The sequence below is a fragment of the Giraffa tippelskirchi genome, chromosome 5 (assembly GCF_054371585.1).
Source record: "Giraffa tippelskirchi isolate mGirTip1 chromosome 5, T2T-mGirTip1v1.2.pri, whole genome shotgun sequence".
Lineage (NCBI taxonomy): Eukaryota > Metazoa > Chordata > Mammalia > Artiodactyla > Giraffidae > Giraffa > Giraffa tippelskirchi.
Genome location: NC_137279.1, coordinates 103,385,556 through 103,457,644, shown reverse-complemented (window position 1 = coordinate 103,457,644; position 72,089 = coordinate 103,385,556). Strand labels below are relative to the sequence as shown.

At 44.0% G+C, this 72,089-nt stretch overlaps 1 protein-coding gene across 1 annotated transcript; it reads left to right on the top strand.

Annotated features, from left to right (window-relative positions):
* The first annotated feature begins 41,939 nt into the window (after positions 1 to 41,939).
* Positions 41,940 to 58,514, top strand: HAO2 (hydroxyacid oxidase 2). The gene is made up of 8 exons (XM_081486145.1): positions 41,940 to 42,025; positions 42,928 to 43,066; positions 45,024 to 45,175; positions 46,086 to 46,369; positions 47,798 to 48,007; positions 52,298 to 52,456; positions 53,040 to 53,109; positions 57,442 to 58,514. The coding sequence occupies exons 2-8, from the start codon at positions 42,936 to 42,938 to the stop codon at positions 57,495 to 57,497; spliced, it is 1,062 nt and encodes a 353-aa protein (XP_081342271.1). The 5' UTR covers positions 41,940 to 42,025; positions 42,928 to 42,935; the 3' UTR covers positions 57,498 to 58,514.
* Positions 58,515 to 72,089: the final 13,575 nt, after the last annotated feature.

Below are 72,089 nucleotides of genomic sequence, written 5' to 3'. Positions count from 1 at the left end.
CGACTGGGAGGTGCACCAGGTGGGCGTCTCTGATGCCAGGGACCAGACTGCAGAGATCTGAGCTGCACATCAGAGGACAGGAGACTTGCTTTCCAATCATGGCTCTCCTGCATGGAGCCCAGTGACTGAGCAAGACACCCGATTGCTCTGCAGCCTCGGGTCCCTGTTTGAAAACAGAAACACCAAATCCAACTTACCCTGGGTGTCTGGAAGCTGAGCAGTGGTGGTCCACAGTTCTGGTCTTATGCTAGCTGGCTGGAGAGGACAGTGGCCTGAACGAGAGCCGTGTGTGCTCAGCAGTCTGCTCCCTGGTTGGAGCTGTGGGTCATGTTCACGTTAACCGAGTAGTTAAGGGGGCAGGATCTGGATTGAGGCTGTCCACAGTCGGGTAAGGAAATGACAACCCACTCCAGTATTCTTCCCTAGAGAATTCTGTGGACAGAGGAGCCTGGTAGGCTACAAAGTGTCGGACACAACTGAGAGACCAACACTCACAATCGGGTAAACTCCTCCAGCAACTGAACCATCAAGCAAGATACAAACCTCCCTTGGGCCTCATTGACCTCATCCATAAAGTGGGAGTCATAATCACAGAACCTACCTCATAGGACTGTTGTGAAATTTTAAAAAAAATGCTTATAATCATGGTACTTTTGGCATTGCTAAATGTGTTAGTATTATCATCAAGGGCCCCTTTTCACCCACCAAGTGTCCCTTTAGTATGCCCTCAGTCGTGTCTTTTCTCAGGGAAGAGTAAGTGAAGCTGCCCTGACCTTCAGCTACACAAAGCAGGGATATTCATTCATTCATTCATTCATTCAACAGCTATCACTGTGTACCCACAATGTGCCAGGCCTTGAGCTAGGCTTTGGAGAGACAGTTTTACGCAGAGCCTCCAGCTAGGCTGAGTCCTGGGCTCACCAGATGAGCACATGGTGGATGCCTCCCCTGCTTGGTGAGCAGAAGCAGGTTCATGCACAGGTGAGAGTCCTATAAGGTCTGCTGGACCCCAGGGTGATGCTGTGTTGGGCCGAGTTGCTAAATCGTGTCTGACTCTTTGTGACCCCGTGGACTATAGCCCACTGGGCTTTTCTGTCCATGACATTCTCTAGGCAAGAATACTGGAGTGGGTTGCCATGCCCTTCTCCAAGGATCTTCCCAACACAGGAATTGAACCCATGTCTCTTACATCTCCTGCATTGGCAGGCGGGTTCTTTACCACTAGGGCCAGGTGTTGGCGCCTGGCAAAAGAAAAAAGCTTCACATCAGACTTTAAAGCCCTACTGAGAGGATTCAAACCAGAGCCAAGACTAGAGCTGAATGAAGTAGGTTCAATTTACTGCTTCCTTATAAAGCCACTAGTATTCACCCCCTCTGGAAGTTAGCTGGAAATGACCAACTGTTTAGATTACTCAGCCACACCCTTTCAAACCTTATAATGATAAATTGCCCAGTCCACTTCTATAATTTTTCTCAACTCCAGAAGAAAGAAGATGGGTTTTACATGTGTGCGAGCTTGTTCCTGGGAGTATCTATGAAATATGCAGCATTCTTTTACCTAGTTGGGAAATCACTTTGAAAACATTATCTCAAATCCATTTTCATGTTTTCAAGAGGGGGTTTATTATTCCCATTTCCCAGATGGAGTAACTGAGAGCAGAGTCAGGAGATCGCTTGCTCGGGGACTCAGAACAACAGAAAAAGTCGTGGAAGGGCTGAAAATGAGTTCTTATTTCCCACCTCAAAATCCATTGCAACCCAGGAATGACCTTTCTGAGCCACGATGGAACCATGAACATATGAAATGAAGAATTTAGACTACAATCCCTTGGACCATGTCCAGGATACTAAAATGAGTGTCCTGCTCCTGTGAAACACATTCTAAGGATTATTTACTGTTCTGAATGTAATTTAAGATAAAGCAGATCTTCCAGGGAGGCCCCAGGTGAATCCCAGCCCCATGGACAATGACTTTCAGTTCATGTCAGCAAAGGTTTAATCCCTGTGATATGCAGGGCACTGCTCTGCTGGAAATTTTAGAAAGGAATCAAAATGAGAAGGAAAAGCATGAGGATAGCTCAAGAGATGAAATTTTGGCCCCAGCCTGTGCATGAGCTAACACTGCACGTGTGTGTCCTGTGCTCCAGCTGACCTCTTGGGAAGCCTGAGGGGCTGTCGTGCTACCTTCAGCAGCTGGTAGGAACTTCCTATCCTCATTCGAGAACAGTTCCTATTCCCCTCCAGTTTCAAGCCTTTCCTTATTTCAGGCTGCTTCTGCCCTTGGTCTTGGTGTTGATGTTCGTCCTGCGTTTCCCTGCTTTTTGTTCTCAAGGTCTTGGGTTTGGACTCATTCCTACCACCAACACACACACACACACACACACACACACACACCACATAAACACTCCTTCCTAGAAATCTGTGCCTTCATTTTCTTCCCTCATGGTCATGCTCTTGCATTGACCCTTTGTCTGGGTGCCCAGAACTGGGGACAGGAGAGGGAACTCTAAGCTCTGAAGTCATAGTCTTGATATGAGGGCACATCCGTTATTACTAACGAGGCCTTAGAGGAGAACTGACTCATGGCCTCAAGGCAACTTCCTGCTTATCTCCCTGACTCAAGGTCCCACTGGTCTTTGAGCATCTCTGAGCTCCTCTGTGCTCCCCTGGGAGAGGTTGTGTTCCTAGAAGACTTAGGCCTGTGTCTGCATAGCTTCTGAACCCCTCAGACCCTTAGAAAGCCAAGCTCCCTCTCATCAGCTACAGATGATCAACTTCTTTGGGCTCCATTTTCTTTTGGCTAAATTAGCAATATCTTCTGCTTATGTACATGCTGAGAATCAAGCAGTATGGAAAAGATGATCCCATGTTCACTTTGATACTCATAGAAACTCTGTGTGGCAGGCACATTCCCTGCTATACAGATGAGAAAACTGGGTGATTCAGGGAGGTTAGGTAAAAACTCAAGTCACACAGCTACTGAGTGACACAATGACAGCTGAAAGACGAGAACAGAAGCCTAAGTAGGTCTCACCTAGGATTTCCATATCATTCGAAAGCAAGCATGACACTGTTGCTGTTTCCAACGAATTTATGACTTACTAGAGAGGACAAGAGAAGAACTGGTTGAGTTTCTCACACATACACACATTAAAAAAAACGAAGAAAAATAACTCTTCACCGTATACATATTTGAAAACTGGCAGAAACTTTCTTACATTCTTTCTAGAAATAACTGTATAATAACTGTATTGGCTCTCTGATATCTCTTCTTGCAAGGGCACTAATTCCCACCCTCTTGACCTTATCTAAAGCTATCTCCCAAGGGCCCCATCTCCAAAGGTTATCACATGAAGGCTAGGGTTTCAACACATGAGTTTCAGAAGGATGCAATTAAATTCATAGCAGATATGTAAAATTATTTTGTCAAATATCAGATCACAGCTAAGTGTCTCTAAATTTCTTTAAGGGACTGCTATTATTATTGAAATCCTATTTGATTTAAGCAACAGAAATTCATAAACTCTTCTTGTAAATTACCTATTTGTGTTGGCTTCATTACCGACCAGCTTTTGTTTCAGCATCTTTAATCATGAGTAATCTTATCAAGCTATCTGGTAACTTTTCTCTCCTATTTTCTTTGCATGACTTTCAATAGTAAGATAGTTTAGTTGTATGGAAAACTGGGGAAAACCATAGTTGAGATTTTAGTCGACTTTACAGATATTAAACCACTTCCAAAACATTACCTGACAATTTTTGCAGCAAACTTGAGAGAAGGTATTGTGATCCTTGTTCCTAATTTGAAATGAGAAAACCCTGACTCAACAGGATTTAGTGCCCAAGGTGACCAAGCAATGAAGAGGCGGTGTCTGGATTTCACCCAGGTCCTCTCGTATCAAGGCCAATGTTTGTCTCTTTGCCTGCTCCATCTTGTCCAACTCTTTGTGACCCCATGGATTGTAACCCACCATGCTCCTCTGTCTATGGGATTCTCCAGGCAAGAATATTGGAGTGGGTTGCCATTTCTTCCTCTGGGGGATCTTCCTGACTCAGGGATCAAACCCATATCTCCTGTATCTCCTGCATTGGCAGGTAGATTCTTTACCACTGAGCCACCTGGGAAGCCCCTCTCCTTAATCCACAGATGCCTTTTTAGCACCAAAAAAAAAAAAAAAAAAACTCCTCGCCAGGATTCCCTGATAGCTCAGTTGGTAAAGAATCTGCCTGCAATGCAGGAGATCCTGGTTCGATTCCTGGGTCAGGAAGATCCCTGGAGAAGGGATAGGCTACCCATCCCAGTATTCTTGGGCTTCCCTTGTGGCTCAGCTGGTAAAGAACCCGCCTACAATTCGGGAGACCTGGGTTCGATCCCTGGGTTGAGAAAATCCCCTGGAGAAGGGAAAGGCTACCCACTCCAGTATTCTGGCCTGGAGAATTCCATGGACTCTATAGTCCATGGGATCCCAAAGAGTTGGACACGACTGACTTTCACTTTCACCAGGATTACTGGACAGCATGCTTTCTACTAGGGGTCTGAAAATGGAGAGGATCTTGTCTTACTTCCTGCATGAGGTTTAGAACGACTGCAGGCATGACACATTGCTGTGTATCAACAATGGAGTAAAAATGGTGGCATACCATAATGGAGCCAGAGGCTACCCTGAGTTTTCTGCATCCCTGAAGGGGTATGCATGACCATCTGAAAATACCCAAGGCTCTTGAGTGAGATACAGAAGATAGCTGGGAGAGAGGAAGCCCATGGGGCCTTGGGAAAGCACAGGGGAATGCCTCATCAGAAGCTTGCAGCCCCTGAACAGGACTGCTGAAGTTCTGAAGAACTGCAGTTGCATTTCAGAGGGTGGTTGTTGTGTGGGTGGGTGTCTCAGATGGATATGGGACAGGGTTCCTCTCATCAGAGCACCAAGGCAAACCAATACTGAGCAGTAGGTGCCCAGACCCCATCCCAGCCCTCAACACCATGTTGGCAAATATGACAGCAGCCAGAGAGGGGGTGGAGAGCCCTTTCCCTGGTGGAACAAAGACCAAGCTGGGAGAAGGTAGAAGAGAAGAAGGAAATCTCAACCATGACCCAGTTGTAACCCAGGATGGCTCAGAAATCACAATATTTACATTAACTTTTCTCTAACAGTTTGATTGAGGCTCAAGATAGAAAGTAAGGCTATAAATAGGAAAGATAGAAGTCTTTTTTTTTTTTTTGCCCATCTGAGTCTGTTTAGTGAAGTGAACAGTTGTTAACATTAACTATTGTCTATCATTATCCAGTGTCAATGTTATGCCAAGTACTTTATACATATCATCTCATTTAATCATAGCAACTTTATGATGTAAGTATTACTATACCCACTACACAAGACCGGAGAGATTAAGTTATCTACCCAGCTCACCCTGCTAATCATCAGTTAGATCAGGATTTGTATCTGTGTTGATGACTTGAAAACATACATTCTTGGGATTAGAGGGAAGAATTTATCAAAGATTACATTTGTACCTTTGAATTTTAAATCATGTAACTATATTGTTAACCCTTATAACAGTGCTGCTGCTGCTGCTAAGTCGCTTCAGTTGTGTCTGACTCTTTGCTATCCCATGGACTGTAGCCCACCAGGCTCCTCGGTCCATGGGATTCTCCAGGCAAGAATACTGGAGTAGGTTGCCATGCCCTCCTCCAGGGTTTGTAACAATAAATATAATTTAAAACAACAACAACAACAAAAGCTATTGTCTTTCAATGATTTTTTAATTGAAGTATATAGTTGATTTACAAAATATTGTGTTAATTTCTACTGTACAGCTAAGTGATTTAGTTATGCATATGTGCATTCATTTTTTATATTCTTTTCCATTATGCTTTATCACAGGATATTGAATACAGTTCCCTGTGCTATACAGTAGGACATGGTTGTATGTACAGCTAAGTGATTTAGTTATGCATATGTGCATTCATTTTTTATATTCTTTTCCATTATGCTTTATCACAGGATATTGAATACAGTTCCCTGTGCTATACAGTAGGACATGGTTGTATATCTATTCTATATATATAATAACTTACATCTGCTAACCCCAACCCTCCCCCAACTCCTCCCCCATTGACAACCACAAGTCTTTTCTCTGTGTCCATGTAAAGCTAATGTTTTTACAATACCTTATCCCAGTCTTCATATCCCCCCCGTACAAAAGTATATTGATATTCGCAAACCATTTAATTCTTTCCCCAGCTCTTCTTTGTAAGTGTCTGTGAAGCACTGACCGCAGACAACCAGACTTCAACTGAGCAGCAGACCTGTCCTTTCCTTTAAAAGCTGTAAACAGGCAGTGCAGACTGAGATGGCCTCACTCTCTGGTCAGCAGAGAAGATCTTTAATTTTTATTCATTCATTTAAAATGTGCGCTCATTAATCTGCGTGACTCCCTATTTTGGACAGTGTGGTACCACGGGAGAGGTAAGCTGGAAGATCCCACAGACCCAGGGAGGAGGGGCCAGTACAGGCAGAAGAGTATCCTCTGATCTCAAACCTCTGCTCTTTTCCAAACACGTAGCCAGCCAGTACCAGTGGTCTCTTGTCAGAGGACCCATGGCCTTGTAGAAAGAAAGGATTCTTCCTCTGAACAAGAGACAGGAAACATGAAATCATTGCCCTGGTTGAGTGAAGCCTTGGCAGCTAGATTTTCATCACACACTCAGTTGTTGGAAGTGGGGGTGAAAGGATTATTCCAAAACTGATTTTAGGAAGAGAAGAAACAGAATGATACTTATTCCTCTGATCCACAACACTGACCATTTCCCAAATAGGAATCAAGATTTCCCCTTCCTCAGTACCTGTAACTATAAACTCGGGAAAACTAAGAATAAACAGGAAAATGAAGGGAAGAAGAGGAGAGTGTCAGACATAGAGATCCACGTGTAAATGGTTTTCATTTGTATGTGAAATTATTTGTGTCATCAATTCAGGGTACATTTACAGCTGTATTTCTATTAATTTGCCAACAGCCCATATGTGTTATGTGGTTGTTTGTTATGCGGTGCTAGAGTGCTCATTGCTAACTGATCCGTGTGCTATCAGCTCTGTGTTGAGCTCCAGCTATCAACTTCAATCCCTCCCCCCCTTCTCAAGATAATTTCATTTTCAGGGACTTTATCGATCTTCCACATCCCTGGTCTTGATTAGGGTTAGCCTCATCCACCTCCAGGGCATCATCATAACTTTGATTCTTGGAACACAAGGTTGAGGTCTCAGACCCTGTTTCCCCAGAAGACACTGGGGATCCTTTTGCGAATAATTCTTAACCTCTTGCAAGACTTCTCCTTCTCAAGGAGGTAGTCAGTTTTACGAAGGCTCAAAACCTAGAAGGTCCAATTATATTCTTCTCTGGAAAGTTACAACTTGATCAGCAAACTCTCATGTAAATAACAGAGACTCCGCGGGCTCTGTCTTTACAAAGCCCTGAAATCTTCTCTGGCTGGGAAAAGGTCTCTAACAGTACACATTATTATATAAACATAAGTCTTGGGGTGGCATTCTATTACACGTATAATTATAAGGTAATGATCTTAGGAACTACTTTTACATTCAAGAAAACTGAAATATTGAGAAGTTGTGTGCGTGTGCTTAGTCGCTCAGTTGTGTCCGACTCTTGCGACCCCACAGACTGTAGCCTGCCAGGCTCCTCTGTCCATGGGATTCTCCAGGCAAGAGTGCTGGAGTGGGTTGCCATTTCCTTCTCTAGGGAATCTTCCCAACCCAGGAGTCGAACCCAGGTCTCCTGCACTGCAGACAGACTCTTTCCCAACTGAGCTACGAGGGAAGCCCCTTGAGAAGTTGTTTCCCCCTAATTTTAAACACCTAAAGTAAGGCAGAGCCAGGATCAGTACTAACATTTTCAAGTTCTCTATTCAGATTTCTTTATATTTGAACCCTGTTGGAGTGTCGGAAGGAGCCCAATATATAACACGCCTCTTTTGTGGCCGTGCTCTGTACAAACTGACAGTAAAACAAAAGCCTGGTCAAGACAAAAATCTCCCTCGTTTCTAACAGAGACCAGGTTGGGGGATACGGTCGTCTGTTAGCCAAGTAGATATGCCAACACTGGACCCCAGAGAGGAGAAAGATCCCTCCCCCAGAAGAGCAAGATAGAATCCTTCCTCTCGCTGAGCAGCTCACTCCCAAGAGGAAGAAGTGTGGAGCAGAGCTGAGCACACCCAGATTTCAGTCAGTTAAGCTACTCCATCCTCCCCCAGGGAAACGAGAGTAATAGAGAGAATGCGGGCCAGCAGTTACACTAAATGAGCTCCCTTTAACAAACCGAAACATCATGAGCTGGGTAAAAATGTTCCTGCAATAAGCTAGATTTATTTAATATCATTTTAAGTTAGCCTTAATTAGAAAAGCCCATATCTCATTTAACCCACTTCCATAAAGCAAGATAGATATGTCTTTTGTCTCTATGTTAACAAAGACAGTAATTTTTCAAGCCTTAAGCAAACTCTCAGGTACTGTGGGGTGGAGTGAAATGGACTGTATACTGAACCATCTTGAAATCACACCACCATATTCAGCCACCAGTTCTGCCTCTGTGTGAAGTTGACGTGGCTAATCTAGACACAAGGAAAACCCTCTGTGCTTCCTCAGTTTATTAGCTAATAAGAGACTATTTTAATTCTCATAAAGTTGTCATTTCCCCTCCCACCCTATCCCCACCTTCAGATGTAGTAATGTTCTTTTAAGCCAAACTGATTCATCTTCTTCTAGAAAAAAATCATCTGTTAGAAGAATCTGAATCTTAAACAGGTTACCATCTTAGCATATTCATAATCCATTACCTATTCCAACTGCTTGTTTGCTCCTTGCAGCTAATGCACCACGCACAGTGAACATTTAAAGAATAGGAATTGATAGATGGATTCCCCAGACCTTGGCAGCAAAGATTACCTGTTGCCAAAGCCTTTTATAAAGTCAGTGGAGAGCAGGAATGGTTCTGATCATATCCTGTCTCCACCATCTTGATTCATCTACAGTAAAAAAGGAGGAGGGTATGGTGTGGAAATGTGTGTGTAGGCGGTGTGTGTGTGTGTGTGTGCATGTGTGTATGTGTGTGTTTCAAATTGCATTTTTTGGCTACATCTCCAGTGAGATGATTAAAGAACTTTAGCTCTTTGCAACCAGCTCAGCCAAGAGTTAGACTATGCTTTGCTTTCCAAATATGGTTCTCATTTGTTTTCAGCCTCATTCATTTCTTATGATTTGTCTCTCAGAGAAAAAGGCAGCAAGAAAAATCAACCTTGGGCTTTGTTAATTAAGGCTTGCATTCTTGCTGGTATATTTTAGAAGGACAATTGGTTCCTTTTGCCCCACTCTCTGGAGAACCTTATAATGTGGTTCTATTCATTCATCGGGCTCTGTGTAGGTTTGGGACCTGTCCTGGTTGGTCCTTAAATTCATTTTCATATAGAATAGTGGGAATTGTATCAGTTTATAAAACTTATTTCTCTCTGCAGAGCTCAAGCAAGCAGCCACTAGGATAATCTCATAAATCCTCGTTGGGAAAACAGAAGCAAGGATTTTTATCTGACTTTGTGATTTTCATAATGAAAAAGAAAAACAAGGTAAACATTAGATCTCTCACTCTACCCCTCCACCGCCCCACCCCCCCCACCCCCGATACCAAGCATTTCTGATTCCCCGTTTACTTGGTATGTGAGGTCCTGACCCACTTAAACTCAGTCTCATTTTTCATGATAAGCAAAAATAAAGGCAGAGAACTTTGGGGTTATTTTCCAGAATGTGGAACTTGAGAGAGTCAGGAAGAGCAGCCATATGTCTGCCTTCTCAAATCTCCTTTCCATTTCACATATATGCCTTCTTTTTTAAAAAAAAATTATTTATTGTTTTGTTTTTGCTGTGCTGGGTCTCTGTTGCTATATGGGATTTTTTTTTCTCTAGTTGTGGCAAGCAGGGGCTACTCTCTAGTTTTGGTGCACAGATTTCTCTTGCTATAGAGCACAAGCTCTAGAACATGTGGACTCAGGGGTGGCTGCTCCCGGGCTCTAGAGCACAGCCTCAGTAGTTGTGGCACACTGGCTTAGTTGCTCCGTGGCACGTGGGCTCTTCCCAGGCCAGAGATTGAACCCATGTCATCTGCACTGGCAGATGGATTCCTTACCACCAAGCCACCATGTATGCCTTCTTGAAAGAAGACCAATGTGGTTTAGTCGTTCTATCCAAACCTCTTTTTTTATTCCAACCAAAATAAAACTTTCAGGCTGGATTCCCTAGGTAAGAATGGATCCTTGAAGAAAATTCTCCACCTATTTATTCAGCAGACACTGTTCTGCTCAAGGCAGTGTGTGAGAGTGTTGTAGGGATTCAGAGATGAGCTCACAGTGCATATGTAAGGTGTCCATCCACAGGACAGAAAAGGACAAATTGTTGTTGTTCAGTCGTGTCCAGCTCTTTGTGACCCCATGGACTGCAGCATGCAGGCTCCTCTGTCCTCCACTTGTTTGCTCAAACTCATGTCCGTTGAGTCAGTGATGCAATCCAACCATCTCATCCTCTGTCGTCCCCTTCTCTTCTCACCCACAATCTTTCCCAGCATCAGGATCTTTTTCAATGAGTCAGCTCTTCGCATCAGGTGGCCAGAGTATTGGTACTTCAGCTTTAGCATCAGTCCTTCCAATGAATATTCAGGGTTGATTTACTTTAGGATTGACTGGTTGGATCTCCTTGTTGTCCAAGGGACTCTCAAGAGTCTTCTCCAGCATCACAATTCGAAAGCATCAGTTCTTTGATGCTCAGCCTTCTTTATGGTCCACCTCTCACATCCGTACGTGACTACTGGAAAAATCATAGCTTTGACTATAGGACAGATATGGAACAGAAAAAGAGGTAGAAAAGGCGGGAGAAGAAGGGAGATTAAACATGCCTTTTTGTGATGTTACTTTGTCCACAAATGTCTGTCTAGTCAAGGCTATGGTTTTTCCAGTGGTCATGTATGGATGTGAGAGTTGGACTATAAAGAAAGCTGAGCGCCAAAGAATCGATGCTTTTGAACTGTGGTGTTGGAGAAGATTCTTGAGAGAGTCCCTTGGACTGCAAGGAGATCCAACCAGTCAATCCTAAAGCAGATCAGTTCTGGGTGTTCATTGGAAGGACTGATGTTGAAGCTGAAACTCCAATACTTTGGCCACCTGATGTGAAGAGCTGACTCATTTGAAAAGACCCTGATGCTTGGAAAGATTGAGGGCAGGAGGAGAAGAGGACGACAGAGGATGAGATGGTTGGATGGCATCACCGACTCAATGGACATTGGTTTGGGTAGACTCCAGCAGTTGGTGATGGACAGGGAGGCCTGGCGTGCTGCAGTTCATGGGGTTGCAGAGTTGGACATGACTGAGCTACTGAACTGAACCGAAATTTGTGATGTTGATCTCATTGTCTTTGGTTTAGTTGACTCTTTCTTCACACACTATCGTAATTCCTAACTATTTCTCCTTTAGCATTGTAGCCAGATAAAACACTATCAGAATGAACAGCCACAAAAAGTCCCCATGGATCTGGAGGGTGTGTGGACATGGGTCAGTGGTCAGTTCCTCTTGTTTGGACTGAGTGTTGGAAGAGGCCTGATGAAAGTGGCCTGAGAAACTGGAAACATGGAGTTTGCATCTCTGGGATGAAGAAATTTGTGAGGTTGAGTCCTGGGATGCTTCAACATGAAAAAGTCAAGAAAATGGGGATGAACCAGCAAGAGGTAAGAGGAAATATGTGATAGAATTATGTCCTAAAGGCCAAAGGAAGAAAGAGTTAAAAGAAATAGTGACCTCCTAGCTTAATGCCAGCTTCCCTGGTGGCTCAGTCAGTAAAGAATCTACCCACAATGCAGGAGGCAACCTGCAATGCAGGAGACACAGGTCCAGTCCCTGGGTCGGGAAGATCTCCTGGAGAAGGAAACAGCAGACCACTCCAGTGTTTTTACCTGGGAAATCCCATGGACAGAGGAGCCTGGTGGGTTACAGTCCTCGAGGTCACAAAAGTCGGACAGGGCTGAGCGACTAAACCACCACCACCTTAATGGTGCTGACAGCTCAAGAGGAGACCTGAGAATTCAAGCTTGGATTCAAACAGTAAGGCAAGAAACCAGAGCCTGGCTGGAAAAGAAAAGAAAGTAGAGACAATGATTATAGACATCCCTTTTGAAAAGAAATCTTTGAACATAAAGAAGACATTCATTGTTTGAAAGGTTAATTTCTCAATTACCTGATCATTTTAATGCCACAGAATAATCACCTCCTTCCAGGTCTATAGGTTTGCAGTTTTCTAGAACAACAGTGGTTAACATTGGTTGCACTTCAACTCAGGGCCAGGCACCCTTATAACCTTGTATACACATTTTTTTTCATTTATTAAATCCTTCTAGCCCTTGTCAACTACAAATTGGCACTTGCCAAGGGCATTTGCCATCTACCTCTGTGGAGATTGAACCCTGTGCTGCCTCAGCTGTTGAACTTCAACCCACCCTGAAGAGTTCAGGGTGGAGAGTGAGGCAGTCTGTGCTCCAGGGAAACTGGTGGAACAGGTCTTTACATGGTTAAATATTCTCAGACACTGATTTCATGACCCCAATCCCTGCATCTCTTCATATCTTGAAAAGCAGTAAATCCTTGAATGGTGACATCAGCTTCTCATGACTAGCAGAAAAGCTTTCATAAAATAAGTGCTTGATTGCACTGAACTCGCCCTTCACCAAATTTTATATATTGACCTCCCACCACCACCTCTTTGGAGCAGTCTCTCAGAGCTATCTGAGATGCTGTCTCCCAGGCTGCAGCCCTCCTTTTGTTCCAAATAAAATTAACTCGCAACTCTCACATTGGGCATCTTTTTTCAGTTGACACTCTTTAAGTTTAATTAACTGCTAATCAATAAAGTCTTACACAGATGAGGAAATGGGAGCACAGAGAGGTTCAGTAGGTCAGCAAATACAGTATAGCTGGGAAGAGGTGGACATAGAACTCAATACAGCTGGACCGGCTCTGGAGCCCTAGTTGTAGCCCATGTGTTACCCTGTTGCCAGACTCGGTCCTTGGGTAGCACCAGAATTTGAAACCCTGGGCTCTTTCTTCCACTGTCTGTTTTGCTGGCCACCACTCAATTCCAGCACTCAGCATTCCAGGACAGAGGGAGCAGGAAGCTGGCCAGAGCCCCACTTTGCTGTGCCCTCAGCACTCAGGAATCTCACACCTTGGTCTCCTGCTGTCTGTCTCTTCTATTGAACTTCCTAGACCACAGCCACCACCACCTGTGATGGGTGAAACGCTGGAGTGACGGTAGTGGTAAGAGGAGCCAGGGAAGACCTGAGGCAAAGTTAGGCTGCTGGAAGAAAACAGGCAAAGTCCCTGGAGCCTCATGTTTCTAGCAACAAAGCCCTTTGTTGGAACTGGGCCTAGGCTCCAAGGCCGCTGTTCCTCCTGCTCTTCCTGCTTTACCTGCGCGAGGATAAAACTGAACCAGGAGGAGAAGATCGAGGTCTTGGGGTCAGGGAAGGTCTTTGAGAGCATGGAGTGGGTTCTGCCTAGCATGAACTGGCTAGAAAAAACCCTCTAGAAAAGTTTGTCTTGTTGTAAAGTTAAAAAATAGATAAATCAACTAATTTAAAATAAAAAAAAAAAAGAAAAGTTTGTCTTACCTTCATCTTGTTCCACCTGCCCCACCACTGACCACCTGCCTGTTTAAGAGCTTAAAGACCAGGATTTCCCTGATGGTCTAGTAGTTAGGAATCTGCCTGCCAATCCAGAGGACACAGGTTCAATCCCTGGTCTGAGAACTAGGATCCCACAGGCTGCGGAGCAACTAAGCCCACACACCACAACTCCTGAAGCCCACGCACTCTAGAGCCTGTGCTCCGCAACAAGAGAAGCCACCACAATGAGAAGCCCGTGCACTGCAACTAGAGAGTAGCCCCACTCACCACAACTAGAGAAAGCCCTCACAGAGCAACAAAGACCCAGCACAGTGAAAAAACAAACAAACAAATAAAAACACTTAAAGATTCATGTTATCATGCCATTGCTTAGCTAGTCAGAAAAACAAGCCAAGCTGTCTCACTTTGAGAAAGATGACTGTGGATCTACAGGTTGTTTTTGTGGTTGAATTACAACCAACACTCCTCTCTCCTCCCACTCTATGTTTTCCGTGCCTTTACTTAAGCCCTTCTCAGAAATTTTTGTGTCCTCTTCTGCCTTGCCTGGGACTTCCCTGATAACTCAGCTGGTAAAGAATCCACCTGCAATGCAGGAGACCTTGGTTCGACTCCTGGGTTGGGACGATCCCCTGGAGAAGGGATAGGCTACCCACTCCAGTGTTCATGGGTTACCTGGTGGCTCAGACAGTAAAGAATCTGCCTGCAATGCAGGAGACCTGGGTTCAGTCCCTGGGTTGGAAAGATTCCCTGGAGGAGGGCATGGCAATCCACTCCAATATTTTTGCCTGGAGAATCCCCATAGTCAGAGGAGCCTAGCTGGCTACAGTCCATGGGGTCACAGAGTAGGAGACCACTGAGCAACTAAGCACACACACACACACACACACACACACACACACTGCCTTTCCCAGTAGATTTTACACTCCCTGGGAATTAACATTCTGCCATGTTCCTCTCTCCATCTTCCACACCCATACCTGGTATCTCACTGTATCATTCAGAATGTCTCAGCTAAAGTAACAGAAAAACACTCAAATAGATCTAAACTAATGGACAGTTCATTATCTTCCCATAACAAGAAGTCCCCAGTTGGAATGTCTCAGGATTGATGAATGACACAGCTCGAGGACATCAGCAATGTCCCAAGGTCTCTCTGTCTTTGTCCTCTGCCAGCCTCAGCATGTTGGCTCACAACCTGGGTTGACCCTCCTCAAGGTGACAAGCACACACAGAAACTGTACGTGACACTCACAGACACGGCAGCCTCCAGTGGTAACTCTGAAAAAATGAGGAAACCTTTATCGAAAGCTCCTAGAGCAAACATCCCCTCCCTATCCTTGACAGAAACAGGGTTATATGCCCACTTCCAAACTAAGCACTGGCTTAGAGAATGGACTTCCCATGATTAGACTAATCAGCTCTTACCCTTGAGTTGGGAATTGGATGGAGTTTTCTGGGGACACTGCTACATGGAAGAGTGTACACACCTGGAAAAAAATCAGATTCTACTATCAAGAAAGAAGTTGGGAGTGGGGGTGGTGTGAGGATCAATTTGGTGTGTGCAGCCTACAGTGTGTGTCTGATAAAATAACACATGATAGTGATGTCTATTGAATTTCATCTCACCCTAGCTTGACTTATTTCATCAGTTCTGGGAACAGAGCGGTGAGGAGATAGGACTCAAGTCAGATAGGCTCTGATGATGAAAGGGAAAGGAACATGTAGGAGAAGTTGGGAGCATGAGGCATTGCCCTGCTGCCTACAACGCAGTATGACATCTAACAAGGGATGAACAAGAAGCCAATCCAGAAGACCCACCACATAGCAAGCACCATATTAGGTTCCCACACACATCATCCTATTTAATTCTCATAAAAGTCCTTCATAAAATACAAACTATATAAATCAATCAAGGCTCAGGGAACTTGGGTAACTTGTCATGGGTTCCTTGGCTTGTGACTAGCAGAGAGAGCATTCTGTTGGCTGCTGGTTATGGCTGTAATCTTCCCACAAGGCTCAAGTCTCCAAGGGATTTATAGGGACAGAGCCCCAGGTGAACAAATACCTTGTTATGATCTGAGGCTTTGGAACCCACATCTCTGTGAAGTTTCCTGGTGAGGTAGACCATTTGTGAGCACCAAAGGCTTGTTCATGCTTCTAGCCTAACGCTTAGGAGAAAAGCAGCCCAGCTGAGCACCTTTGTGCAGAGCCAGTGTTTCTCAAATGTTTCTACTGAGGCATGTCCAGTGGCAGAGAAAGGGGACACAGTTTAGGGCTGTAGTCTCAAGAGCTCTGTGCTGGTACAGAGCAGGCTTCTGCAAGTCAGAAAGGCTGGGGAAGATCCTGGAAAGCTCCCCTCCACCTCACCGCTAACGGGCCCATGACTTCATGGAGCAAAGAGCAAGAGCAGCCTCCTCCACCAGACCCAACTTCAGCAAAGGAGAAAATGCAGAACAGAAGCAACACTAGAAAGAAGAAAAGATTTTCATGAACAAGCTAAAAGAGTAAGCCATGGTACAAGAGATCACCTTGGAAAATTGGGCCTACTGGAGCAAGATCTGGTGGGGCATGAGCTTCTGGAAGTGGTTCAGTCTTCACCAGAGACTAGAAGAAAGGAGAAGTTGTCAGTATGAAAACGAGTGGAGACCAGAGGAGCCAGTGAAGACTGGACAGCCAGTGACCTGCAGGGCTCAGCCTCCAGAGACTGAGTTCTGGTGGTCCTGGTAGGCTTTCCTCCATGTTGTCTTCCCTCTCCTCCTCAAAGTCTATCTGACCTGGAGTCTATCCAGGTTGCTGAGCTCTGGTCAGGAGGACCCTCAGTCTGCATGTGACCACTCAAATAGGCCCACTCACCACCCAGCCTCACTACCTAGCCCAGGTAGAGGTGGCTGGATTCCAGAAAAACAAAGAATTGCTCAAAAGTTTGAGATGGAAATGTCTACCCGTTGGTTTTAGTTGCAGTAAGATGGGCTCTTTGTGACTGACTGACTGCCTCCAGGAGTCTTCCCAAGTTACAGGTGGAAAATAAGCTAGAGTGAGGGACTGTCTGAGCCTAAAGCAAAACAACTTGAAAATGTACCATTTCTCTTCTCTACAAAATACAGAAAACTTTAGAAGTGGGGAAGAGAGAACATTCCACGCTACATAATTGGGTTCCCCGTGGGGAGATAGGAAAAGCAGCAGATGTGGCTGAGAATTCTGCCCACCATCCAGGCCACCTTTCACCCTGTATGCTGCCACTTTTGATCCTCCTGGGATGGCTGCTTCATTGGGATGGATGAATCCAGTGGGGGAATGAGGTCGTCTTAGCCAGCAGTGAAAGGGACCCTGTCCATATCAGCAACCTCTGTGGAGGAATTGGGTTGACAAGCTGGGTGCCACAAGTAAACAGTGAATGATATGATATCATTTATATATAGAATCTAAAATAGTGGTATGAATGAACTTATATACAACACAGAAATAGCATCACAGATGTAGAAAACAAACTTACCCACCCAGGGCAGGGGTGGAGGGGAGAGTGTGGGGCAGGGATAAATTGAGAGATTGGAGATGACATACACACATTACTATGTATATTATAAGGGCTTCCCCGGGGGCTCAGCTGTAAAGAATTCACCTGCAATGCAGGAGACCCAGGAGACACGGGTTCAGTCCCTAGATCAGGAAGCTGGAGGAGGGCATGGCTACTCACTCCAGTATTCTTGCCTGGGGAATCCCATGGACAGAGGAGCCTGGTGGGATTCAGTCCATAGGGTTGCAAAGAGTTGGATATAACTGAAGCGACTGAGCACACACACATATATACTATAAAATAGATAACTGACTGGACCTACTGTGTAGCACAGGGAACTCTATCCAATACTCTGTAATGACCTGTATGCAAAAAGAATCTAAAAAGAATGGATAGATGTTTATGTATAACAGACTCACATTGCTGTACAGCAGAAACTAATACAACATTTCATTGGGTTGGCCAAAAAATTCATAAGATCTTATGGAAAAACTTGAACAAACTTTTTGGCCAACCCAATAAATCAACTATGCTTCAACAAAAAATTAAAAACTAACAGACATGATAAGGCCAGATACTTTCTTCTCACTAAGCTCTGCATGAGGAGATTGTCTGCATAATTTGAAACAAGCTAGAAATCGTTTTCTCAAAACAAGATGTACTTGATATTGAGGATGTTTTTGATCAGAATTCTGGGTGGAAGGTAAGACACTGGGGAGAGGAAGGCTGAGGAGTAGCAAACTGGCCCAGCAAGACCTCTCCTCATGAGAAATGACGCAGCCAGAGAACCAGAACTGGACAGCAGTTTCCAGGGTTGTGGTGTCAGGAGGAAGGTCAAACGGAGAAAGTGTTAGAGCCCAAAAAGTCCAGGAAGCATGGTGGAGACTTGTGGGGGGTGGGGGACAGGGGAGATGAATGGGTGCTATTGACTTGCTGTAAAAATTTCAGTAAAATGACCCACTTCAGAAAAGGCTAAGTATGGTTGAATTCCTGTGGAAATATGGATCTGATATGAGGTTCTTGGAGGAGAATCAAGAGGGTCAGGAAGAGAAAACAGTAAGAACATAAGGGTAAGAATCAAGGATTTCTATGGAGAAGTCAGGCTTACTCAGTCCTAGAATTGAGGTGTGAGTACATTTTACTTAAATCTCCAAAGGGCCTGTGTGTGCTAAGTTGCTTCAGTCGTGTCCGACTTTTTGTGACTCTATGGACTGTAACCTGCCAGGCTCCTCTATCCGTGGAATTTTCCAGGCAAGAATACTGGAGTTAGGTTGCCATGCCCTTCTCCAGGACATCTTCCTGACTCAGGGATTGAACCCTCATCTCTTACATCTCCTGCATTGGCAAGTGGGTTCTTTACCACTAGCGCCTCCCCAAAGGGCATGGAGGCCCAAGGGACATGTGGGTTATCTGCATATAATAATGCCGAACTGGCAGGATTGCTGTGAGTTCTCTCTCATACATTCACTCACTCATTCATCAGTGATCCTTAGCACTTCCTGGGTGCTCACTACGTGTCACACTCTGTTCAAAGCCCTTGACACTCCTTCCTCCCTGCATCCTGATGAGACAGATGGCTGTTGTCATTTTCCCCAGCGGACAGACACCTCAGAGAGGTGGAAAGACTCACCAGTGTCACATATCCAGCGGGCTCTGAATCCAGACCCGTCCTTGTTCGCTTTTAACCACTAGGCTTCTGTGTGTCTGACACAGGTCAGTCATTAGAGATGCAAACAAGAAAAATACAGACACGGGGTTTGCCCTAAGGCTCTCATAGGCTGACAAGAGCAAAATGTAGGAAGCTTCTGGACACAGTATTCCTTTACCAACATCAGGGATTATCTCTCTTTAAAACGGATGTGCTGTCCACATAATGGTTGCCAGAGATGATACTCAAAATATTTGATAGATATTATGATACAAGCCCCAGCCAATCAGAACTGAAGCCAAATCTTTGGTCCAGCCTTACCAGGATGACACCAATGACAGCCCACCACTGTCACAGTCCCAGACAGCTAGTCTGACAATGAAATGCTTCCTCCTCAGGCCAGAAGGGACTTCACTGGAGAAGAACAAGGAATGCATATTTCCAGATACAGCTCATGTCTGGTGGTGGCATAAGGGGTAGGGGGATAGTTAGGTTGAGGGGAAGCAAGGAGATTTTTAAGGGAATAAGAAAACTATTAGGAACCTGGAAGCAAAACCAGCTTGCCAAAAGGAAATTCACAAAAACCTATTGGCTGAAAGCAAATTAACCAAAAATTCAGCTTTATAAAATCATCGAGAGAAGACATAGCTTTCCTTTGAGAGGGCTCTCATTCATTTTCAATTCTGTTCAGCAAAATCTAAAAGCTAGATAATTCTCAGCACAGACAGAGCCTTATCCTAGGCTCCTGGACCAGGGCAGAATACAGAGCACTGTTTTCCAGGGGTTGGAAAAATCACAGGTTCACTCTTGGCCACCTTGAGCTCCAGCCCCCCTGGCTTCTGTGCTGGCGCTCTTGAGACTCTGGGTGAACAGCAGTGATGACATATTTAATGGAAGGTAAATATTTATGGTCAGTCTCCAGCAGATGTACTCTGTGGGTGGGTGGGTCAGTGGGTGAGTGAGTGGGTCAGTGAGGTCATCAGCACAGGAGCTGGGATCTCATCCATGGTTATGCCATGGATCTCACCCGATACGTTGCTATGTGCCTAAACTTGACCCTTTTGTTGTTCTGACACCAGAGCAGGTAGGTAACCGTGCACTCAATATACCATCAGCAACCTTCCAACTCCAGGAGGACTGCTGTATGCTTGGAGCTGAAGCAACTTCCCTTGTGTTGTTTTGAAAATTCCCAAGTCTTCCCTGATGGCTCAGTGGGTAAAGAATCCACCTGCGATGCAGGAAACACAGGAGACGTGGGTTTGATCCCTGGGTCAGGAAGATCTCCTGGAGCAGGAAACGGCAACCCACTCCAGTATTCTTGCCTGGGAAATCCCAAGGACAGAGGAGTCTGGCAGGCTACAGTCCACGGGGTCACAAAAATTGAACATGACTTAGCCACTAAACCATAACCATTACCATCAGGGAGGACCGGCACAGCCAGGGAGTCTCCTGGGACACTGCTGGCATCTAGTGGAAAGACAAGGGAGCAGATGGCATACATATAGAGCACTCACAGACAAAGGAGGGCCCCAGGGAGACCCCATCCTCTACGGCAGGGTTTACATTCAACAGCCCGTGCTCTAACAAGAGTGGTACTAGCAAAAAGAGGAACCAAAGGAATGGAAAGATGCCGCTCCAATTCACCCACAAGAATTGTTCTCAACACCATCAGACCCAACAGCCTCTTGGTACTATGTATACTTAGCTTTTGTCCCCTTTGTGTCATGCTGTGCTAAGACGCTTCAGTCATGTCCAACTCTTTGCGATCCTATGGACTGTAGCCCACCAGGCTCCTACATCCATGGGATTCTCCAGACAAGAATACTAGAATGAGTTGCCATGCCCTCTTTCAGGGTATCTTCCCAACCCAGGGATCGAGCCTGCATCTCTTACATCTCTTGCATTGGCATGCAGGTTCTTTACCACTAGCACCGTCTGGGAAGACTTTTGTCCCCTCTACCACTCTAAAATTAAATTCATTGACAATAAAATCAGTTATGCACATTATTATGAAAATTAATATAATGTCATAACTATTAATATAATACGAAGGTGAAAATATAGTAGCATATGGTTTTTTAAAAACGTGTTTCGATATGTAGATATTCGCACATGAACAAATTAGGACAGGTAATTGGGTCACATGGATGATGAAGTGTGAATTTAAGAAAAGTAAAACTGTCAGAAGCCATTCTATACAAGAAGTGTGGGAAAATAAAAGAGGAGAAATATGGGTAGGGGCTAGAATAAATCCTTTTATTTGAATAAATAATAACAGATCACCCTAATTATTAGTACATGACATGAGAAAAGAGGAAATGACCTTACTGAAAGAGGAAAGATGTGTTTTACATTTGGGTCAGTGAAGAATAAAAACAAGAAAAACAGTTGAAATTTGGGTTGCAAAACACCACCCAGGTAGTGTTGCTGTCATTGTGTGAGCTTGATCAGCAGGACGTGGTGCCTAGTTCAACAAAGGTTGGTTGGCAAGTGAGTAAATCCGCCATTTGATTGAGAAAACTGCCATCTGGTTGATGTATAACTCAAATAGTCTGCTTAATATTGAGGCTCTCATTACCAGTAGGTGCTTTATGTACATTACTTAATTCTCATAACTGTGCAAGGAATTCATTTGGGCTTCCCTGGCGATTCAGACAGTAAAGAATCTACCTGCAATCTGGGAGACCCAGGTCAGTCCCTAGATCAGGAAGATCCCCTGGAGGAGGGAATGGCACTCCAGTATTCTTGCCTGGAGAATTCCATGGACAGAGGAGCCTGGTGGGCTATAGTCCATGGTGTCACAAGGAGTTGAACACAACTGAGCTACTAACACACACACAAAGCATTCATTTATGATCGTCACTTAACAGGGGTGAAACCCCAGATTTGGGGAATTAAATAAGTAACACAGTCAAACTTTTGGTAGAATGTGGCAGAGCCAGGATTTGAATGCAGCTGCATCTGATTTGATTCTCATATCTACCCTAGCGTGTAGGTGGATAGAAATAGGAATTGTTTCCACTTTGCTTTTGAGGGACCTGAAGCCGAGAGAAGTGACATGACTTGCTAAATGTCCTGCTGCTTGAGTGCAATGTCCTTGTCCACCTGCAAAGCTGTATCTTCTCTAACTTTTCCATCATATCCTGGGATATTTATCCTATCTTGTTTAGGAATCTCAGAAATCAGCTGCAATTTTAAGCAAATTAAACTCTACTGGCAAGATATAAGCATGGTAATTTATCAGCTGTTTCATAATGGAGACCAGAAATGTAAATGTCACTTTGGCATTTAGTTAAGATCTGTGCTCAGTATGGGAACAATTAGCTAACAGACTGCAAATAAATTCTCTGATTACTTAGGCCTGGGATAGTGACTTGTTATAAAGCCACTCTTGGAGATGAGGGTGATCTGGCTTGAACATCTGTCATCAAACTGATAGCTGGGTTTGATCCTGCATGGTGGGCTGAGCTATAGCGCCATCCCCCTTCACCAATCCTCAAGCATCCTTCCTAAGTTTGCACGCTGGGTCTAAGGTCCCAAGGAATGGAAAATCTTTTTCCTATCAAGGATACTCAAGAATGAGGCATTTCTTGGGGACAGACCACTCTCTGAAACCTATAAGAACCAATGTTATGGTTCTTTGACCTGTTTCTCTAAGTAGCGACTATGAGATAATAGAATGAAGCCTAGGTGGTAACCAAATTCTACTCTGAGAATGGTGGGAGTACTCTGATGGTTGGGAGTGTGAGATGGCACAATCATTTCAAAGTTCTGGAGAACTTTTCTTACAAAGTTAAAAATACACTCACTCTGTTACTCAGCAACTTTACTCCTGGGCATCCATCCAAAAGAAAACACATTCACAAAAAGAATTGTAAAAGAAATTTCACAGAAATTATGAAATGCTTCCCCAAGCTTCACAATAAACTTTCATAATAACCCCCCAAACTGGGAGCAACTTGAATGTCTACCAACAGGTGAATGGAGAAACACATTTGTGTTATATTAATATAATAGAGCAATGATGTTGTTGTGGTTGTTGTTCAGTCACTAAGTCATGTGCGACTCTTTGTGACCCCATGGACTGCAGCATGCCAGGCCTCCCTGTCCCTCACTATATCCCAGAGTTTGCCCAAGTTCATGTCCATTGAATCGGTCATGCTATTCAACCATCTCACCCTCTTCCATAGAGCAATACTCCACAGTTAAAAAAAGAAATAGTTGAGTAAAAGGACCTATCTAATTGACTCCAATAATGTAAAGTTCTAGGACAGGCAGAACTAAGTTATAGTGATAGGAATCAGAACAGTGATCTCTGCTGTGGGTTGGAAGCCACTGACTAGAAAGAAACAAGGATATTTTCTGTGGTAATGAAAATGTTCAGTATCTTGACATTGGCAGTGGTTATACCAGTTATGCCAAAATTCATCAGACTATACACTTAAAATGAGTTTGTTTTATTGTGTAAAAATTAAATTCTAATTTTAAAAATGAAACCTAAGATTGTTTCAGCTACTGGGGGAACATAACTGTGTTCTGTTTCTATTTCTGCCTTCTCTTCCACTTTGTTTTCTATGCCTTAGGCCTTAAACCATCAAGAATCATATAGTCAATCCTTAGTGGAAATAACTGGGAGTGGGGGCTGGGATAGTGGGGTCAGTTGTAGTCTAGTAGTTACATGATAGTCAACCCATGGTTCTAGGAATTAGATTCAGCAGCTTACGGATCATATTTTTTTTTTAATTTATTTGATTAAGCTGGGTCTTGGTTACAGTACGCAGGATCTAGTTCCCTGACCAGGGATCCAACCTGGATTTCCTGCATTGGGAGTGCAGAGCCTTAACCATTGGACCACCATCTGGGAAGTCCCCAGGTTTTTTTTTCATTAGAGTATAGTTGATTTATAATGTTGTGTTAGTTTCAACAGAATGAGTGTTAGCTTCAACAATCACTCTGAATATATACATTTCAATATATATATTGGAATATGGCTTCCATATATATATATATATATATATATATATATATATATATATATATATATAGGGCTTCCCTGGTAGCTCAGTGGTAAAGAATCTGCCTGCAATACAGGAGACCTGGGTTTTATCCCTGAGTTGGGAAGATCCCCTGGGGGAGAGCATGGCAACTCACTCCAGTACTCTTGCCTGGAGAATTCCATGGACAGAGGAGCCTGGTGGGCTACAGTCCATAGGGTTGCACAGAGTCTGACATGACTGAAGTGACTAAGAAGCAGCAACAGCAGCATATATATATTTCTTCATCAGATTCTTTTCCCTTATAGGTTATTACAAAATATTGAGTATAGTGCTATACAGTAGGTCTTTATTATTTACCTATTTTATATACGTTAGTCGCTCAGTCATGTCCGACTCTTCGAGGCTCTGTGGACTGTAGCCCACCAGGCTCCTCTATCTATGGGATTCTCCAGGCAAGAATACTGGAGTAGGTGGCCATGCCCTCCTCCAGGGAATCTTTCTGACCCAGGGATTAAACCTGGGTCTCCCACATTGCAGGCAGATTCATTATCATCTAAGCCACCAGTGAAGCCCATTTTATGTATAGTAGTGTGTATATGTTAATCCCAAACTCCTAATTTATCCCTCCCCCAACTTTCCCCTTTGGTAATCAATCACAAGTTTGTTTTTCATGTCTGGGAGTCTTTTTCTCTTTTGTAAATAAGTCTGTTTGTATCATTTTTTAGGTTCCACATTTAAGTGATATCATATGATATTTGTCTTTTTCTTATTTACTTCACTTAGTATGATAATCTCTAGTTGCATCCATGTTGCTGCAAATGGCATTATTTCGATCTTTTTTATGGCTGAGTGATATTCCATTGTATGTATGTACCCCATCTTCTTTATCAATTCAAAGATCAAATATTTTTGAAGCACTTTAAATGCTTGCTGTCACCTCCCTGCAAAATATAAGAAGAATAGCCAGGCAGCCTGTTCATGCAACTTGAATATGCCTGTCCTGAATACACCTTGTTCAAGGAATGAGCCCTGAGCACACACAGGAGATTTTCAGGGAAGGAGACCATGCAAATTCAGAGTATGAAGAGGGAAGGAGAAGGCAGATTCTAGCATCTGCTTCCAGAGACTCTAGCGCCTCCTCTTATCCGTAGTGACATAGCAGGCTAGTTAGTCCACTGGGATCTGGTGCATCTCATCCAACAACCAGAAGGTTGGGCTCTAATGGGAGTCAGTGGTGGTGATTGTGGGCAAGGGACTGGGGCTGATCAGAATCTAAGGACTTTAATAAAGCTACCACCTCATGAAGCTTATTGTCCCTACATAACTCAATGTGTTTACGTGGAGTTTGGCTCTAGATATGCTGAGGTCATTGCACATTCAGAAATGTGAACATCAGTCAACAGTTCACGAACCAAAGTTATCCTGACCTTTGCATTAAACTGGCTGTGCTCTTCCAGTAAGAGATAATCAAAAGAAGAGAGGAGAGAGAGGCTGGGTAAAGACGTAAAGGAAAGATGCTGACAGCATCTATGCTTGCTTCTTCATCTATTCTCCAATTCTACAACAAATACTCGTTACATGTCAGGCTCTAGTGGGCTGTGAGTTTCAAGAATGAATACAACAGGGTTTCTGGCCTCAAGGAACTCCAAGTCCTGCAAAGCCATAATGGACCAATTGGAATACAGTGTGACATGTTTCACACACACACACTCACTCACACACACACACACACACACACACACACACACACAGTGCTAGCTCTGCCTGACAGCACTGGGGAGGGCTTCATGGTTGGGAAGACACATCAATTGGATCATAAGGACAAGTAGGAGTGATAAGAATATTCCAGGGACCATGCATGTGAATCTACAATTATCTCAAAAAAAAAATTTTAAGTTTAATTTAAAAAACTTAAAAGAAAAAAAAGGAATATTTGAGAAAGAAGGAATCCAAGTACAGGCAGAGACATGGGAACATCGTGTTTCATTGCAAGAGGGGACAAAAGTCAGCCAGCGAGCCACAGAGGCCCTCGCTGAGTCTTCCGGAGTCCCTGCTCTCTAGGAGTCCTTCGTTAACTGGCCCACTGGCTCCGGGTTCAGCAGGTCTGGGGCCTCAGCTGAACATCCTAGCTCTGTCCACATAGGAGCAGGACTTGTAGGCTCAACTTCAGACCCACGGACTGGGATTGAGAGCAGGAAAATAGAGTCAAATTTATGTGGAAGTGCCAGATGAACATCTGTTAGCTCAGGTTCCCCACTTCCTTGGTCACCCCAGCCAGAAGCAACCTCTTCCTCCTCTGGTCTCCCATAAGCCACTCTGAAATATGAATTAATAGCATAATAGTTAACAGCGTGGGGCTTCCCCAGTGGCTCAGACAGTAAAGAATCTGCCTACAATGTGGGCAACCAGGGTTCAGTCCCTGGGTCAGGAAGATCCCCTGGAGGAGGGCATGGCAACCTGCTCCAGTATTCTTGCCTGGAGAATTCCAATGGCAGAGGAGCCTGGCGGGCTACAATCCATGGGGTTGAAAAGAGTCCGACAAGACTAAGCGACTAACACTTTGTCACTTTGTCTAACAGCGTAGACTCTGGAGCCAGATTTTCTGGCTTGCCAGCTGTGTGATCTTGAACTAGTTGCTTTTCTGCTGTGTGCTTCAGTTTCCTTATCTGTAAAATGGGGATAAAGTTGATCCCTATGAATTAATACATGCAAAGCCTTTAGACACTGTCTGACGCATTGTAACTGTCCTTTAAGTGTTATTGATTATTGTTAAGGATAACACTCCCATTTATTGAGCACTTACTACTATGAGCATAGTGTGAGGACTTTTACACACCCCATCATGGGGCAGCTGTGAGACATCCTGGTGTCTGAGCAAGACCAAGTCACAAATGAGGTGTCTTTAGGGAGGAAATCACTGCTTCCTCTCCTGTACCAACTGTCCCTCCCGGTCACCTAGCTCATATATAAGCTGTGTTTGATCCTGGATCAGCATAAACCTTCTGAAAGATACAAATCATCTCCAAGATGCCAGTGGCTCTCATATCAATGGGCTGTTGATGGCAGCTCCCTCATTGTCTCCCATGGGGACAGCCATGCCTGTGACCCCAGACACCCAGCAGAATCTGAGATCCTGAACTCTTGTCTGCACCCAGCACCCAAATTTCTCCACGATCTTGGGAAGCTTTATAATCCCAGCTCTTGCTACCTCACTCACCTCCACATTCAGACACTCTCTCTACTTCCTATCAGACCTGGTCTATGTAGCAAACTCAGCAAATGGAGAAAGAATCTTCCTTCCTACTTCAGACCCTGTAAAATGAGGACAGACAATGCAGCCCTGTGACAAAAGTCATTGGCATATAACCATATTCCCCAAAAAGCCCTTCTTCAGGCCGTGTCCCCATTCTTCCCTGTGACTCACTGCACAATTGCCCCCACCCAGGGGAACAACCACACTGCTGGCCTCTTAGCCTCTGAGAGGTTCAGTAGCTGCAGGAAGATCAAACTGCCCCTCAGTTTGACCCCATCCACAACTGGTTGGCTTCAGGCTTCAATAATTCAAGGTTAATATTAACTTGCCTGCAGCTCCAAAGGGTCAGACACGTGGTGGGCTTGAGCCCAGACCTCAAAGTTCCAGGTTCATCTGATCTCTGGAATCAGCTTAAGCAAGAAAGATGGCTACGTGGCACAGCTGGGACCAGGAGGGCCTAGGTGCCCCCCATCATAGGGGATTGGGGGGTGCCTTTATGCTCGCAGAACTGTTTGTTCTCTAAGAGCTGAGCCATGACTGCTCAAGAATAACCTATCATTTCTCTTCACCCAAATTGAGCAGGCACATTCCCAGGTGGTGCTAGTGGTAAAGAACCTGCCTGCCAGTGCAGGAGACATAAAAGACATGGGTTCAATTCCTGGGTTGGGAAGATCCCCTAGGGAAGGAAATGGCAACCCACTCCAGTATTCTTGCCTGGAGAATCCCATGGACAGATGAACCTGGGGGGCTACAGCCCGTAGGGTCACACAGAGTCGGACACGACTGAAGTGACTTAGCACATACACATACATTGTTTAATAGGTGCCCCGTGCATGCGTGCATGCTAAGCCACTTTAGTCATGTCCAACTCTTAGTGACCCTATGGACTGTAGCCTGCCAGGCTCTTCCGTCCATAGGATTCTCCAGACAAGAATACTGGAGTGGGCTGCCATTGCCATCCTCCAGGGGGTCTTCCCAACCCAGGGATCAAATTCACTTCTCTTTTCTCTCCTGCATTGGCAGACAGGTTCTTTACCACTAGCGCCACCTGGGAAGCCCCAGGGCCACCTGAAAAACAAACAACATCTCTTTACAACCTTTTCCTGAAACATGCTCCAAACCCACTGGTACTGTCCTGTCCAACCCAGTGTCAAATCCAACGTTGAACCCATCATGAACAGTCTCTGGAGAGATGTTACAAACCACCTCAAACAGCTCTGCTTGTGTCCCTCTGTGCCCCTGTGGGGATTAATTCATTTAGGCTACAGCAGTGAAGGCTGATACTAAAGAAGAGAAAATGTTCCTTAGCTCAGTGACCAGATTTGAAAGATCCCCAGGACTTCATATTAGATTGAAACTTGAGAACCTAGTTTGAAGTTGATTCAAACCATGAATCTAGCTATGAGAGCTATAGAACCTCCACTGTTCTACTGACTACCTGAATGTTATAAGTATTAACTCCTTAACTCCTTTACTTCTCATTAAAGTGTAGGAGACATTGTGAGGAAATTGCAGCACTCAGAAGTTAGAAGTAGCAACAGACTGCCACCCAGGAGCTCACAAGGCTCCAGGGTCTGTGGAGGCCTGACCATAACATAATGTCTCCTGGAAAGCGAGGAGGCCCAGTGATGTGAGAGCTGACTGTGGGCATGGCCTGGAGGCTGATTGTGGAGGGGTGAAAATCACTGTGGAAAAGGGATTTTCAGATCCTGGAGGCTGGGCCCTTTGAAAGTATTTCTGAGGTAAGCCTGCCATCTAGTGGTAATATCGCAGGTAGCAATTCGGTTCAGTTCAGTTCAGTCGCTCAGTCGTGTCCGACTCTTTGCGATCCCATGAATCGCAGCACGCCAGGCCTCCCTGTCCATCACCAACTCCCGGAGTCCACCCAAACCCATGTCCATCGAGTCGGTGATGCCATCCAACCATCTCATCCTCTGTCGTCCCCTTCTCCTCCTGCCCCCAATCCTTCCCAGCATCAGGGTCTTTTCCAATGAGTCAACTCTTCGCATGAGGTGGCCAAAGTACCCTCAAGTAAATGCAGAATGAGCCTTGAACGGGGAAGGTAAATATATCAGCAGCAAAGTTGTTTTTCAGTTCAGCTGCAGATTCTAAAAGATAGGGAAATCCCACTATCATGGTCCTTGAAATAGCCTAGAATTTTCACCTGCCATTGAATGATGGATACAGGCTAGATGCAAATCCCAACTCTTCTCATTACTGATGGAAAGCTTGGGCCAATTAACTTCATTTTCTCTTCTGAAAAAATTGGAAAATAATATTGACCCATATGGTTGCTGTGAAGATCAAGTGAAATAATGTGTGTGATGTGTCAGGCCTGTTATCAGCACTTCATAACTGGTGGTTGGTGCAGAATGAAAGGGTGGCTCAGGAGCACAGCAGGAAGGGCCTGGACAAATTGGACATTAATTAGTGACATTAGTGAGCCCCACAGGACTGCTCTTGGGAAATTCTTTTTTTTTTGTAACATGTACTATCGTGAAATACTTTGGCCACCTGATTTGAAGAGCCAACTCATTGGAAAAGACCCTGATGCTGGGAAAGATTGAGGGTAGGAGGAGAAGGAGGCGACAGAGAATGAGACAGTTGGATGGCATCATTGACTCAATGGACATGAGTTTGAGGAAGCTCTGGGAGATGGTGAAGGACAGGGAAGCTTGGCACGCAGCAGTCCATGGGGTTGCAAAGAGTCTGAGTGACTGAACAACAGCAACAACACTTGCGTTGGCTTCCTCAGACTTCCACCTGATTACTGAGTCATCTCTCCACTCAGAAGTGTTAGTGGTTCTCCCTGCGGCCCTTATTCGTCTCTGGTCAGGCCTGGAGGGCTCGACACAGCACAGCCCTCAGTCCATCCTGGCTGGGTCCCCACTGCTCCCTGTGCACCAACTCCCAGGTATGACTGCTCCTTACCCATCCCCTCAGCACTTCCCCAGACAAGCCTTTCCTTTACAACACGGGGGTTTTTGTAATTCTCCACCGAAATCACCAATTCTCTTCCTCTAACCATCTTAGGAGCATTGGGAAAATAAATTGTTCAGTCACTAAGTCGTGTCCAACTCTTTGCAACCCCATGGACTGCAGCACGCCAAGCTTCCCTGACCTTCACCATCTCCAGGAGTTTGCTCAAACTCGTGTCCATGGCATCCATGATGCCATCCAACCATCTCATCCTCTGTCACCCCCTTCTCCTCCTGCCCTCAATCTTTCCCAGCCAACTCTCATCCAGTGAGTTAGCTCTTCACATCAGGTGGCCTCAGTATTGGAGCTTCAGCTTCAGCCCCAGTCCTTCCAATGAATATTCAGGTTTCCTTTAGGATTGACTGGTTTGATCTCCTTGCTGCCCAAGGGGAGAAATATATGGTTTAAGCAAATTAGCAACTATTTTATTTTGAGGTTGAATTTGATAATGAATATCACTTTAACGTGATATAACTTGGCAAAGTTCATTTCACGGTTAACATGCTTTGGCCCACTTGCTCACTGGCTTCCAAGCTGGATGTTGTTCCCATTAAAGATTAATTTGTAACTTTGAACCTCTTCTGTCTTCAGGGGGTTGTGGATGGAGACCTGCTATTCCCACCACAGCCAGTTGTGAGCCAAGATCGGGGTGGCTGCCACCGGACACCACTGACCCCAGGTGCTGGAAGAGGCTAATACCAGGTGTGTTGTTGGTTGTCTCCTGTGTACTTGGAACTGGGGTGGGAGAGCAGGTGGCAGGTGGCAGGTGGGATGAGAAGAGACGCTAGAGACTTCAGGAGGCACTGGAGGTGCTCAAATGTGAGTCTTCAAAGGAAGAGTCTTGGCAGAAAGATGCCATGTGGAGGCAGGGAGAAGGATACTTAGGCGCCTGGCAAAGGAAGGCTTTGCTGCAAAGTCACTCCAGGCAGTTCCCATGAGTTGTCTGTTATATACAAGAAAGTAAAAAAAAGTGAAAGTGTTAGTCATTCAGTCGTGTCCAACTCTTTGCGACCCCATGGACTTTAGCCCACCAGGCTCCTCTGTCCACAGAATTCTCCAGGCAAGAATACTGGAGGAGGTAGCCATTCCCTTCTGCAGGGGATCTTCCTGACCCAGGGGTCAAACCCATGTCTCCTGCATTGCAGGCAGATTCTTTACCATCTGAGCCACCAGGGAAGTCCCATGTTATACACAGTAGTGTATATAAGCCAGATAACTCATGAGAACCTACTGTATAACAAGGGAATTCTACCCAATGCTGTGTGGTGACCTAAATGGGACGAAAATCAAAAAAGAGGGGATGTATGTACATGAATAGCAGATTCACTACGCTGTACAACAGAAACTGACACACCATTGTAATACAATTATACTCAAAAAAAAAAAAAACTATAGAGAGGCTATGTCTAGGGAAGTTAAGTTTTAGAACCACCTGAAGGAGTAATTTCATTTTTTTTTTTTTTTTTGCCACATGAAGCAACTTGCAGGATCTCAGTTCTCAGGCCTGGGATTGAACCCTGGCTCTAGCAATGAAAGCCTGAAATCCTAACTGCTAGGCCACCAAGGAACAGCCCTGAGGGAGTATTTATGGATGTCTTTAGGAGGGGAGATAGCTTAAAAGATGTTCACTTGAAAGGGTTCTGGAAAATCTAAAAGGCACAGTTTCTGCCCTTGGGGTTCTACTTTGTAACTTGACCACTGCTTCAGAGCCACAGACAGAGGATAACAGTGATGGCAGCGACTGCTTCTAAAAAGCAAAAAAGTTAATGTTTGTCAGACAATCGGGCTGGTGTAGTTTCTTTGGGGAATAAGTTTGCTTGGAACTGGGTAACAATTCCCTCCAGTGTATAGCTTCCTGAAATTATGATTCGGTTAAGCTAAATATGGCTTCCCCAGTGGCTCAGCAGTAAAAAAATCTGCCTGCAATGCAGGGGACGCAGGTTCGATCCCTGGGTCAGGAAGATCCCCTGGAGAAGAGCATGGCAACCCACTCCAGTATTCTTGCTTGGAGAATCCCATGGACAGAGGAGCCCTGCAGGCTATAATTCATGTTTCCAAAGACTGAGCATGCATGTACGCAAGTTGAATCTATAGATCAGTCTGGGAAGAACTGCCCCCAACAGTGATCAAGTCAGGGTGGTATTGGTAGAAAGACACCCAGATCAGTGGATGGTAATAAAGAGCCTGGAAACAGGATCAAGGGAGAAATTTCTTTTTGTGATATCCTACCTCCTAACAGGAAGCAAAACTCCAAAGTCTTTACTATTGAAGTAATGGTAATAATTTACTATGATAATTTACTATTATCATTACTATTATTTAAATGATAACTTACTGTTATCATTAGGCTATTCTGCATTTGACAAGATCTTTTGATTCTCACAAGAGCTCTGTGGGATAGACAGCCATAACCTAACTTTATAGATAGATGAGAATTGGAGCTTGTCTGGACTAGGTGGAGTGGAACATCACTTATGGGCTACCATTTGAGAAGCAATGGGAATATTCCCACATTTCTGGGTAACCCTTCCTAGAAAAGGATTTCTGTTATAGGCAACATCATATTGACTAAAGGAGAATCAGCTGTTGAAATCCATCTTCTCCTTTGTCTGTAAATTTCTTGAGAATAGAGACTAACATCATGTAGTTCTTTTTTTAACCTGTAGTGTTTGGCATGATGCCTAGATATAATAGGTTGGGTTTGGCTATGCTGTGGTAAGGAATAAACCCTGAATTCTTCATGGTTTAACATTCAAACATCTATTTCTTACTCACAAAAAATCAGCTGATCTCCAGGGCTCCTCCTTTTCAGGTGATGATTCAGGAATCCAAGCTACCTTTATCCTAGAGCGATGCCTCCTGAGAGATATGGCCCCTGGAATGTTGTAACAGGAGAAAAAAAAAGATAGAGAGTCACATAGAAGCTGTTAAATTCTTGGCCCAAAATGAACACATGTCACTTCCACTCCTAGCCCATTGACCAGAACTAGTCGTATAAAGCCTGCCTACCTATCAGCAGCTGGGAACCATTGAGGAGCACGTGCAGAACATGGACTGCCTCTGCTCGTCCTGGCTGAGAGTGTGCGCTAGATAAGCTTTGTGGGATTAACCAATGAGTAAACCCAACACAGTTTGAATGATACCATCACATGGACCTAGAGTCTGTCATGCAGAGTAAAGTAAGTCAGAAAGAGAAAAACAAATATTGTATGTTAATGCATATATAGGAATATAGAAAAATGGTACAGATAAACCTATTTCCAAGGCAGGAATAGAGAGGCAGACTTAGAGAATGGACATGTGGACACAGGAGGGGAAGGGGAGGGTGGGGCAAATTGGGAAGTTAGGATTGACCAATACAAACTACCATTTGTAAAATAGCTAGCTAGTGGGAACCTGCTGTATGACACAGGAAGCTCAGCTCAGTGCTCTGTGATGACCCAGATGGGTGGGATGATGAGGGGGTAGGGGGAAGAGGTCCAAGAGGGAGGGGATATATGTATGCATACAGCTGATTCACTTTATTGTACAGCAGAAACTAACATAACATTGTAAGGCAATTATATTCCAATAAAAAAGGAAAGAAATAAATTATACCATCACAGAATTACTCAAAGGTGAAATCCACTTTCAACCTCCTTTCAACTTCAGAGGACAATGTCATCAACAAGAGAAAGAATGCCAATGGTTCTACCATTTAAGGATAGTCTAGTCTATACAAGAGCTTCCCTGGTGGCTCAGACAGTAAAAAATCTGCCTGCAATGCAGGGGCCTGGGTTCAATCCCTGGGTCAGGAAGATCCCCTGGAGAAGAGCATGGCAACCCACTCCAGTACTCTTGCCTGGAGAATTCCATGGACAGAGGAGCCTGGTCCTCTGAAGGATGGACTACAGTCCATGAAGTCACAAAGAGTCAGACATGGCTGAGTGACTTTCACTTTCACTTTAGTGTATACAAGACACTGCTCTAGGAACATTATGTGGACTATAGTGTTTAGTCCTCATGAGGCCCTGTGGGACACGCATTAATAATCTTCTTTTACAAATAACCTGTTCATGGAACCTGGTGAACAACCAGCAGAGCTGAGTTTGAGCCCATGTTTCCCAAGACATAACACTTATGAGATGCTGTCCTCCTGACTCCATGGACTTCCTCAGCTACTAATGTCTCATGGAGTATCGTGAGCAGCTTCTCTGTCTTCTCACTCCTCTCCTGCTGCCTCTCAGGAGCTGCCACTCCTGCATACAGCTATGCCTACGAGACCTCAAGTCAGGAGTGAAAAGAGTAGAGTTCAGAGCTTGTTCTGAAATTCTGTGTAGTTTCTGACATCTGTTTAGCACACTTCACCCTTTCTGAGCAAATGAAGATGCAGGGCAGTGATCTCCACACAGGACACCTTTCCCAGTGGCCTAGATTTTGTGGGAACTGATCAAGCTCACTTTGTGCAGCTCTTTTATTTTCTGCCACAAGGCATGTGGGCTCTTAATTCCCTGACCAGGGATTGAACCCACAACCTGTGTGTTGGAAGCTCAGAGTCTTAACCACTGGATCACCAGGGAAGCCCCTGTGCAACTCTTCTGACCCTATAGAGCAGAGACCTGAACTGATCTTGTGCGTGCATGTGCTAATTCGCTTCAGTTGTGTCCAACTCTTTTGCCACCCCATGGACTGTAGCCTGTCAGGCTCCTCTATCCATGGGATTCTCGAGGCAAGAATACAGGAGTGGCTTTGCCATTCCCTCCACAAAGGGATCGTCCTGATTGAATCTACATCTCTTATGTCTCTTGCATTGGTAGATGGATTCTTTGCCACTAGCGCCATCTGGGAAGCCTAGCAAACCACTAACACCATGTACTGGCCAAATAAAGAATATTCAGAGCAAACCAGAGGAATTCCTAGGCAGGCCCTGCCATCCTCATTGTGTGAATAAAGACAATTTATTTGAATTTTCTGAGTTTTAATTTTTTTATCTATAAAATGGGACTCTCACCATTTTTGATGCCGGCTCTCACCCTACAAACCACACTTGGCTGCACATATTTGCTTCTTTTCATGATACTTAAGAGCCAAGCCACAGGAGTCAGAATATATGACTAGATATGTGATGCTGGGCAAAATATTTTAATCTCTATGAACCTCTGGTTTCTCATCTGCAAAATGGGGATAATAATATTTGTGTTTGGAGATTACACATTAATGCACCTAAAATAAGTTACACAGCACATGACACATAATGTGAAGCATTCCATAAATGGTTGCAAAATTATTGTCACTATTCTTGTTATTAAGGAGACACCACGCTGTCTCCAAGGGTCTTTGTATAATCAAATGATTCCACTGCTCAAGAGAAGAAAATTCCCAATCTCTGCAAACACCCTGTGAACCCTTGGATCAAAGTCTCCCAGGCTGTCCTAAATGATAGCCAACACCCCATAGAATGCACACTATTCACAAAGAGGCTTGTGCTCCAAAGCTCTACTAGGAGGTCATTTGTTTGGAACTCAGCGCATATTTTCCCATAGAAAGAAAGCTATTAAGATAGTGGCTGGATTCCTAGGTTACTGAAAATACCCACTTGATTTCCAGAGTAGCAGAAAATTAGCATATTTGCAATGAAAACGAGTATAGAGTCCTGTATGGCTAGTAATAGGCTAAAACCGAAAACTATGAAGATTGTGTACTAAATAGTTTCTTTTGTTTTTATAAATGCTGATGAAGAGGACAAGCAGGCTTAATTAGACAAAGAAAGAACTCTGTGGTGACAGAGGCTAGAAATCTTGTGCCCCTGAGAGTATTTTCAAAGGCTTTGGAGGTTTTCTTTAACCAAGTCTAACGTGACTTCAAAACGTTTTCACTTTGTTCATAATCCAAGGAACTCCACACCACCAGTCTCATCTACCACGAGGGGGTTAGTTTTGGTTTGCAAATGGAAAAGGGAAGGAGATGGGAGAAACTAGGGAAAGGGAAAAAGTGAGAAAGATTTCCTGAAAGAAAAATCAACCAATAGTTTGGAGAAATCAGGGAAAGAAGAGGATACATATGTAGGAAGATGGATTAGCTGGTGGGCCATCTGGGAACCCAGGTGGGGTGAGAACCCACCTGTAAAAGGGAAACAGTGCCCTGACTGGTGAAAGTGTTCCCCGCTGAAGCCTCTGGTTGCACCACAGGGTCAGAAGAGCTTGTAAAAACCAGCCTCGAGGTTGGCGAGGAAGAGCAAAGGATGGCTGTGAGCTTCCAGCTGGTTGGTGTCAGGAACCAGCCCAGATAAGGGGCTGGTTCCCTGTTCTGCGCTTTATCACCGTGAAGTCAGTGCTGAACAAGAATGCTAATGTGATCCATCTAAACAGAGGTCTCTGCATTTTTATGGGCAAAGGAAGCACAGAATGAGGACCTCATGAACGTCAGCCCAACCTTTAATTTCTGGTGGCTTCGAATCTGGTATTGTTGTTTAGTCACCCAGTTGTGTCCGACTCTTTGTGACCCCATGGACTGTAGCCTGCCAGGCTCCTCGGTCCATGGAATTGCCCAGGCAAGAATACTGGAGTGTGTTGCCATTTCCTACTCCAGGGACTCTTCCTAAATCAGGGATGGAACTGTTGCAGGAAGGGGGACCCCTTCCAGGGCCTGAAACTGGGCTCTTGTCTAACACTCAGAAATGAATTGTCCAAGGAGAAACATGTGCTGACAAAGCAAGAGATTTTATTGGGAAAGGGCATCCGGGTGGAGAGCAGTAGGGTAAGGGAACCCAGGAGAACAGCTCTGCCACATGGCTTGCAGTCTCGGGTTTTATGGTGATGGGATGAGTTTCCGGGTTGTCTTTAGCCAATCATTCTGACTCAGAGCCCTTCCTGGTGGTGCACGCCTTGTTCAGCCAAGACGGATGCCAGAGAGAAGGATTCTGGGAGGTGGTCAGACATGTGGTGTCTCCTTTTGACCTTTCCCGAACTCTTCCGGTTGGTGGTGGCTTATTAGTTCCGTGTTCCTTAGCAGGACCTTCTGTTGTGAAACAACTCATGCAGATGGTTACTGTGGTGCCTGGCCAGGGTGGGCGTTTTCAATCAGTGTGCTTCCCCTAACAGAACCTGCGTCTCTTATGTCACCTGGATTGGCATGGTTCCTTACCACTAGCACCACCTGGGAAGCCCCAGTGCCGTCTGGGAAGCCCCCCAAATCTGGTAGAGATTATACCTAAATATATAAACCCCATAGTTTCTCCAGTGAGGAACTGAGGTCCAAAGAGGGGAAGTAACTTGCCTCCGTTCATAGAGCTCAGTGTCAGTAACCTCCTCTGAAGCAGACTGCTTCTCCATCCCCGCAAGTGTGGGTCCACTGACTACACAAGCAGGAGTCTGTTCTGTTCCTCCAGCTTCAGCCCCTTTTTGCTGATATTGGCTAACCAAGCAGGGTCAGAAGGGGTTGGAGAGATAAAATCCGGCATAGATAAGTTCAGTCTCTAGAAACCTCAGGTCTGTGCTAGAAACTAACGCCCATGTAAGGAGAAGCAAATTCCAGGTAATTTTGCCAGCCTCTTCAGAGAAATTCTGAGTCACATACTATGTCAGAAAGAGCACTGAACATGGCGACAGGAGACCCAGGTTCCTTTTTTAATTCTGCTATGCTGTGAACTTTTGTGGATGTCTCTCCATCTCTCTAAAGTCCCTCTCAGCTCCATCAAGCACAGTCGCTGTCTTCTCATTCTCACTAGGCAGGATTTTCAATCATTACCATCAGCAGAGGTGGGACACTAGGTCACTAATGACCTAGTTAGGTCACAAGAGCTCCAGAATGAGCATGAATATAAATGTACCTCCCCTCACAACCTCAAAATCTCCTTAAACAGAGCTCCTAGAGTAAAACAAAGACAGTCTCCATAGTTAACTGCAGAATAGGTTCTGAAGAGCCCACATGTACTACTCGTCATAGGAGGATGTACCCACAGGTCAAGAGGGGATTTTTAATGACTGGGAAGAAAAACCAGCTAATGAGAGAGGATGGTGGGGTGGCGGCTAGAGAGGACAGATTATTATTGCACAAGCAGAATAAAACAAAACCATGGCCTTCTTGTCCTGGAAGGGGTCCTGAGCCCTCTGTTCAGTGTGGGAAGCCTCAGGGAAAAGGCCAGAACTGCCCCTGGGCTGATAGAACCCTGGGTACATTCTTGCAGCATTAGACTACTGGCACCTGTCAGACCCACACTGGGCGCTCTATCTCCAGGCCCCCATATAAATGCCATCCTCGGTTCCTCGGGGCACTCCAATGTTAGGGACACTCCCATTCATCTTTACTCTGATATCTGACCTTATCTTCCTGAGAGTCCAAGTCCTGTTCTTGTTTTCTTTTTTTTTTTACATTTTATTGGAGTTTAGTTGCTTTACAGTGTTATGTTAGTTTCTGCTGTACAACAAAGTGAATCTGCTATTCGCATACATATATCCTCTCCTTTTTGGATTTCCTTTCCATCTAGGTTACCACAGAGCACTGAATAGGGTTCCCTGAGCTATACAGTAGGTTCTCTTCAGTTATCTATTTTATACATAGTATTAATAGAGTATGTATGTTAATCCCAATCTCCCAATTCATCCCACCCCCACTTTCCCCCTTGGTGTCCATATGTTTGCTCTCTATGTCTGTGTCTCTATTTCTGTTTTGCAAATAATATCATCTACAGCATATTTCTAGATCCCACACACATGCTTTAATATATGGTATTTGTTTTTCTCTTTCTGACTTACTTCACTCTGTATGATAATCTCAAGGTCCACCCACATCTATGCAAATAACCCAGTTTCATTCCTTTTTTTTATGACAAGTAATATTCCATTGTGTCATATGTACCACAACTTACTTATCCATTCATCTGATGTCCATCAACAGAGGAATCCACGTCCCTGACCTTGACCTTTCCTCCTCATTTCAGGGTTCCCGGGGGGCTCGCCTGCCTCAATCATGGGTATTGTTGATTCCCATCTCCTGGTCCTGACACAGCCTGTGGCTCCAGCAACACCAGGACCCCTCCTTCCCCAGCCCCAACACCTTCCACTACCAGGGCCTCCCCCTGCTATAGCTTCTCCGGTTCCAATGCCACCGCTCTAGGCTTTGCAGCCACTGGCCTTGAGATAGTCACTCACAACGAGATTAAAGCACTGTCAGCCAACCTTGAACAGAGTAATGTCTCAAACAAGTCTCCCAACATGTAGCCTTGATGTTATCTCTACCACCCCATTGGGAAACTTGGCATAAGCTCCCAGGGGACAAGGCCAAATGGTCTTAAAGGACACCAAGCATTTGCTCCTGGAGGCAGGTCATCTGAGATAGCCCTGAGATTCTCCCTTGAATCTCAGCCACCCCCCACCCCAAGATTTCTTACAGAGTGCATACAAGTCAAAGCATTCCTAAAGAGACATCAACGTATGAGCCATATGAAACTCTAGAGGAAAATGGGTTGTTATCTAGCCTAATGTGGTAGGTACTTAGCAATTTTGAAGAAAGCAAAATATGCCTTGAAATGCCAACCAGCCCCAGTCTATGACCTTCCCCTTTCCCTCACTCGGGAAGATTTGAACTTCAGATCATTAGCAACAGGTACCACTGAGTGTCCTTGCTCTTAGGTTTTAGTTTCCTTATTACTGGTATGTAAGTTGCACCTCATCTTTTTTTTAGCCTAGACAAAAAAAGCTGAACAGATGAAATGAGCTAAAATGAGCTAAGTTGTTGATCAGCGAGCAAAAGACTTTCATCCTTTTCTCCCTTTTCTCTTCCTCTTACGTAATTGGGGTAGAGGAGAAAGGAAGAAAAAATGTTTGAATGAAGATCAAATGAAATGGGAATATAAAACACACCCGTTAGACAACTTGGATCCTCCCTTTAATTTCTGGTGGCTTTAAAGCCAGTATGGGTCACAATGAAATACATAAAAACATATAGTGCTTACTTCCCTTCCCAAATAGGGAAAACGTGAAACAACACAGTTGTCCTTCTCTTCAGTTATAAACCTTATGTTGGACCTCTAGTAAAAATTACGGGCTCAGGACTCTACTAAACTTTACATATGCTATGAAAAGAAAATAAAGAAGCATCATCATTATACTTTCACCCTACAAAATTCTTTTAAATTCAGTATAACAAGTAATTTAGGTAAACCAACTACTTTGCTCTGTACCATGAAATTGAAAATGGAGACTCTCTACCTTTAGAAACTTCCAGAAGATATGATTCTGAGCCTTCCCCTGTAATAATTTACTGTCTGATCCTTCACAAAGTATTTTGTTTCCTAGGCTCCATTCTCTGCAGAGGAAACTAATACCTTCTCCATCTACTTCACTGGGAAGCAAAAAGGAAACAGTAGGTGGAAAAGGAAATAGTAGATAGATATTCGATAAAATTGTATTTGCTATATGTAAAGATGCTGCGTTATTTACTTCCAAGCAGCTTTATTCACATTATTCCAGGCAAGTAATTCTGAGTGAGGCTGTACCATTTCCTTTAGATTAGAAGCAAATACTGTTAAGTTTTTATGCTAAAAGTCTGCAGAAGAACATTCTGTGAGTGAGTAATGTTTAGGTTATGGGGATTTGTTGAGACATTGGGAGCTGAAACTTGATGATGAATTCTCAGCCGACAAAGCAGAGAGATGATACACAGGGGAATGGTAAATTCAAGTAACGAACACTTATGAACAGCAACTCAGTGTCACATACTGTCCCACTGCTTGGGGAGGCAAAGTGTGTTGGGGGTCTCAGGTTCAGTGATTCATGAGGAAGACCTACAGGACACAGTAGACAGTTGAGGCTATGATTCATTACAGTGAAAGAATGCAAAGCAAAATCAGCAAGGGACAAAGGGCAAAATCTAGAGGAAAACAGGCATGAGCTCCTAAGAGTCCTCTCCCAGTAGAATCACAGACGATGCAGTTAATTCCTCCCGAAATGAGTTGTGACAGCACTTTGTGAGATGTTGTCTACCCGGAAAGCTTGTTTTAGCAAGTTGGTGCCCAAGGTGTTTTGCTGGGAGCTGGTCATAGGGACACTGTCTGCCTAACCCATACCAAAATTCTGGACTCTCAGAGGGAAAGCAGATGTTCAGCATAGAGCACATTGTTGGCACAAATAGTTTAGACACAGAGAGACATTCTTATCAGGAAATGGTGGGAACGCGCTTGAAATCCAAGTTCCCAGACTTCAGCCAAGGTCCAAACTTTATGCAAGTTTTCGAGGTCTAGCATTCTCAGGTCTGCTTTATTAACCCTTTTATGCAGAGAGAGGTTTAAATAATTGATTGCAATACAGTCGGATAAATACAATGATGGATTCCTTCTTTCATCTGAGCCTTTAAGGGTCAGATAGGAAAGAGATAAACTAGACATTGCTGCTGCACTTTGCCAAACTCAACTCAGCACCCCAATTGCTCTCTGCCTACTGACAGGTTGTGCTGTCCATAAACAGCTCTGTGATTGTGCTCCAAAGTCCACCTCCAGGCCTCCTTCCAGAACTCACGGCACATCCCAGGGGTATTTCCTGTCTGTTGTATAACTTCTTTCTGCTTAGCCCTTCAGGCGGGTGTTTAGGCTACCTTCCTCTTTGACTTAACTGGATTCTGGCACAGCCCCACCTCCACCAAGATTCCCAACACCCCACGTTTCATCTGGCCTCTCTGGTCCCATTATTCATTAAGGGAGTTGCCTCATTAGTGTTGGAAGCCCTAGTCCCTGGGTCTTATCTCTATCCTTCAGATGATAACTTAGTAGGCACTTAGTTTCTACCCACAGCCTTTGGGTAACTCTCACCCCAAGGCCAACTGCTGGGGAGATGTGCCAAGCTATGTACTACAGATTTCATCACCCTTCATAGTGGAACCTTCTTATGCAGAAGCTCTACATGCTGAGACTGACTGTAACCAGTGCCTTCAGCATCTCTGTAGGTACTTGCTCCTGCTAGAGAGATTTGCCCCCATCCTGCCCTCTTTCCTCTTTCAGGGATGGTCATAGCAGAAGTACCAAGCTCCAGGTATTTACGAGGTTCAAATAAGGGGATAGGAATGAATGAAGAGAGCATGTATCATTTCCTTTGGCTCAAAATTAGCACCATGTTCAATGACCCAGCCAAAGAGTTGCAAAAAGTCAGCTTCCTACCAGATAATGAACTAACTGCCCCATGTATTCATATACCCAGAGATTCCTGGGAACTCCCAGATATTGATTTCTGTTTGGACCCAGTTTTCTTGCCCTGATGGATCTCCTTCCCAAAAGGCAGAGATACGAAATAGCCTTCCAGAATGTTCAGAAATTGTTTATAGTGACTCAGCTGACAAGAAAAAGCCACCAAGATATTAAGCTGGTGCGTCAGGAGCCAGATCCTAGAAAGGTGCAAATGCCATGCTATGGGCACTTGAAAGCCAACAGCCATGACCAGACTTGCATTTTAGAAAGATCCCAGGCAGCTGGAGGGAGACAAGATGGAGACTAAGAGATAAGATAAGAAATGTTCATAATAATCTTATAAAAGGTGGTGGGGCCTCAATGAGATCTGAGGCAGCAGGCCTGGAAACAAGGGGACAGACCTGAGGGATAGTTAGGAGATCCAACAACCAGGAGTGGGAGCCGGAGCTGGGAGAACAGAGGAGGGCAACATGACTCCCTGCTCTCAGCCTGGGAATCAGCATCTCTGGCAGCCCCTCCTTTGAGATGAAGGTTACAGGGGGGTTCATGTTGAATCCAAACACCTTTTGCTATAGTCCACCCCTACCCCTTCACCCTCCTCAAATATCTGAAGAATTCTCATTGGGTTTTGTTTGTTTGGTTTTGGTTTTTCCTTTAAAGGTCCAGAAATGCCCTTGGTGTGTTTGACAGACTTTCAGGCGCATGCACGGGAGCACCTCTCTAAGTCAACTTGGGATTTTATCGAAGGAGGAGCTGATGACTGCTGCACGAGGGAAGACAACACGGCAGCGTTTAAAAAGTCTGGTCTTCCGTATCCTTTCTATTGTTAAGCTAAGGTGCATAGGTTGAAAGCTCTTTGGAAGGTAGCAGTCCTGGTTTCTGCCTCCAAAGAACAGAGTATTCAAAACATCATAACGGGCTTTTGTTGGTGGTGGGGATTTGGGGGTTTTTCTCCACAGGTGAGTGGGTAACTGGAGATAGGATGGTTGGAGAGACCTTTAATCTTAGTGCCTCTGCACAACTAGCACAAGTGAGTCACCCTCTGCTGATCATGGTGACTCTGCCACTTGAAAAGATAGCACAAGAGTCTCAGGGTCTCCAGCGTCCTGGGCAGGGAGGAGAAGCCAGCTAGGTAAGCCTAAATCTCCTGAATGCCTGAACTTCCAGCTTGGAGGTAGAACAGGAGAGAGGGCTCAACGCTGGAGGAAATATGGAGACCCAGGGAGTCTTGGGGAGAACAGGAGATTGATTCAAGAGAGAAGAGCTGGGCTGGCACAACAGTGGTAGTAAACAGGTCAGGTCAGGCCCACTGCCTATTTCTGGATGGTCAGGTCAAGCCCACTGTTTCTGGATGGTCAACAAGCTAAGGCTGGGCTTTTTTTCATTTTTAAATCATTGACAAAAATCAAAAGAGGAACTGCAATATGTCAAAATTATATGAAATTTCAATTTCAATGTCCATAAATAAAATTTTATTAGAACACAGCCATGCTCAGTCATCTACACCTTATCAGTGGTTGCTGTGAAGTTATAACAGCAGAGCCAAGTAACTGGGACAAAGACCTCATGGCACTAAGCCTAAAATATATACCATCTAACCGTTTACAGAAAATGTTTGCTGACTTCTGTGATACTGAGGTCAGAAAAAACTGGAGAATGGGATGCATGGTGAACACTATCTTCTGTGTTTTCATATTTCTTGAGCACTATATTAAGCATTTTAATTGCTTCCTCTCATGTGTCTTCACAGGACTATTAGGAAAGTCGAATTATTACTCCCATTTCACAGATAAAGTAACTGAGGCTCTCTGACCCAAGTTTGCACAATCAGCATTTCCAGAAAAATATTTCTCAGTTTATGTACAGGAATAATAGTATTTTGTGGAAAACAAGCACTTTTGGACCAGGAAGCTAACTAAGTCTCTGTTGGGACTTACAAATGTGTTTCATATAATTAATACTTGTTAATTTCCCTACCTTCTTCTAGAGTAGTGAACTTCTAAAGTAGTGTTTAAGTCAGATATTCAATGAATTAGCCTCTAGCCAAAAAAAAAAAAAATGTGATCATTCTCTGGGATTTTTCCTCTTGCAATGACCTTTTCTTGCCTTATAGAGACTTGTATCTGGGCTTCCCTAGTGGCTCAGATAGTAAAGAATCTGCTTATAATGCAGGAGACCTGGGTTTGATTCCTGGGTCATGATGATCCCTGGAGGAGGAAATGGCAACCCACTCCAGTATTCTTGCCTGGGAAATCTTGGCAAGATTTCCAGAGAAGCTTGGCATGCTACATCCATGCAATCACACAGAGTCGGACATTACTAAGCAACACACACACACACAGACTTGTGTTTAACCTAAGAGGGAAGAGCCTAGAACTATGCCCTGCTCATTTATATCCATTCTAGTTCTTGTATGATGTATCAATCAAAGCCTCCATGGGCTGAGAGTCTGGTCATGGAGGCATGGCTCTAAGACACAGACCTCTGATTGAGCAGGCAGGGAACAGAAGAACTATATGTGCAGCGAGAGTTCAGGGAAGGCCAGGTAATTGTGGAATAGGGGGTTGGGAGAGGCTTCCCAGAAGAAAGGAGCCTCCTGCTTGTCTATACTGCCTCACCAACCAACTGACCCTGCAAGTGGTTTCTTGGGACCCAGCGAGGTCCTAGACCTGTGCCAGGAATCTGGAGGTCCCAGCAGCACCTTCATGCTGGAGAATGATCCCACCAACAGAACATCTCTTTGTTGTCCAGCACAGAATCCGCCTCCGTCCCCGGTACCTGAAAGATGTGTCTAAGGTGGACATGCGGACCACCATTCAAGGAGAAGAGATCAGCGCTCCCATTTGTATCGCACCTACAGGTTTCCACCGCCTCGCCTGGCCTGATGGAGAAATGAGCACAGCCAGAGGTGTGAGCTGCCCCCACCTTGAGGCTCCCCTCCCAAGGCCCTTTAGGTGTGCAGAGGTGTCCTTCAGGGCAGGAGCAACCAGCTTCTCTATGGAAGGGGCTTAGGGACAGGAACCTGGTTGGAATCAAGGGTAGGAAAAGGAATGGTTAAAGCTACATTTGCATAACATTTCACCTAAGATTGAGGAAATACGAGTTTTCCATTATAAAGAATGGTTAGGGTGGGAGGGAGCTACAGATGAATAGGAGAGTATGAAAACCCCACCAAGCCATCCCAAGAAAGGGGCACTGGCCCTATGGGGGAAGGGCTGCTTAGTGTGGCCACAAGGGGGAGGCCTTTTTTGAACCCTCGTGGGCCAGGGCTGGGGCTAAATGCCGAGTCTCTGAATTCAGGATGAGGAGAAAGTCATGACCTTACTCCTAACAAGGTCCTGGCAGGTGCTCTTGTCCAAATGTTCCATTTCTCTTCTCCTCTGGGAAAGGTTGAGGGCAGGAGGAGAAGGGAATGACAGAAGATGAGATGGTTGGATGGCATCACTGACTCAGGGGACATGAGTTTGAGCAAACTCAGGGTGATAGTGAAGAACAGGGAAACCTGGCGTGCTGCAGTCCATGGGTTGCAAAGAACTGGATACAACTTAACGACTGAAAAACCACAGTTGATTTGATCATCTTATTTGACAAAAAGTTTTTCATTGGGTTTTGTCTTCTTCCTAGTCCCCTCTCAATCTCGTCCCTCATTTGCCACCACCAAAAAATAAGAAGAGAGGAGAAGGGAAGAGCAGGGGGCAAAAATATTCCCGGGATTCGTTTGTCATCTTCAGCTGAAACCAGCACAGACTTATAGGGCATTTTACCCCAGTTCAGAATGTTGCTGCCCTCCAACCTGAGCTGTATCATTTGCTTTGCAGCTGCACAAGCAGCCAGTATCTGCTACATCACCAGCTCGTATGCCAGCTGTAGCCTTGAAGATATCATTACTGCTGCCCCCAGGGGCCTGCGGTGGTTCCAACTGTATGTGCACCCGAACCAGCAGATAAACAAACAGCTGATCCAAAAGGTGGAATCCCTGGGTTTCAAAGCTCTGGTCATCACTGTGGATGTACCCAAACTTGGCAACAGACGACTTGACATTACAAACCAAGTGGACTTGATGAAGAAGTTATTGTTGAAAGATCTCGGATCACCTGAGACGGTAGGAAAGATACCAGAGCTGGGGAAGGCAGGCGTAACAGGAGGCAGATTTCCATCCCTCTTTCCTCTCTTCTTTCTTTCCTCAAGAAGTCATTATTCTATGCCTGTTCTGTGCCAGGCACTAGGGATGCGGCAGTTCAGAAAGCACATGGAGTTCCTGCTACTCAGAACTTCCAGACAAGCAGAATATAAGACAAATTGTTCTCGCCTCTGGAGCTGGCCAGTCTGTCCCCAGAAGTGTTCTGGGCAGGGCTGGGTGTTAGGAAATAAGAAAGCTAGGGAAAGGAGTTTTTTTTTCATGAAACAGGAGAGTAGAAGTTTCTTCCAACATTTTCTACTTTATGGCACACTTAGAAAATGATCACACATAGATAAATGGATCATCTGAAGAAGATGCTCCTATTCAAGGTGAATGCCTATGGAGCAGGACTGCCTTGAAAATGGGGCAGCAATATCTCTGCATACCTAGAACTCATCCATGGGGCATCAGAGAGCTACAGTGTAGTTTTTTGGACAAGGTGACTACAAAGGCACTTCCTCCATTAAAATCCTTTAGTCCAATGGGATGAAGTGTCCCAGAGAGAGAAAGCTGTGGTAAAGTTGGAATCCCTTGACTGCATTAGAGATGATACCAACCTTTTCAGCCAATGAGCAGCTGCGATATCCAGGCAAGTGACTCAATAGTTCTACCCTTTAGCCACAAATTGGCCTTGAGGGTTTTTGGACTCTTAGCTCAGATTCCAGGGACACCTTGGGGCCTATAGATATTTGACTCATATGATGAGCAAAGATAAATATTGGGTAATATTTGACTTGGGCTTCCCAGATAACTCAGTGGTAAAGAATCTGCCTGCCAATGCTGGAGACACAGGAGATGTGAGTTGGATACTTGGATGGGGAAGAGCCACTGGAAAAGGGAATGACAACCCACTCCAGTATTCTTGCCTGGAAAATTCCATGGAGAGAGGAGCCTGGAAGGTTACAGTTCAGAGGGTCACAAAGAGTCAGACATGAGGCACACAATATTTGACTTAAGATTATTGAAGTATTGCTTAGTTATTGTTACCTTGTACATATCTCAGTCACAACAATCACATTGGCCTATAAATGTTTTTGCTTATCTATTTCACTTATTAAACTCTGAGATTTTGGGGGTTTTTTTTGAAAGTAAGGACTGTGTCTCATTTGTCTTTGTGTTTCCAGGTCTTAGCAAAATTATTGAGCAGGGACACAAGTAATGGTTAACAAATAAGCAATGGGAGTAGAAATTCTTTAACAAAAGTTTTGTTTGGAAAGGAGCTAGAAGTAGTGTTGGGTTTTGTGGTTCCTCTTTTCAAGCTTACAAATGGCAGTGTTTCAAATGTGCCTTGTCTTTGGAATGAGAGTCTCAAAGGAATTCAAGACTAAGGTTCTCTTTTATTCCCCACAGGGAAATTTAATGCCTTATTTCCAAATGTCCCCAATTGACCCATCCATCTGCTGGGAAGATCTCTCCTGGTTTCAGAGCATGACTCGATTGCCCATCATCCTTAAGGGGCTCTTGACAAAAGAGGATGCAGAGTTAGCTGTGAAGCACAATGTCCATGGCATCATTGTTTCCAACCATGGTGGGAGGCAGCTTGATGGGGTTCCTGCTTCTGTAAGTAGAATGACTTCAGAGTGGGTGTGTTTGTAAGTGCTGTGTGTGTGCATGTGCGTTTGTATGTGTGTGTCCACAGCAAGGCACTCTGTGAAATTTGGTGCTCATTTCCCTCTCCCTAACTGACTGTGTTGGTTATATATATATATATATATATATGAAGGACTTTTAATCATTAATAATAGTCCATTATTTTTACAAACTCAACATATATCATCTCTAAAGGGTACAACAGTCCTGCATTATTATCCCTACTTAACAGGTGAGGATACTGTAAGATGTAGAGATGTTAAGTAACTTGTGAGTTCACACAGTTAATAAGTGGTTAAGATGAAATTTGATAGAAGAGTTGTTCCCAAGGCATAGAGGTCACCTGCCTTCTGGAAGGAGCATTCAGCTGGAAGTTTGCCTGTCTGCATGGATTGGAACCTTATATTTTCTTATATGACACATCCCAGGAAGAAATGGTGCCTCACTTAAGCTAATAAATAACTTTCACAATAAAACTTTAAAATGCCCTATGAATCCTTTGCTAAAAATCCAAGACAGTCTACATTTTTCCCTAACTTATGAATTTGTCCATTAGAGATGGAGTCTGGGGAAAGAAAATTAAAAGGAGGGAGGCAGGGAAAGAATTTTTAAAGGAAGTTCATTGGTGTTCATGGAGATTGATAGCTTGTATTTTTCAAGGGATTCTTCTATGCTGCTTGACTCATTCTGAGAAATGGAAGTGAGTTTTTTTTCCTCTTAAGGTTTTTTTTTTTTTTTTTTTTTTGGTCTTTTAAGTAGGACATATTCACTGAAAGTAAATTGTAAAATATACCTAAACAAAAAGAATTAAGATAAAAATCATTACTATTAATGACAATAGTTTGGTAATCAACTTAATGTAAATGTAACATTTTAGGTTTGAAAACTATATATGATATTGTGCAGTTTTCTTCTCTTCATTTATCAATATATCAAGAGCATCATTTTACTTCAATAAATTCACTTCTTTTGTTTTTAATGGTGTATGGTATGAATGGACAATTTATACAACCACCTTCTTATTGTTGAACATCTGGATTGCTTCCAAGGGTTCACTCTTTTAAACAATACATCAGTGACCATCCTGATATCTTTAGCACATTCTCAATTTCTCCTTTAAAAAGAATTACAGGAAATAGAAAAAGGTACATCAGCCAGTTTATATATTTCAAGGCTTATGAAACTTGGAAGTTTCAAATGCCAATCACTGGCCTCCTCCTCTCTACAAGGTTCTACCTCATAGCAAATAAGCATGGACTGAACTACAGGGAATGGTCAAGCCTCCTACTTCCCATCCCAACTCTTGACCTAAGACTTTAGGAGAATGTAGGTCTTCAGAACATACGCTGAACTCTCTCACCCATCTCCTGCAAGAATACTCATAAAGCCATCTCTCGTGCATCCGGTAATTGACAGAATAGAGGGTGCAGATCATAGCAGGTCTTGAGCTGACCCAACTGTGCTGACAATAGGAAAAGAAAGCGAAGAGCCCCTCACCAACCAGCAGCAAACAGGGTAGAACGCTGACTTTTGAAATAACTCTAATAAAACATAATACAATCGGCTGTCTCTCATTAATCAGTTTAGCTAGTCTTGCTCCCTCAGGGAGTTCTGAGAGAGGAGTGGGGATAAGTAGCCCACTAATTTTCCCACTGCACTTCCTCAATGAAGAATGAGCAGTGATGAAGGCGGGTGCCAGAACAAGAAGAGTTTCTTCTGCCCCATCACACTGATCGACACGCTGTTCTCCCAAGCCATCTGACCTAACAGCCAAACCCAAGGTCATCCAGGGACAGTACCAAGATTAGTGAGAGGCTAGTGAGAGGCCCACCCTTGGCTCAAAATTCAAGAAGATGCCAGAAAAACTGAATTAGGAATAGTTTCATGCACTATTTGAAAAATGAAAATTAATGCAGAAAAATCCACAGTGAATAGCAACAGTTTTAACAAAGATAGGATCTGATCCTGCACTTGCATAACCTTGCCTCACTTATTTCACTGTAACCCTGGCCCTGGTTCCAATAAAGCTTTATTTATAAAAACAAGCCCCCAGCTTGCAGGTCAAAGTTTGCCATTTGATTTTTGTAAATGTTGTATTCAAATATTATTTATATTTTTGACACCCTTTAAATTTTGTGCCTGGGGTAAGTTGCTCACTCTTCTCTATCCAGTCCCTCCTTGTGAGGGGTATGACTGTCTCAGTGATAGTCCATCTCTGTAATGTTCCATATCTAACACTCCTGTGCTTCCTTCCAGAACCAGGGGAAAGCTAGCTTTTGTCCCCAGAAGGCTATAATGAATGCCCTATTGTGGCTTATCAAAAATTAACTCTCAAGCCATACTGAATGAACCCTAGGCTGAAATTCACCCCCTATTGTTTCTTAAACTACTGTCACTTCCATTGTCCAATATGGCTCACTAGAAGGGCTCCCTGGTAGCCCAGACAGTAAAGAATCCCCCTGCAATGCGGGAGACCTGGGTTGAATCCCTGGGTTGGGAAGATCCCCTGGGAGAGGGCATGGCTACCCATTCCAGTATACTTGCCTGGAGAAGCCCCATGGACAGAGGAGGCTGGCAGGGCGCAGTTTATGGGGTCGCAAAGAGTCAGACACAACTAAGCAACTAAGTGCACAGCGCAGAAGAGTTTGCACAAGTACATTTATTTCTTTCTCACAGCATTCCAGCACATGAGACATGGGTTTGATCCCTGGATCAGGAAGATCCCACAGGCCACAGAGCAACTAAGCCCAAGTGCCACAGCTATTGAGCCTTTTGTAGAAATGTTCCAAATAATACCATGGTGGGACTGTAAAAATACCCTGATTTAAATGCACGTTCTCTCCAGTCTTTACATATATGTTAACAAAAGGTTCAATTCTCCCCCACTCACTTGGAAAGTACAAAGGTCTTTCCTCCCTGATTTCATATTCTGTTTAGTCTCACCAAAGTATCTCATTCAGGCAGAATTCAATCGACTGCTTCCGCTGCAGATTCTACTCCTCCTCTTCAGTTATTCCTCAAAGAGATAGAATAGGAGCCCTGAGGCAATTTCAGAAACTTTGTTTTCAGTTATTCCTCAAAGAGATAGAATAGGAGCCCTGAGGCAGTTTCGGAAATTTTCCTGCAGGACCCTCCCCCCAGACTCTGCCTTCACTCCTCCTTACAGACCTGACCCAGGAACATAGCTCAGTCTGGGGCACCTTAGGTCCACAGGGCTGTTGACCACACAGCTGGGAATGAGAGAGAAAAAGTAGGAGAAAAGATCAAGTGGAGAGAGGCGGCCAGAGGCTTCAACCCTGCCCTTACAATGTCACTGCTGCCTTTCTATCCCACGTCTCAGAACGTAAGGGAGTCAGGAACAAGTTGTTCAAATGTGTTGTGTCAGGAATAAGTTACAGCCCAGTTACATGGAACAGGCTGTGGTTCAGACACTAGGGTCACGGTTGATCACACTTGTTTTGCCAAAAAGACTTAGGGCCTTAGCAGTGGAGAACATTTCTAATTGTGCCACCTTAGAAGCAGAGAAGGTAGAAGAGAATCAAAAGTCAAAATGTTCTTTTAAAAGAAGAACATTAAAATGTGTGCAGCCTGGATGGGAGGGGAGTTTGGGGGTGAATGGATATGTGTATATGTATGGCTGAATACTTTTGCTGTCTACTTGAAACTATCACAACATTGTTAATTGGCTATACCCCAATATAAAATGTTTGTAAAAAATAAAATGAAATAAAAAGAACAAGTGGCACAAGCGCTAAAGAATCTCCCTACCAACGCAGGAAAAACAAGAAACCTGGGTTCAATCCCTGGTTGGGAAGATCCCCTGGAGGAGGGCATGGCAACCCACTCCAGTATTCTTGCCTGGAAAATCCCATGGACAGAGGAGCCTGGAGGGCTACAGTCATGGGGCAGTAAAGAGTCAGACACGAGTGAGTGACTCAGCACACAAAAGTGAACACTACAAATGGAAAATGCCCCCTTGGGGATGTTAGAAGAAACCAATAGTTTCTTCCAAGCTGTAGATACCTGAACTCTGTCGGAGCAGGAAATGGCTGGAGGGGGTAGCCTGGAAAGTGTCCCTGGGCCTTGGGAATGTAGCTACCCTGCTTTTGACAGCACCTGCAGCCGCAAGCATGGAACCACGAGGCATTGCCCCAGCTTAGACTTCCTGGAGCCAGCCAAAGCCGGGGGGCAGTGCTGTCTCATGATGCCCTGAGAGTCCAAAGGGGAATCCCTCGAGCCACACTTGTCTCTTGTTTTCAGATCGATGCCCTGACAGAGGTGGTGGCCGCTGTGAAGGGGAAGGTTGAAGTGTACCTGGATGGTGGGATCCGGACTGGCAACGATGTGCTGAAGGCTCTAGCCCTCGGGGCTAAGTGCGTTTTTGTGGGGAGACCCATCCTGTGGGGTCTTGCCTGCAAGGTGAGAGTGGTAAAATGAAAACCAACCGGAAGGCACCCCACTTCTCATTTGTTTCCGTGTGCTTCTGTGCTTTAACCCCCAAATTTAACCAGTTTTTGGAGGTGCCACAGATCCTGAAGGACAGTGACACCTCTCCTGCCCCTCCACACTTCTTCCTCAGCATGTTGTAAATTTTCAAGAGCTCTCACCCCTACATTTTTCCTCTTTGCTTTCCTTTATTCCCAACATAGTTCGAATTTCACAGATAGCCCCCATCCTCCCCACCACAGCTATGAGCTCACCTAGAAATATTTTTTAATGTTTATTTACTTTGCTGCGCCAGGTCTTAGTTGCATCATGCAGGATCTTCAGTTTTGTTGTGGCATACGGGTTCTTTAGTGGAGGCACACGAGCTCTTAGTCAAGGTGTATGGGATCTAGTTTCCTGACCAAGGGTGAAACCCAGGCCCCCTGCACTGACAGCATGGAGTCTTCACCACTGGACCACCAGGGAAGTCCCCTCACTTAGTATTGAAACTCAGCCTGTGGTCAGGATGATCCTTCATGCCTCTTTGTGTCTCCTCTTTCCTCTGTCTTGTGAGCAGGGCGAACATGGAGTTAAGGAAGTTTTGAACATTTTAAAAAATGAATTCCGCACTTCCATGACCCTGACAGGTAAGTTTTTACCATTCTTTTCCTGACTCAGAACTGAAAGCTGGCCGTCTAAAGAACAGAAGCTCGGGCCCTTTCATCTCACTTGCCTCCCCCAAGCCCAGAGAGGGCACAGAGGAAACGCCCGAGACAAAAGTGGAGTGAAAGTGTTAGTTGCTCAGTGATGTCTGACTCTTTGTGACCCCGTGGACTGTAAGCCCGCCAGGTTCCTCTGTCCGTGGGATTTCCCAGGCAAGAACACTGGAGTGGGCAGCCAGTTCCTTCTCCAGAGGATCTTCCCGACCCAGGGATCGAACCTGGGTCTCCGGCATTACAGGCGGATTCTCTACATCTGAGCCAGTCAAGCACAAACTCAGAATGTGATACATCTGCTACAAAAGCAAGTGCAATTTCAGATTGTGGTACGGAGGGTCCCATTTCATTCTGGCCTGCTCAGATCCCATCAAACTTGTCAGATGTAGTTCTGGGGGTGATCTTTAAGTAAGATTCATGGATTGAGAAGAGTAGAGAAATTAAGTCACAGGGAAAGCAAGGAGGAGCTGGGGAGGTAGAAGCAAGCAGGATGACAGAACAGAGAGAAGGAGAAACATCATACTGCGTAACCACAGGCAGCAAGACAAACTCGAATGTCTCAAAGTTACACACAGGGAGGTATCAGGCAAAAATGAGATGACTGTAAAGCAATGCTCATAAAAACTTACATGTGTTCAGCAAATCCATGTGATCACTGGAATCCAAGGAAAAAGAAATGCAACAAATCAACATGGTGAAATAGTGATTCTCAGCTAATGATGGTAACTTCCCTCTTCAGAATCATTTGGTTTGGGGGTGGGGGGTGGCTGATCTTTTTTTTCCTCATTGGCACAATGATGCAGGGTTGGTGCTGGAGGTATTCAGTACTCAGGGGTCAAGGATGCTAAATGTCCTAAAATGCTTGGAGCTGTCTCATACAAACTTGGCCTGCCCAAATGCCAGTCATCAGTAGCTCTGTCTCTGATTGTCTTTGTCTGATGTAGGTGGTAATAGATTGTAATGTGAGAGGCAGGCAAGATGAGCCTAAATAAGACCTCCATTCATGCCTCAATTCTAAAACGTGATAATAACAGAAACTTCCTCCAGAAGTAACAAAATAATGAATCAAGAGCTCTGAAGTGGAGTCAAGACCATTTTCGTGCCATTGACTTATTTCCACAGATGATGCTACCAAGTGTCTGCCATCTGCCAGGCACAAGGCAAGGTGTCCAGGTCTTTTCTAGTCTGGTTTTTATCAGCTATTTAGACAAGTATCTTGTACTCAGCATCCAGGCTACTTAGTGTTCGGGCTGTGAACTCAGCCTTTTGGGCTTAAGTAGTTTAAGCTAGAAAACTTAGACCAGTATTAATGCCAGTCCCTTTCAACTGAGTAGATAGGAAAAAAAGTGGGGGAGTGGATTAAAGCATCAAGGACCAAGACTGTCCATTTGGGGCCAATGCCTATAAAGATAATTCAATAAATAACCCAAGGTTGCTAAGTCTCTCCCGTGAGGGCGGAGACAGCACAAGTGTGAACAGATATCTTGTTGATGTCTTTTGTCCTTGGGAGGGAGAGAGAGATGGGAAGATCTGTGAGTTTCTGCAGGTTCCAAGAGATTGAGGTGACTTCTCTCGCTCCCCCAAATATTTTCTCCTGTATTTGTGACATTATGTCTGATTTTTAAAACAGAAGCCTGGCAGGGGAATTCACAATAACAAAGCTTTTTTATTCCACAAAAAGTTTATACTTAACAACCATTGGGATGGAAATAAAGGCTGGAAAATCTTTTCTGAAATAGACGGTAGAGAGCACTCTTCTTAAATGGGAGCAGGAAAAAAAGAAAGAAAAAACGGGATGATGAACACTTTTATGCCTGACTTTTTATATTCCTTTCCTTCTAATTGTTCTCCAATGAGAATGTATTGTTTAAATGCAGAGAAAAATGACTAATCAACAACTAAATGTGGGATGGGCAGGAGGGTTTGGGGAAGAAGGGAAAGAAGAGAAAACCTAGGCTGAAGGGCTTTCCTCAGCATTCTCCGTGGGTATCGGTCCCGCAGAAAAGACTCCCCAAGCTAGTCCCCGGGGAGAAGGGGGTCTCAGGTGAGGAGGGCTGTATTTTTGGTGGAACTCACTCAAATAGAAAATCATAATGTGAAACCCCACAAAGTTTCACCTTAGCCACTCATTAGCCCTTCCCTGTACAATGCATGTAAGATGCTTGACACAAAACTAGCACCCAGGAGGTGATCAGTCAGTATGACTTCTCTTTCCTCATTCTCCTGGAGATGTGTGATATTTTTCCTCTATGACCTTGTGACATTGCAGCCCTGAGAAGAGAACCCTATTTGCACTATTGTGAAATCAAAATAAGTTTAGAAATCTTTTCCTAATTGTGAAACCATATGCCAAAACTGTACATATTGGAATGTTACAATCCCAGTTTGTCTTGGAAAACAAAACTGTGCATATATAAATCATGTGTGCACAGACCTCACTTGGGTCTCATCTCTTATAAGGGGTAGGGGCTGAAACAGAAGAGTATATGAATCTTCTTGAGTTTTATTGCTCGGAATTACCCACTTTGTTTTAATTTAGCCTAAGTGTTTTAGTGTGAATATCCTCCTAATTTACAGTAATGGAAAAACAGGAATATATTGTAATTATGAATTCATTCTTAAACCTTGAGTGAACCTCTACCAAGAACGAGGCAGTGTCCCTGGTATGTTGTGGATCAAGACTCCATCTGATGAGCTTATACTGATAAGTAGAACAAGTACACAAATAGCACCAAGGAACAGATGCTTCAAAGTGTTTCAACATGCTATCACACACTTTGATGCAACTACTGAGACATTTTTCCATAGCTTAAATATTTATTTCTACTACAATGTATCAGCACTTTCTGTTTTGGCATCTCTGTGCTCCTTGAGGAAGTCTACCGGCTCCGAAGCTGCACTATTCTGTCTGCCCCGTGGAAACCCAGAGCTGTCAAAATCATTGTCACTTCTGATGAGAGCACCTCTGGCTCCAAATTTATGCTTCTGCTGACTTAGTTCATTTTATGAGTTATTTATGCATCACTCCCTGCCATTCCTGTCACCTATCATCAACACCAGGGGCTTCCCAGGTGGCTCAGTAGTAAAGAATCTGCCTGCCAATTCAGGAAACTCGAGTTTGATCCCTGGGTCGGGAAGATCCCCTGGAGAAGTAAAATGGCAACCCACTCCAGTATTCTTGCCTGGGATAATCCCATGGGACAGAGGAGCCTGGCGGGCTATAGTCCATAGGGTCACAAGATTCAGACATGACTTAGTGAATAAACAAACACAAATCATCAACACAGGCATGAAACTTAACTCTTTCCTCTGCTTCCATTTTTGGAAAAAGAGCCTCTCATTAATATACCTCTGTGAATAATACAATTTTCTAGTTAGGTTTTTGGAGATAACCATACACACATCACAGATGGGGAAGAACTTGTGAAACCTTACACGTCGTCTTACTCAATTATTTCAAACTTCTTATCACTGGTGAATTTCCTTGAGTCCACAATTCTCCAACTGACATATCTCTTTCTCCCTTCTCTTTTGTCATCTTATCTGGAGTCACTCTCTTCAATTCCTGTGTCTCAGCTCTATGACAGTCCCAGTTTTGCATTTTAATTAAGATCCTCCACTAAAGAAAGATATTCTGTTTTAAAACTTTTTTTTAGAAGACAGTTGTATGAAACATTCACCCCATCTTGTCTGCTTTCCTTGAGTCCTCCTCCTCCCTGACTGATACTTCCTGTGTCCTGAAGGCTTACCCCAAGTGTATTCAGTTGCTTCAGTCATGTCTGACTCTTTTGTGACCCCGTGGACTATAGCCCGCCAGGCTCCTCTGACCATGGGATTCTGCAGGCAAGAATACTGGAGTGGGTTGCCATTTCCTCCTCCAGCAGATCTTCCTGACCCAGGGATTGAACTGACATCCTCTGCATTGCAGGCAGATTCTTTACCACTGGGCTACTAGGGAAGCCCCAAGGTTTATCTGGATGGCAATAAAAGTCAGGTGTATTCACTGCACACAAACTGACTTTTCAAAAGGCTGAAATACCGCTTTTGTGTTTTTACCACGCCATTTTGCCATGGCTGTTTTAAAAGAGGACACAGGCACAAGCTCACAAAACAGTTGCCAATGTAATCAGAATTATGTGATATGTTCTGTATATATAACATTTTATCAGGGTGAGGACAAGGGTCAAGTCTTGTTTCTATTCCCATGGTTGAGTGGTGACTGAGGTTTCAGAGAAATGAGCTTTTGAACTACATTTTTTTTAGGTTGCCGGTCAGTTGCTGAGATCAATCAGAACCTGATCCAGTTCTCCAGGTTGTAAAGAAAGAGAGCCGATGGCCTGACTGCAGAGTTTGCCCACAGGAGGAAGACAAAACCACAGTAGGGTGTGTGATGCCCTCTTGCCTCAGTCCCATCCTGGCCAGCAGCTTATCCCTGCACCCTCAACCACTCCACCCCAAATCTCTCATCTTCCTCAAATATGCCAATGCTCTTCTTTGCCTCACTGCCTTGTATGTGTTGCTCTCTTGCCCGAAATCCTCCTCTGAAAGCAGAGATGTTAAAAGAGCAGATCAGTAATGGCTGAAATAGCTAGTGATTTAAACTATTTGAATATACTATGTTTCTATGAAATAACTCTGGAAATCTGTACCAAGAACAGAAGAGCTATACGTATAAATTATTCTCCAACAAAAATCATACTCATATCTGTAGACAACAGGGAGATAATATAGTTAAAAACATAAACTTTGGAGTCATACAGACATAGGATTGCCAGGACTGTTACTGATAAGTTGTGAGACTTGGGAATGTTTTTTGATCTCTGTTCTTCCATCTCTTTGTGTATAAAATGAGGTTTATAATACCTAGCCTATTAGGTTGGAAGAAAGCTTAAGAGAGATAACATACACAAAGTTCAGAGCACAATGCTTGGCTCCTAAGTTTAAGAAAGAGTAGCTTTTGGACTTCCCTGGTGGTCCAGCAGTTAAGACTTCACCTTCTAATGCAGGGGGTGTGGGTTCAAGCTATGGTGGGGGAATTAAGTTCCTACATGCTGCAGGATGTGGCCAAAAATTAAAATACATAAATAAAACTTGAAAAATTCCTCTTAAAAAAGAAAGAGCTAGTTTGCTGCATGATACAGGGTGCTCAGGGCTGGTGCACCAGGATGACCCAGAGGAATGGGATGGGGAGGGAGGTGGGAGGGGGGTTCTGGAAGGGGAAAACATGTACACCCATGGTGGATTCATGTCAATGTATGGCAAAACAAATACAATATTGTAAAGTTAAAAAATAGATAAATAAACTAAATTAAAAAAAGGAAAAAAAAGAAAAGAAAGAGCTAGTAGCTTTTATGATTATTATTTGGCAAATTCCTATTTATCTTTTAAGATCTTGTTCATATATCACCTATTCTTACCTGGCTACATGCTAAAGGTTTCCTACTGTGCTCTGCACATTATACTATTACAATCCTTATTATAATGTGTTATGTTTATTGGTCTCTCTCCATAAATAGACTTTATATGTCTCTGAGCAAGAAATTATATGTTTGGTACTGGGTTTGGCATATAGCAGCATCTCAATAAACATTTGTAGGATGGGTAGATGGGTGGATGGACTGAAAAAGGTGAAAGGAAAGATGGGAAAATGAATAAATGCCCTATCAGAGTAAAAACTCCCCAGACCAGCAGTCAGCAAGAATAGACTTCTAGAGCAGGGGCACTTGGCTGAATAAGATCTGACACTTGAAGACATCAAGGAAGTTAAGGATAAATTCCCAATATCCTAAATAAATATTGATAATTTCATAACTGGTGTTCATATTCTATCTTGGTCCTTGTTATAGTCTGTTTTCTATACAACAATCATTGACTTTTTAAAGTACAAGCAAATCCTACTAGTTTAGTGCTTAGTTCAGTCGTTCAGTCATATCCAACTCTTTGCAACCCCATGGACTTCAGCATGCCAGCCTTCCTTGTCCATTACCAACTCCTGGAGCTTGCTCAAACTCATGTCCATTGAGTTGGTGATGCTATCCAACCATCTCATTTTCTGTTGTCCCCTTCTCCTCATGCCTTCAATCTTTCCCAGCATCAGGGTCCTTTCCAATGAGTGGGCTCTTCGTATCAGGTGACCAAAGTATTGGAGCTTCAGCCTCAGCATCAGTCCCTCCAATGATTATTCAGGACTGATTTCCTTTAGGATTAACTGGTTTGATCTCCTTGCAGTCCAAGGGACACTCAAGAGTCTTCTCCAACAACACAGTTCGAAAGCATCAATTCTTCGGTGCTCAGCTTTCTTTATAGTCCAACTCTCACATCCATACATGACTACTGGAAAAACCATAGCTTTGACTAGACAGACCTTTGTCGGCCAAGTAATGTCTCTGCTTTTTAATACGCTGTCTAGGTTTGTCATAACTTTTCTTTCAAGGAGCAAGTGTCTTTTAATTTCATGGCTGCAGTCACCATCTGCAGTGATTTTGGAGCCCAATAAAATAAAGTCTGTCACTGTTTCCATTGTTTCCCCATCTACTTGCCATGAAGTGATGGGACCGGATGCCATGATCTTCAATAGGCAAATCCTATACCTCACCTGTTTAAGGCTTTTCTATGGCCTCCTATTCCATTCAGTATCAATTCTACACTGAGCATCAGCTCTCCAGGAGATTGCATGATCTGGTTCTTCCTGATTCTTCCCTCAGCCTTCACTCTCCCCTTCCCTCATTATGCCTTAGCCTAAAATGCATCCTTTCTATTCCTTTTTTTAAAAAAAAAATTATTTTTATTTCTAATAGGAGGATAATCACTTTACAGTGGTTGGTTTCTGCTGTACGACAAAGTGAATCAGCTATAAATATACTCATATCCCCTCCCTCTTGAACCTCCCTCCCACCCACTCCCACCCCATCCCACCCATCTAGGTTATCACTGAGCACAAGGCTGACTCCCTGTGCTATATAGTAGCTTCCCACTAGCTATCTATTTTACACATGGTAATGTATATATTTCAATGCTACTCTCTCAGTTCATCCTACCTTCTCCTTCCCCCTCTGTTTCCACAAGTCCGTTCTCTACATCTGCATCTCTGTTTCTTAAACAAGTAAAATTCTTGCCTCTGGACTTTCATCCTTATTATTCCCTCTATAAAATGTCCTTCCCCATCCTCATCCCATGCCTGGCTCTTTCCCTATAGTTAGATCTCAGCTTAGCTCAGACGGTAAAGAATTTGCCTTCAATGCAGGAGACCTGAGTTCAGTCCTTGGATTGAGGAGATCCCCTGCAGAAGGGAATGGCAACCCACTCCAGTATTCTTGCCTGGAGAATCCCATGGACAGAGGAGTCTGGTGGGCTACAGTCCATGGGGTTGCAAAGAGTCGGACAAGACTGAGCAACTAACTACACTTAAATGTCACCACCCCAATCAGATGAGATTTCCCTGACCATCCCATCTAGAATAGTCTCTCCTTTACTCATCACATCACCCTGTGTTTTCCCCTCTCAGCACTTAATACAATTGGCAATTAACTTATCCTTTGTTTATTGCTCATCTACACCAGCACAACACCCTTTATCAGCTGTGGTCACCTCTTCAAACCCAGAGCATGAACCAGGCCCAACTCCATGGAAGGCTTTCAGTAAATATGTGTTAAATGAATTAATCCAAAAAGACAAAGCTGGATCAAACTGCATTGCCAAATATGGAGAAATATAGCTGCCCCAGAGGGAACACCGGAGAAGGCAATGGCACCCCACTCCAGTACTCTTGCCTGGAAAATCCCATGGATGGAGGAGCCTGGTAGGCTACAGTCCATGGGGTCGCTAAGAGTCGGACACGACTGAGCGACTTCACTTTCACTTTTCCCTTTCATGCACTGGAGAAGGAAATGGCAACCCACTCCAGTACTCTTGCCTGGAGAATCCCAGGGACGGGGGAGCCTGGTGGGCTGCCGTCTATGGGGTCACACAGAGTCAGACACGACTGAAGCAACTTAGCAGCAGCAGCAGAGGGAACACAGTTAGTTAGCAACAGAAAGAAGCTGAATCAGTCACTATCTAAGCCAACAGACACAGAGAGTCTCCTATCATTCCTAGGCTGACACTTTTCTGCATGAACTCCTGCCGTAACAAAGGTCCTCTGTTGCCCAACTTATCCCATATAACCAAGGTCAAGGGAACATTAGATGCATGGGAAAGAGAAAGCAGTCCTGTGATAGCCTCCCTGATCATAACTCTTAATGCTTTAACCATCTGCCTAGCCCAAAGGTATGGAGTATATGCCACCTACATATATGTAAAGAGAAATTAAACTATGGTGGCATTAGAGAATCTTGTTTGCCTATACTGTGGTATATTTAGAACCCAGAATACAGGAGATGTGAACACCCAGACTCCCAAATCATCAATTCCTGTGATTCTTCTCTGAATAAAAGATCTTTAAAGGGCAGATCAGCAATGACTGAACTAGCTCTATTTTTTGTACACCTGCTATATCTTTATGACATAACTGTGGAAATTTGGACTCTGGACAGAGAGCTATCCACATAAAATATTCCCCAACAAAAATCATACTCCTATCTATCAGACAGGGCAGAACAGATGAACCAGATGAAAGAAGGAAAGTAAAGTTACTGTAATTAGAATATTTAAAGAGCAGTAGCCTCTTTATAGAATTGTGGTCTTTGAAAAGAGGCCCAAGGGACTGAATTAGATGGCAGTGTTAATGGGTTTTAAAAGGAAAAAGGTAATTGACCGTGACCCTTGTGTTAGACCCTATCTTTTTATTCAATTAAAAGTTAAAATTGGCTCCTTCATTGTCAGGCTCATGGTCAGTTTGAGGCCAAGGAGGGGTCTTAATTTGGCAGCAAGAATAGGTGCTTGTGCTCAAAGTTTAGGGACATACTAAGGAAGGGCCATGTCCAAGGGCACCTGACTGGCTGACACAGCAATCACAGTTGCACAGCTGTGGGACAGGAGGCCTAAACGACCATGGGTTTTAAGAAGGCCCTCAACACGCAGACTGGAGAAGAAACACGTGGGAGGTTCACAGGATCTAAATGGGTTATGGTGCAGGGGTGGTCATAGTGTAGACTAATTCACACACTGCTGCAGGAATCTTCGGGAATTTTTTTTACTTTAGTTCACAGAGCCAAGACCAAAGACATGAAAGAACAGAAAAGCAAGAGAAAGCCGAAAACATTTGTGCTTGTGACCTAGGATGCTACAAGACCTAATGGCCCATTGCTGCTGCTAAGTCGCTTCAGTCGTATCTGACTCTGTGCGATCCCATAGACGGCAGCCCACCAGGCTTCCCCATCCCTGGGACTCTCCAGGCAAGAACGTTGGAGTGGGTTGCCATTTCCTTCTCCAAGACATGAAAGTGGTAAGTGAAAGTGAAGTCGCTCAGTCGTCTCCGACCCTTAGCGACCCCATGGACTGCAGCCTACCCGGCTCCTCCATCCATGGGATTTTCCAGGCAAGAGTACTGGAGTGGGGTGCAAGTATGCCTATTCTGTGTAGCACACTGACCTCCAGGAGAGGTAGTAAAAAGAGAGTTTTGAGACAAGAGCTTCAGGGACTCTGGAAACAAATTAAAATAAACTGTATCAGTCCTTGGGGGGCTTCCCGGGTGGCTCAGTTGTAAAGAATCCACCTGCCAATGCAGGAGATGAGGGTTCAATCCCTGGGTTGCGAATATCCCCAGGAGGAGGAAATGGTAACCCACTCCAGTATTCTTGCCGGGATAATCCCGTGGACAGAGGAGCCTGGGGTTGCAAAGCATCGGACATGACTGAGAGACGGAGCATGCACGCAGGCATCAGCTCTTGACCAATAAATGAGAAAGGAGAGACCTTTATTGCACTCATATTTCAGTTTTACTAGATAGATGTAGACTTTCTCAATAGAGTGCTCAACCAACTAAAGAGATTAAAGTCTAAAAAATTATCTCTTACACAGGGGTCCCCAAGAACATGGACTCTGACAGTAGATAGGCTTTGGGCAGACCCCTGAGAGACCTGGACAGCCCAGCCACATCATGTCTAGATGGACTTTGCTCTTCTTTGCCCTGTTCCTCAGCCCCCATATTCCCGTTGCCCATTACGACTCGGCATCGCATCCCCTGGGGCTTAGTGCACTTTTTAGAAATTCACTCTCTAGAATTCTACTTCTAGATCATAGAACTATGCCTCAGATACCACTTGCTGAAGTCTCCTCTAGTTTGTGTTAAGTCAGTGACTCTGGTCTCATGATTCTCTTATGTCAGAAACCAGATGAGAATGTAGCTGTACTACATTGTCCTTTGTGGTCCAAAAGAATAAATAGGCAGCCTTGACAGTAAGGTTTGAAACCAGAGAAACCACTGGTAGGAGAACATCCACTCCCCTAGCCACCTCACCACAAGCTCATAAATCAGATTTTATTTTCATGCTAAGATTATCTTGCTGGCTGATGAACATGCAGTAAAATTGGCCAAGTTTCTTTGTAATAACTGTACTTATTACAGGGTACACTGCCTACTACCCCTTCTAAGTAGGCATGATGGCCAGGATGTCTCTTCAGTCCTGAAATCACCAGCTGGGATCTTGACTGAGTCATCCAGACTGGATTGGGGTAAGAGAGAAATAAATCATAATAGCATATGGCATGAAGGTAATTTGGTGTGCAGATAATGGAGTTAGCTTACTTTACGAGAGAATCTGGTGTAAGTTCTCCCTGGCACATCTACTTGGGTGGTAACTGTACTCTCTTTTTGGTCCTGGACACATGTATGTGTTATTTTTTGAGTTACTTTTCCTTCTGGACTCAGAGGGATGGATCTAAGATTCAATGGGATATGGGCAAAGGTGTCATAAAGATAGTGTCCAACGAATCAGAAGTGTGGACAACAGAATGTCCTCAGTTACATAGAGGGATACATATGAAACATCAGAAGGGAATTTTTTTGGCCTCTAAAGATGTCCTAAGTGCCTGCGTATTCACTCTCTTCAGTTGTGTCCAACTCTTTGCAACCCTACAGATGTAGCCTACCAGACTCCTCTGTCCATGGGATTCTCCAGGCAAGAATACTGGCGTGGGTTGCCATGCCCTCCTTCAGGGGATCTTTCCAACCCAGGGATTGAACCTGCATCTCTTATGTCTCCTGCATTGCAGGTGGGTTCTTTACCACTAGCGCTACTTGGGAAGCCCAAAGATGTCATACACTAGAATGCATTCGTAAAGAAGGCAGAGAAATCTTCCCCACTAGAAAGTTTCAACAACTGAACAGAACACTGAGTATATAAAAGAAAAGCAATGTGTTCTGATAAAGAAGATCAGCTTTTGAGTCACTCCAGGGTCAGGCTATCTGGATTCAGATTCTGACTCCACTGTCTTCAAGACGCTTAGCAAGACCCAAAACATCTTTTGCTTCTTCCACTAAATAATAATACCAATCTCCTTGGATTCTCACTGTGAAAATTAAACACTATAGGGGACTTCTGATTCCCAATATAGGATATAGGGAGCTTGGAAGTTGCAGTCCATGCCCAAAACAAGCAAAATGTTGAACAACCTGAAAAATCGTCAGCCCCTTTAGTTCCTTCAGAAAAGTGAGGTCACAGGGCACACCACTGCCCCTCAGATTGGAAGAACTAGCAGATACAGAGAACTATAATTTGTCTGAGCAGAAATCCATGAGCAGAAGCCTCCATGAAAACCAGTCCTGGCATTAGAAAACCTGAACTGTAACTGATGAATAGCTGGAGGCTCAGTGTGGACAAATCCGAGAATTAAAAATTCCAGGAGGAAACAGTCAGGGGAGCCCCCACCCCATACTTTTGTTTTACCAACAGGAGTTCTACTAAGTTCTCACAGTGAATATCAGAGAAAAATCCCACAGAGCTTCCACTGGGAGGGGAAAGTAATCACTTTGAAACACTCCAGTGAATTCTGTTCTTTTTTTTTTAATATTTATTATTTATTTATTTGGCTGCAGTGGGTTGTAGTTGCAGCATGCAGGATCTAGTTCCCTGACCAGGGATCAAACCTGGGCCCCTTTCCTTGGGAGCCTGGAGTCTTAGCAACTGGACCATCAGGGAAGTCCCAGTAGTACATTCTGTTCTTAACTAGACCTGCCCTCAAGAGGGATTCCCAGATGACTCAGTGGTAAAGAATCTGCCTGCCAATGAAGGAGCTCAGGAGATGCGGGTTGGATCCCTGGGTCAGGAAGATACCCTGGAGGAGGAAATGGCAACACGCTCCAGTATTCTTGCTGATTTAATCCCATGGACAGAGGAGCCTGGCAGTTTACAGTCCGTGGGGGTCGCAAAGAGTCGGACATGACTGAGTGATTGAACACGAGCATGCCCTCAAGAGAAACCACTTTACCAGACCCTCACTTACTAGGATTTTATCACAACCTAACCAACTTGTTGTTGTTCATCTCTCAGTCATGTCTGACTCTTTGTGACCCCATGGACTGCAGCACGCCAGACTTCCCTGTCCATCACCATCTCTCAGAGCTTGCTCAAACTCATGTCCATTGAGTCGGTAATGCCATCCAACCACCTCATTCTCTGTCATCCCCTTCTCCTCCTGCCTTCAACCTTTCCCAGCATCAGGGTCTTTTCTAATGAGTGGGCTCTTTGAATCAGGTGGCCAAATCATTGGAGCTTCAGCTTCAGCATCAGTCCATCCAATGAATATTCAGGGATGATTTCTTTTAGGATTAACTGGTTTGATCTCCTTGTAGCCCAAGGGACTCTCAAGAGTCTTCAACAACAGCTCAAAAGCATCAATTCTTTGGCGCTCAGTCTTCTTTATGGTCCAACTCTCACACCCATACAGAACCACTGGAAAAACCATAGCTTGACTAGACAGACCTTTGTTGGCAAAGTAATGTCTCTGCTTTTTAATATGCTGTCTAGGTTTGCCATAGCTTTTCTTCCAAGGAGGAAGTGTCTTTTAATTTTGTGGCTGCAGTCACCATCCACAGTGATTTTGGAGCCCAAGAAAATAAAGTGTGTCACTGTTTCCATTGTTTCCTCATATATTTGCCATGAAGTGATGGGACCAGATGCCATGATCTTAGTTTTTTGAAACCAACTTGGGAGATGGGAAATACCCAACTCCACCCCTCTCTAGCCATCCGGTCCCACTTAGGGGGGCAAGGAGGGACCAAGAAGCATTGCTAGAGTTCACAGTCCATGGTTACAAGCTCACCAAAAGACCAAGACTAACCATAGGACTAGAAAACACTTTCCCTAACACAGACCTTACCACCACATCACTACAAGCCTATTGACCAGAATTCCTCTTACCCAGTACATCGTGTCTGGCTTTACACTTCAATAACAATGAACAATTCCATTTCCATTTGTCACTAATGCCAAATAGAATTCCTATTCAAAGGTTTCTGTGAACAGTAGTAACTAAGTGTATTCATGGACATCAAGAACTTGCAGGGCTTCCCTGGGGGTCCAATGGATAAGAATCTTCCTTGCAATGCAAGGGATACCAGTTTGATGCCTGGTTTGGGAAGGTTCCACATGCCTCAGAGCAACTAAGCCCATATGCCACAAGTACCAAGCCTGTGCTCTAGAGCCTGAGAGCCAAAACTACTGAACCCACATGCTTACAACCACAGAAGCCCACGTGCTCTAGAGCCTGTGTTCCACAACAAGAGAAGCCACTGCAATGAGAAGTCCACGCAGCAACAAAGACCCAGCACAGCCAAAAATAAATAAACTAATACTAAAAAAGAAGCCTACTACTCTCTTAAACAGGTTCTGTTTAGAGACAGACCACTTTTCTCTCTAAATGGCCAGACGGTAAAATTTTAGGCACTGCAGACCATACAGTCTGTTGCATCTACTTAAGTCTGATGTCATAGCATGAAAGCTATGAGTATCAGATATTAAGCAGAGCAGACAAACTGTTTGTTCTCATACTCCTTCTCCTTTTGCCTATCTGGTACCCCTCCTTGTTATCATATACTTGGGGTATATTTACACTGGGTTCTGTGTTGAGCTATTGGTACTGAATTTAGAAGGGTTAATGCATTCTTTCAAGAATGTGGTACATTTCATGGGACTATTTAGAAGAGAGTTTTCACTAATCAAATATGTTTAATGATTGTTAACTGTCTTTCTGTCAGGTGAGTATAAAGAGTTGCTCAGCTAGACTAGATAAGGCTACAGGTTTGGCAGACGTTTAACCTTTTAAATCAATGGGCCCACAGGGAGTGGGTGAGCCTTTCCCTTGCACTCTTAACCTGCTTACACCCCTTACACTGCCTATCATCTGCCAGCTCCAGGAGGCAAAACACATACCTTGTGACATTATTACAAACTCTGTCTCCTGCCTCTTACAAAATCAACTAACACAGAATAGAACATGGGGTATGAATCTGAACTAGCACATTCTACTTAAAGCTAATAATCGTGGATTTCCAGGGGGTATCACACATCAGCCAGTGGCTATACTTAGACAGATCATAACATATATACCTGGCACGTGGTTTAGAAGGAGTGCAATGTTTCCTTCTATTTCTAATGAGCCTGTCACTTTTTCTCTGTCTCCATATCACTACTTGAGAGTGAGTTACCATCATTTGTCTTACACTTCCAAACTCCTTTCCCAGTGGATTTCTCTGAGTCTTCTTAGCTCACACTAATCTGTTCTACACATAGTAGCCAAAGTGATCTTTTAAAAATGTAATTCTCATCATGCCACTGCATGACTCAAATTTCTTTTTTGACTTCACATTGCTCTTAGGAGAAAGCCAAAATCATTATCACGACTTCCTTTCAAGACTATGCATGTCAAGGCCCAGCTCACCTTGACAACCTCATTTAATCCCACCCTCTCCCAGATTCTTGTGTTTCAGACACACACTTGTATTGTTCAGTTCCTTGAACTAACTCTCCATATGTACCACAACTTCTTTTTCTATTTACCCACTGATGAACATTTAGATTATTTGCATATCTTGTTTATTGTATATAATGCTGCAGTGAACATGGGGGATGCATAAATCTTTTCAAGTTAGTGTTTTCATTTTCTTTGGATAAACACCCAAAAATGGAACTGATGGATCATATGGTAGTTCTATTTTTATTTTTTCAAGGAGCCTCCATACTGTTTTCTGTAGTGGGTGCAATTTACATTCCCACAAATAATACACAACAGAGGGTTCCCTGTTCTCCATATCCTTACCAACACTTGTTATTTCTTATATGATAGATATCAATCCAGCTATATAAATACTTCCTTTAAGCATCAATGGTCTGCTGGTGCTGCTGCTGCTGCTGTAAAGTTGCTTCAGTCGTGCCCGACTCTGTGTGACCCCAGAGACGGCAGCCCACCAGGCTCCCTGGTCCCTGGGATTCTCCAGGCAAGAACACTGGAGTGGGTTGCCATTTCCTTCTCCAAGGCATGAAAGTGAAAAGTGAAAGTGAAGTCGCTCAGTCGTGTCCGACTCTTAACAACCCCATAGACTGCAGGCTACCGGGCTCCTCTGTCCATGGGACTTTCTAGGCAAGAGTACTGGAGTGGGTTGCCATCAATGGTCTAAATACACCAAATAAGATTTAAAAAAACAGAGACTGTCAGAGTGGATCAAAAAACAAGATCCAATGTTTTTTTGTAGTCACTCTATTTACTTCTTTTCACCTGTTGCTCAACACACTCCAGTTAGAATTTCGAAATCCATGGAAATTGCTCTTACCAAGTTATGAAATCTATGTTATCAAAACCAATGATCAGTTGTTTTCTTCATTGCACTTGATGCTTCAGCAACATCCAACACAGTTGGCCACATTTTCCTTCTTTAAGTACTTCCCTCATGGGATTTTCCTAATGCCATACTCTCCTGATTTTCCTCCTGCCTTACAACACTCCTGCTCAGTCACCTTAGTTGGCTCTTCCTCTTCTGTTTAACCTCTATATGTTGTTAAGTTTTTCCCGGGTTTCAATTCTGAGGCTTTTCCTTTTATCCATGAGCATTCTTTTCGTATAGTATCTCACCTATTCCTGTGGCTTAAAAAATTATCATATGCTTTTTCTCCCAAATTTGCCTCTCTAGAACTGTGGCACAAGGAACTTAATTGTCTTAAGTGGCCCAGGACTTTAACAACTTATCCAAGTAAAGGAATTCCCTCTTCCCAGCATGAGAGACTGTACCAATGAATAGACCCCATGGAAACAGTGGCTTCTTTCCAAAGAGAGAGAAACACTTCCTATGAGCCCCACGGACTCCAGGTGCTGGGCAGTTGACTTTCTCATGCAACTCTTTTTCAAAATTTATTATTTTTAATTAGTATTTTTTTATTTTTTAAATATTTATTTATTCATGTTATTTGTCTGCACCATATCTTAGTTGCGGCATGTGGGATCTTCTGCCTTCCTTGTGGCATGCAGGATCTTTAGTTGCAGCATGTGGGATCTAGTTTCCTGCTCAGAGACTGAACCCAGGCCCCCTGTTTTGGGAGCACAGAGTCTTAGCCACTGGACCATGCCAGAGTCCCACTCCAGCTTGTCCAGGGGCCCCCAAGGGATGAACGGCATCGGTGAAAGGAAAAGAAAGGAGACAGAAAGTTTTTGATGGCCCAAAGACCATAATCTTTATTGCTTTAGTCTCTATTTATACAGCACATGTTCTTCTACGTAATGATTCTTGCAATATTTTTCCATTCAGATCAACATCCTCTGATTCTAAGATGTGTTAAAAGTTTTTTCCTAGTCTATTGTCACATTTTGGTTACATGTTTACCCCAAAACCTATTTTTATTTTACTAGGACATAGTCTATGAATCATATCATTCCATCTACTTTTTCTGTACAGCCTGCTACTACAGCGAATACAGCGTCTTGCTTCAGTGAATAAGTACTATAGTGATGTCTAAGGGCAAAAGTTTCTCATAGTACAGCCATTGTCAGTGATGGTTTGTTTACCATCTACCCACATAATACAAGACTATTTCTGGCAGGGACAAGTCTTTTGCAGTTTATTTAGAAACCATTTACAATACAATTCATATAGTTCTTTTCCGTTTATGCTTAGATTCTGAGGGGGAAAGGCAATTGGCTTAGTTTCTGTAATTTTCCCTGATACGTGACCCAAGTTTTCCAGTCATCAATAACAATATCCTCATGAGGCCAGGTCACAATAGGCTTAGGGCTTGTTTTCCAAATGATCATGGCCTTATTCCCTAGTTGAGAGTTAGGGACCCACCAGTCAGGGGCTTCAGTAGATTTAATCATTTTTGGAATGTTTCTCTGGGGCAAGGGATCAGTTTTCTTTTTCCTGGACTCTCATGACCTTATCATGGAAGCCCCTACAACTCCAGCCATCAAAGAATGAAACAGAGTTAGCCACAACAGAAGCATAGAAACAGGGAGAAGGGAAGGTTCCGATCCTGGAGAGAAACTGCTTTGCAGTTTCTTCTTGACTGGTGCCGTGACTTCGTCATCTGGCAGTAGTTCCAGAACGGCTCCCAACAGGACCATCAGGGAAGTCCCCTCATATAACTTATAAATAGCTGGCACTCCAAATCCAGACTGTTCGGCACCAACAGTATGTATGTTCCTCTATTGATTAGCCTGCTTTCTTGTGCTAACAGGATACCAAAAAAAAAATAGAATAAAGGAAGCTTGTGTCCCTACATTAGAATGCAGACCCATACTTAGGCCTAGCAGTTTCCTGAACATTTATGCATCAATCAGTGTAGGAGAGAATGATGGGGGAATCATGCCCTCTATTCCTTTGCTGACCTTTGGCCTTTGTGAGTGTCCCTGATGCAGCATATTATTCAACCCATGCTGTGTCATCTTGAGGAGTTCTTCCCAAACTCCAGTGCCAACTGGTGGTAACCCAGATGGGCCCAGCCTTAATAACATGCTCTGACCTTCCCTGAACAGGTACAAATCTCAGTCTTGAAGGGGATGGAGGACTATCCAGTTGTCCCAGTGCCATTTGTTTAAACTCTATCATTTTCCCCCACTGAAGTTACTCAACATCTTTTCAATTGACCATCTGAATTAGACCATTAACTCACACCACATGGAAAATTACCCTCAAAATCGATCATAGACATAAATGTAAAGGCTAAAACCATACACTTCTTAGAAGAAAAGATAGATTAAAAATCTTCCTGACATCCCGAAATTGAGTTAGACAAAAACACAAGTGGTAAAAGAAAAAAAAATTGAAAAATGGGACTTAATCAAAATTAAAAATATTTATTCTTCAAAAGACATTATCATTTTTCTAGATTCCATACATATGCATTAATGTACTATATTTGCTTTTCTCTTTCTGACTTACTTCACTCTGTATTACAGGCTCTAGTTTCACCCACCTCACTAGAACTGACTCAAATTCATTCTTTTTATGGCTGAGTAATATTCCATTGTATATACATACCACATCTTCCTTATCCATTCATCAGTCAGTGGACATCTAAGTTGCTTCTGTGTCCTGGCTATTGTAAACAGTGCCGCTATGAACACTGAGGCACATGTGTCTTTTTGGATTATGGTTTTCTCAGAGTATATGCCGGGTAGTGGAGTTGCTGGGTCATATGGTAGATTTATTCCTAGTTTTTTAAGGAATCTCCACACTTTTCTCATAATGGCTGTATCAGTTTACATTCCCACCAACAGGGTAGAAGGGTTCCCTTTTCCCCATATTCTCTCCAGCATTTGCAGGGAAGTAAAGGAGACATAGATGTGGAGAATGGACTTGTGGACACAGTGGGGGAGGGAGAGAGTGAGATGAGTGGAGAAAGTAGCATCAATATATATACACTATCGGGTGTAAGATGGATAACTGGTGAGAAGTTTCAGTAGAGCTCAGGGAGCCCAGTCTGACACTCTGTGATGACCTGGAGGGATGGGATGGGGGCAGAGGAGGGAGGCAGGGAGGGAAGGGG

Excerpts from the sequence above, each read along its gene's own strand:
- HAO2 (XM_081486145.1), top strand. The coding sequence starts at position 42,936 with ATGCCCTTGGTGTGTTTGACAGACTTTCAGGCGCATGCACGGGAGCAC. Across the intron at positions 43,067-45,023 it reads AACACGGCAGCGTTTAAAAA|AATCCGCCTCCGTCCCCGGT; the intron begins GTCTGGTCTTCC and ends TGTCCAGCACAG. Across the intron at positions 46,370-47,797 it reads ATCTCGGATCACCTGAGACG|GGAAATTTAATGCCTTATTT; the intron begins GTAGGAAAGATA and ends TATTCCCCACAG.